Here is a 72,089-nt window from a genome sequence, read left to right as displayed (position 1 = left end):
TCAGCTGATATTGTTTTATGTTCATTATTTCTAGGCTATTGAGTTTTAAAAGAGATACAGGACACAATAAAAAAAAGTAGAATTTGTAATTCAGTCTTCAGAATTTACATAAAAATAAAAGAAATGAGGCAGAGAAATAAATTCTGTAGATGCCAATTCTACTTTTTGTTTTGAAAGGGTAAGGAGTTATTAACAGGTGCCAACTTTTAATTTTCTTCAGAAAATTCCCCAAATCTTAGTGCTAGAAAGTCTCTAACCCTTGAATACATCTTTTGGAGTAGTAAATTAGAAAATGAATAATGCTCTGGGGGATAATATTTGTTTTATTCCTTAGATTGATTAAAGAAGACTTCGTTAGAAATTTATCAGATACAAAATGAATTTAATTTGTGCCTTAAGTTTTGTTAGAGAAGAAAAAAGGGAACCCCCTTTTCTACTTTTTTTTTCTGGGGCAAAATAACAGGCATGATAAGAGTCACCCCCAGAGAACCTATTTTGTTGCTCAAATGTGGCCTCTCTCTCCAGCCAACGTGACAAGCAAACTCACTGCCCTACCCCTGTCTAAATGGGACATGACTCCCAGGGGTGTGGACCTTCCTGGCAACATGGGACAGAAATCCTAGAATGCGCTGGAACTCAGCATCAAGAGATTGAGAAAACCTTCTCGACTGAAAGGGGGAAGAGAGAAATGAGACAAAATAAAGTGTCAATGGCTGAGAGATTCCAAACAGAGTCAAGAGGTTATCCTGGAGGTTATTCTTACACATTAAATAGATATCACTTTGTTAGTCAAGATGTAATGGAGAGCTGGAGGGAACTGCCTGAAAATGTAGAGCTGTGTTCCAGTAGCCATGTTTCTTGAAGATGATTGCATAATGATATAGCTTTTGCAGTGTGATTGTGTGATTGTGAAAACCTTGTGTCTGATACTCCTTTTATTTACCTTATCAACAGATGAGTAAAACATACAGAATAAAAAATAATAGGGGGAACAAATGTTAAAATAAATTAAGTAGATTGAAATGCTAGTGATTAATGAAAGGGAGGGATAAGGGGTATGGTATGAATGAACTTTTTTCTGTTGTCTTTTTATTTCTTTTTATGAATTGATGCAAATGTTCTAAGAGCTGATCATGATGATGAATATGCAACTATGTGATGATATTGTGAATTACTGATTATATATGTAGAACTGAATGATCATATATTAAGAATGTGTTTGCTGTTATATTTTTTTAAAATTTTAAAAATTAATAAAAAAGGGGAAAAAATCAAAGGTGATGGTGGAGTTTACAGAAAAGACAGGATTTAATAAATGAATATGGTTGCTGAATCATTAAACTATCTCTTTTAGTCTCCAGTACCTTAGAGCAGCTAGAAATAAAAGTCTATAATTATGGAATTGTAACCCATGCCAAATTCTGAAATATGTTATACAACTAATTGTGGTGCTGTGCTTTGAAATTTATGGCTTTTTTGTATATATGTTATTTTCCCCAAAAAAGAAAGAAAAAAAGTCACTTGTGATAAAAAATATTTATTCCTTCTAGCCTCCTATATTCTGGAACAGCTAGAAGGAAAAATCTGAGATGATGGTATGATAGCCCATGACAAACTCTGGGATCTGTCCTGTAACTTCTTGTTGAAGAGTGCTTTGAAAACCATTGCCTTCTTATTTCTTTGCTTTGCATTTATGTCATACTATTCAATAAAAAAGTTAAAAAAAAAAATAGCAGGCACGAGACTGGGCTGTGGCCACGCCTGCCTGGGGAATGTAAGCAGGAAAGACTTGGAGCTTTGCCCCTCAGAAACTGGAAATGGAGCTCAAGTGGTCTGATGATGCTGGTGTCAAAGAGATGAAGGCATGGCACAGCCTCCTGAAAACTGTATGAGGAAGGAGAACAGCAGAGAGAAATTAATAAAGATGGGACAAAGTAAGCCTGCAAATATCCGGACAGAACATCTATGAAAGTGTCTCAGGAGCAGCAGCCAAGAGTGAGAGTACAACAGTTAGCCTATGGAGACCCCAGAGCTGGTGATGGATGCTGTGGGTTTAGGGTCCAAAGAAGCAGTAGTCTTGCCCCACAAACTCTGCACACCTGGGCTGACCTGGAAAGGTGGCCAGATGTTCTCTCCTCTCTCTACTGTGTGAAAAGCTCTCATGCCACTCCTTCCTTATCAGAGATCAGCTGACAGTTTTACCAAGTAAAGATGACCAATATCCTGAATAAACCTGTTTAGTCCAACATTCGAAACTGGGTGGTAGTATTAGAGAGAAAATGGACCTTCTCTCACGGGACTTGGCCTTGTTGGATTTCTCATGCTGGGATGGAGGAGTTGTCATTGACTCCGTCAGCTTTGTTGAAATGAATGGGGCCTGAACCTTCCAAAATGCAAAAATAACCATTCATGCAATTTGCCCCTATTACTCAAGTTTTAATGGGATTTCTGGATTCCAGGTTTGCTCATTAATCTAATAAATACATGTTTAATAGTAATGATCCATTAGTGAATTTCCATTTTTATGTAGCTACCTTTAACATTTAACATACATCCTGTTATGAGTTGAATTGTGTTAGAGTATTTTGCACATGAGAAGGATATGAACTGTTGGGAGGCAGAGGGTGGACTGTTTTGAGTTGAATGGTGTCTCCCAGGAAGATATATTGAAGTCGTATCTCAATACCTTAGAAAGTGATCCTGTAGAATCTTTGAAGATGTGGTTAGTTAGATGAGGACCAGGGAGGGTGCTGCGTGGAGCAGGGTGGGGTCGTCACCAGAAAGGGGGATTTTGGACACACGCAGGGGCAGACAAGGCCAAATGAAGAGGGTGAAGGCAGAGACTGGAGAAATGCATCTGCAAGTCAGGGGATGCCATGGGCTGCTGGCCCACACCAGGAGACAGAACAGGCAACGGAGGCACTCACCCTACTGGCCTTGGAGGGAGCAGGGGCTGCTGACGCCTTGTTTTCAGACTTCTAAACTCGGAGACAATACGTTTCTGTTGTTTTAAACCATCCAGTTTATAGTGTTTTGTTATGGCCACTCTACGAAATGAAACAAAATTGAAAGTTAATATCTCTAATTTCTCTTCCTGGCTATTAAAAAGATTTCAGAGTGCTTTAAACTAGTCATATTCCTTCCATCTTACATTTTAATTTTGTCCTGTGTTTTAGCCCTAATGTGGTCTTTTTTGCCTCCGAATTAAATATATAATTAAAAAATATTTTATATAGCTGTCATGTGTATGGATTTATTTACATGTTACCAATGTATTTTTTTCAGAATTCCTTCTTGCAACCCAGTTTCCCTGACGAATAATTGTCCTCAAGTACATCATTTAGAAGTTCCTTCAGTGAGATTCTATTGGTAAACTCTTAGAACTTTATTACTGAAAATGATGTTTTTGTTTTTCTTTTTTAGTGATACAGATTTTTTTACATTTTTGAAATGGTCTTAAATGTATAGAAAAGCTACCCTAGAGGACAAGGGGCTTTTTCCACATCATTAGAGAGAACGTGGAGCACCTGCCCTGCCATTGCCCCAGGTGTGGGTATGCCATTGCCCCAGGCGTGGGTGTGCATCTCCCCAGGCGTGGGTGTGCCATCACCCCAGGCATGGGTGTGCATTGCCCCAGGCGTGGGTATGCCATCGCCCCAGGCGTGGGTATGCCATCGCCCCAGGCGTGGGTGTGCATCTCCCCAAACGTGGGTGTACCATCGCCCCAAGCATGGGTGTGCATCGCCCAAAGGCATGGGTGTGCATCACCCCAGGCATGGGTGTGCCATTGTCCAGGCATGGGTGTGCCATCGCCCCAGGTGTGGGTGTGCAGCTCCCCAAGGACCATCTGGTCAGCGCCCGCAGTGCAGCTGCTGAGCCAGGAGGCACGTGGATGCTGAAGACACTCTCAGTGGTGCTCACGGATCACAGAAACGTTCTTTGTGGCCAAAGCGTCCAGTTCAGAGCATCTCTTGGTCTCCCTCGGTCTGGAGCTTTTCTACAGCTTTTCCTTGACCTTTAGGATGCTAATGATTTGACAATTAAAAGACAGGTCATTTGTAGAAAGTTCTCAACTTGGGTTTGCTGAATATTTCCTTGTAATTGGATTCTTGATATATACCTTTGACAGGTGTGCTCGTTTGAAAGTACTATGTAACCCAGAAAAGCCATGTTGTAATTTAGATCCAATCTTGTGAGAGTAGCTTTTTCTTTTAATCCTAATTCAATTTCTGTTGGAAACATTTGATTAGATTATCTCCATGGAGATGTGGCATGCCCAATTTTGGTAGGACCCTTGATTAGATGGAGTTGTGACTCCACCCAGTTCAGGTGGGTCTTGATTAGTTTACAGGAACCCTTTAAAAGAGGAAACATTTTGGAGAGAGCAGGCACAGAAACTTGGAGAACAGTTGCTTCAGAGAACAGCGACACTGATGTTTGGAGATTCTTAGAGCCCTGTAGACATCACCATGAGATGTTAAGCAGGCCAGAACCTGGAGAGAGCCAAGGGAAGCCAAAAGATGAAAGCCAGTGCCAGAGAAGCAAAGTGCCAGAGAATCCCCACAGGAACAGAGGCTGAAAGCTAACAGAGTCCAGGAGCAAGGGACCAGCAGATGCCAGCCACATGCATTCCCAGCTGGCAGAGGTGTTCCTGACCCATTGACCTTCCTTTCCCTGGATGCCTTACTTTGGACATTTTCATAGGCTTAGCACTGTAAAGCTGTAATTTATTAAATTCCCCTTCTTAAAAGCCATTCCAGTTCTGGTATATTGCATTCCTACAGCTTGCAAATGAACATAGATTTTGGTACCAAAGAAGTAGGGTGCTGCTGTAGTTTGCAAATAACAAGCATTTAAAAAGCCCTCATTTTAAATAAGGGGAAGATTCTGGAAGAATTGTGATAGACTTGCAGAAAAGGCTTAGAATGCTTTGAAGAGACTGTTGGTAGAAATGTGGAAAATGCAGTCTGGTGGCTCCAATGGAGGCTCTGGGTGAACTCTACAGGAGAGGCTCACTGCCTGAAGAAACAGTGAAAGAGTCTCTCTTCTTCCTTAAAAACCTTCAACTGACTGGATTATCTTGTGGGAAGCACACTTTAATTGATTGCATACGTAATGAGCCACAGATGCAATCAACTGACTAATGAATTAATACACCAGACTTCTAGTTTATCAACCAGCCATGAAATACCCTTGCAACAATTGTCAAGCCAGCGCAGCCTGACCAGACAACTGGGCATGGTCGTTTGGCCAGGATGACACCAGAACCAAACCATCACACCAGGAATGGCAGAGAAGTGATGCTGTGTTCTCCTTCCGTTCTATGAGGAGATGCATAATTACGACTTGTTTCATTTTTGATCAGTTCCCTTGGTCATCAAGGTGCCTCCCAGCTTTCATGAAAACTAACTTTATTTTAAAATTTTTTATAATTGATTACTATTTTGTGGGTACATCTCTATGAATTCTTGAAATATCCTATTCATCATCAAGCTTCCAGTATATTCATTTGTTTATATCAATATGGACTGATAGTTCCTACCTTATTTAACAGGTTATCATTCCTTATTATCATTAGCTACTTGGATGTTCCATCTGTCTTATGTTTGCCCAATGAAGCCTCCGGAGCTTCTGTGCCTTTTGACACGCCCCCTTTTTCATTGAGCATGGTCTCAGTTCTGGCCCAGCAAAATGTTCCAGGCTCATTCAGTTCCAGATTGAAATCTGCCATTTCTCCAAGGAGTTCTGGCGCATTTTAGTGGGGAATTTAGAAGTCATGAGTTTGGCAGGGTCAAGGCTAGCAGGGCTTCACTGCTTCCAGACCTGTTGGATAGACAGAGTTAGGGGAAGTATGGTCATGAATTTGATGCTTAAACACGCACACGCATGAACATGCAGACTTACATTTGTGTTTGTTTTCATACCTTTATCTATATTTCTCTATATTGTGATCTATGAATTCATACCAGTAACTCCAATTTCAATCCAGTACCATATTTATTCTAGTTGTCCCCCTTTCCATCTGTGTAACTCTCTTCTCCAATACTGAGAGAACTGACTCAATATATTTACTCATTTGATCAGTTCCTTTGCATGTCGCCAGTCTCCCACCGCTGCCTCTCCCTCTCCTTGCCCACACCCCCAGCCCACCGACCTCTTCCTCACCTGCTTGGGCTTCTGTACTCACCAAGGAGCTTAGGTTTCCAGGTATGTACTAAGAAAATGCCTCACACTGGCTGGCTTCAATGACGGGATGTCTGCTCACTGCCTCGGCAGGCTAAGCATTCACGAAGTCCGCAGCATCCCAGCTGTGCCTCTGTCAATGGCCTCAGCCTCCTTCTATTGCCTCCTCACTCCATCTTCAATGCCCAGATTCCCTCTCTTCATAAAGTCTCCAGTCTTCTCAGTTTAAGGCTAACTCCTTTTCAGTTTGGCTTCATCCCAATAGGATATCTGAAGATCCCATTTACAAATGGGCCTTCACACTCAGGACATATCGGGGGCTCCACCCCCTCCTACCTGGGCACACCCTTCTCCCACCTTGAGTTCCAACATCCCTAACTTGGCTGCTCCTCTATGAAGCTTCCTCATTTCTTTGCTGTGAATTGAGTGTTTTGGTTATATGGTGAGGAGTGGTCCATGAATTAATTCCCTTAGTACAGGGGAGATAAAGCTTCTGGTTGCATTGCACATTCCAGTCAATTTCACTCCCACATAGCAGAAAAAGACATAACTATCCTCAGTAGTCAGGTGATGCATCAAAACTGGGTAGGCCCCTAACATGTTGTAGCTGGTAAGATTTTCATGGAAGGTGTTTTAATTTGTAAGCTGCCAGAATGCAATGTACTAGAAGTGGAACAACCTTTAAAAAGGGAATTTCATAAGTTACAAGTTTACAGCTTTAAGCCTATAAAAATGTCCAAATTAAGGCATCCAGGGAAAGATAACTCAATTCAAGGAAGGCTGATGGGGCTGGAATACTTCTGTCAGCTGGGCAGTCACATGGCTGGCATCTGCTGGTCCCTTGCTCCTGGGGTCCATTGCTTTCAGCCTCTGTTCCTGTGGGGGTCCCTCACTTTGCTTCTCCAGGGCTGACTTTTATCTTTTTACTTCCCCTGGCTCTCTCCAGGTTCTTGCTTGCTTAATATATCATGGGCTGTGCTGGGCTCCAAGCATTTCCAAGCATCTGTGTCTCTGTTCTCCATTTGTCAGCATCTGCTCTGACTCTCTCCAAAATGTTTCTTCTTTTAAAGGAGAAACTAATCCAGACCCACCTGGCATGGGTAGAGTCACATCTCCATCTAATCAAAAGGTCACACCCAGAAATGGGCTTGCCACCTACATGTCTATGGAGATAATTGAATCAGAAGTTTCTGCCCTGCAATATTGGATCAGGGTCAAAACATGGCTTTTCTGGGGTACATACTTTCAAACTAGCACAGAAGGGAAGAATAAGTAACTCAAAACTTTAGAGAATTTCTTCACAAAATAAGTACTCAGTTGCCTCTGTCATAATAAATAAAGACAAGGGAATAAAAAGTAGAGGAAATGTTTACCCTGGCTTCCAAAACTCTTCTGTGGTAAGAAAAAGTGATGAATTAAAATCAAGTCTAAGTTCCTTCAAGTCATTTAGAATGGAACTTAGGTGACTCATCAGCCAGAGGGTACTGACATGAAACCATTCCTCCTGAACAGCTGTGTGTTTTCTCATCTTCTCTTGGCTTTTGGAGCAAATATCCTAAAAGAGTCTATTATAGTTTTGGTAATTGTTGTGTTGGCTATCACTCAGCAGTCATCCCAGCCTCTGTTGGATACATTTCCTGATGTATCTATCAGGGATAAGAAGTAAACAGAACACTTAGCAAAATTATATGTGCCTCAGTGTTCAGATACTTAAAAAGGTAATTTAGTAGTTCACCATCTGAGTGTTCAGATACTTAAAAAGGTAATTTAGTAGTTCACCATCTGAGTGTTTGTAAAAAACTTGTAATCACTCTTCGTTTAGCTAGTCTCATTTCATGCTTGATGAATGTTGCTACAGAAAACATTATTATGTTTACCTTGCAGGGAAGATGCTCTTTAGCTGTTGGTCTTCATGTAAACTTGAGTGAAGAGTAGAAAAGCAAAATATAATTTTGGGGGAGGGCTTAATCTTTACTTCTGGACCTATTGGATGAACAGTCCGTTTTTTACTATTTCAAGACTACGTTGCTGTTATTTGCTAGAGGGCGAAGGAGTTTTGTCTTCTTCACTCTCAACAAATGTTACTTTTTTTCATTGTAACGAGGTCCCAGGTGGTTACATTCTCCTCTGAACTCTTAAAAAAGATATTTGAGTGTAAGTCATTCATTCAACTCATTCTACACACACACACGCACACACACACACACACACATACACACACACACGACTTGAATACATTCTATCTTGTTGAAGTTGACACATTTAAAAATTTTTATTTATATTTTAAAATTTTATTTGCTATAAATATTAAATTGTATTTATACAGAATAGCTACTATTTAGTTATAATAGTCTCTACTATAATATTTTTTTCTGCTTCTCTAATTTCTCTAATATTTCTGTTGTGTGCCCCAATTTGTTTTATTTTTAAGCATCTTTTCATAAAACAACAAAAATCCAAACAAAAACTAATGGCTTAGCACATTAGGTTTAATTTCAACAAGGTAGAATAGCATTTCCTTACATAAAAGATTATATACTTCCACGATTTGGAGATAACCATGTGAATTTCCTGTGCTATGATCAACTCGGCAGCCTACGCGCAGATGACTCAATAAATGGTTTTGATGGCACGGGAGAAATAAAAGAGCTGGAGCACGAGAAGTAGAACACAGAAGGCCCCTGAGTCCGTGCACGAAGCTTCTCTTCCTTGCTCTGTAATTATGACCAAGCGGAGCCGACCGGGGCCTGGTTCAGCTCTCTGTGCCATCCCCACATCTCGAGAGGGAGGTTGTGAGTGCATGCAGAGCACTGGGGAGAGACAAGAATTAACTGTGTGGGAAGAAACAAGGCCTTTCACCATTGCTTCCTGGAGCATGGCTTCTGCTGAAATAATGAACGAATCCGTGCGTGCATTGCAAATAGAGATCAGAACTTAATACAGGTCACCGGTTACTGAAAGCAGTATCTGGCTATCTCAGTATCTCCAATTTCTCTTTAGCCCAGAAGTACAACTGAGCTATTTTATTTTATTTTTGTTCTGTTTTTCATTGAAGGGGCGATTATAGAGAACAGCCCAATGCTAAATATAGAGAAGCCACAAAAAGGCAAGGATGGGACCCCTACCTGTAATCAATTGTGTATTTATTTTTAGAGTATTCATTCTTATTCTACACGTACTGTCCCGGTCTAAGAATAAAAATCTGTGGGAATAGATTTTTAGGAAATGACTTTTCTTTTGGTAGCCACAAAGTAAATCACTTGAAATTTCAACTGCGGCTTATGGTGGTCGTTGAACAAGCCTGTTAGAGAAGACAGCAGACGCACCGCCTCATTTAGCTGTGGAATTTTAAAAATAATTATTTACTAAAGTAAGCCGGTATGATGAAGGTACTATTTGCTAACATTATATATATACACACATACACATGTATATGTGTGCATTTATATATAGAATCCTCTGGATTCAAAGTGGAAATTTGGCGTCTGGGCATCACACTCTAAGTCTGCATTTCTGAGTCCCCACACCTGGCTCTGCTTGGATTAATTGCTATTGTACTGTAGAGTTCATCCAAATAAGGGTTTTATTAAAGTACCCATTAAATGAAATAACCCTTAAAATAAGTGTCTGTTTTAGTTACTAGACACTTAACTGTTAACTAGAGCCCCTGGCTCATGTCTGTTGGTGAAAATACGTGGAGAGATCCTTTCATTTGAGAATTTGTAAGGACAAGAAAATAATTGGGTGAGATTGAGCCATGATCAGGAAGAAAATCTACCTTCCATCATTGTATGCGGTTGTCTTCAGCATATACAAGAGACCATGGATTATACCTGGGAACAAATATAGGCATTGCCAGTCACATCCTCCGAGCAATCACGGAAACCAGCGGCCAGGTGTGTGGTGTCCCCTGGCCTTCCCTGGCCTTAGTTCCCCTCCAGTGACGTTTCAGACCTACTGGCTGGATTCTGTGTGGCCCACCCTCTCCTGCCTTTGCTGGGAACTGCCTACCTATTTGTTAATTGGTCCTTTGTTACTATTTGGAGACATCTTCATCTCTATTGGCCATGCATAAAGCTTCACTTTAAACCCTGAACTTCTTTCATTGGTTTCTGAGATCCCTTCTGTCCTCTGAAGACTTCTCTAAGCCACGCCTCTGAACTGGCTTACCTCTCCTTTCTTAGGCTGGCTCTGTTTTCTATTCCAGCTCTCTCTGTCCTCCAGTTTGAAATGCATTCTTCCACTCATTGGGCACAAATTTTAAAATAGCCAAACTGAAAACATTTCATTATAAAATCCAGGATCTTTCCTATGCAGTGGAGGTTAGTATGATTCTAGCTGCAGCAATTCAAAAGTGACTTCATTATTTTTGACCGCCTTTGATGTCAGTTATATTGATTTGCCAAGAATATCCATTGTATGAAAGGTTGAAGTATATATACATGCATAAAAATCCAAGTTTAAGAGGCAAAGATCAGAGTTTTGCAAATATCCATTTAATTATTATACAGAATACTGGGTTTCCAAATGTACTCAAGAGAATCCTTCCTTCAAGTTCCAGGAATACCTCAGTGGTCATCTGATTAATTTAGGGAAAGGTGAAGTGGGCAGGCTGAAGTTTCACTTCAAACAGAGCTGCTTCTGCATTTGCCTACCTCATATGCTAGAGTTAATCACGGCATTTCATTTGTACACTGGGTTACACTGTTTAAAAAATAGTTTGGATCACTGTACCACATCATTGAATAAGGCAAAGCACATTATTCAAGTAGAAATTCAATTCATTATCAATATAAACTTATCCAGAAGGTAGTTTTCAAACTTCCTGATGTAGCATATTATTCTCATGTAAATCTATTCTACTATAATGGACAAAATGCCTAGAGAAGCAAATTAATTATAATTTACTTAGCTTCTCACCAAGTTATAGAGTAAGGATATTCCTAATATGTGGAAATGAATATATGTATATATGTCTATACATACACACACATATATATGTGTGTCCACTGACTTCAAAAATAATCAAAGGAACCATCAAATGAGAAATAAGAAGGGCATTTGAAGCCATGCAGACCAAGAAAATGATGTTTGCATCTGTGCGTGTGTGTGTGTGTGTGTGTGTGTGTGCATGCTGTGAGTGTGATTTGTGTATGGAGACGGGACATCTGGGTTGAGGCCCTGGCCCCTTCTCCCCAGCCCCTGCATGCTCTGAGCAGGAGAGGTGGCCACTGTTCCCACTGAGAGCCAGCACGCTCCCCCTGCTTGAAGACGATGCAACGGCCTCCCCACGCCATGGCCTGCGTCCCCTCAGCACCTGCCCCACCTCCCCTCCTGGCCCCTAGGTGGACAATTAGCGTTATGTCACCGGATAACCCCACTTGGAATGTGCTGGGCCTGGGAAAGAGGGAGAGGAAGGTGCGGACTCCCCAAGAACACACCCAGACCTTGCCAAAATGTACAATTGTGAGGCAGGTAAGATGAATTTGCAGGGTGTGTGATCAAGGAGGATTGGAAATGTGATGTTGGGGAGTCTTCAGTGATGTGGGAACAATCTTGAGAGACAGAAGGCAACACGCTGGCAAAGGCTCCAGAAGACAGTACAAATGTGCTGCTAGGACAGTTGCAAAGTTCAGAAAAAGCAGTGAACAAAGGATCCCAGAGGAGTCCAAGCAGATCCCCCAGTCCTCTGCCCAGCCGTGCTGGGAACTGCATGAGGGTGGACCCTGAGAGCATGCACACCTCCCAGGGACGAGGGTCTTTGTCATGTCCTCAAGCAAGCTGCTGCGCCCAGCAGAGGGGGCGGCAGAAGGGGAGGTGGTGAGGACTGGAGGCCGGTGGAGGGAGGTGAGGCGTGCCGGCAGGGGCCGAGGGCCGGCGCAGCAGCACAGGCTGTGTGCACTTTGCTCTACTAGTCTCCTCTTCTGAGTCTCCCACGAGAAGAAAGACCCATAGGAATGCTAGAAGAGCTGCCCCTAAGCTCAGGTGAAGCCTTGGATCTCACTAGCACAGGTGGGGAGCTGTGGCAGGCATGCATGTGTCCCACTTGTGCCCCACTTTCAGGGAGGCCGTGCCCATCTGTTAGGGGAGTGCTTTTCCATTAGGGTTTATTTCAGCCCAGGTCCTACCTCAACCAGCAGAAAATCTTCCAAGAGTGCCCTTATCCAGTGACTGACGGCAGGTTAAAGGCTAGACCATTTTGGCCCAACCCAAGACCAAATGGATGGGCCATAGATGCTCGAAAGCCCCTGCTGCCCAAGCGTTTGTTGGCTCCGTCATGCAGTATAGCCTTTCCGAATCCAAATCCTCCCTCTACCCCGCCCTTGGCCCCTCGTGTGCGATGACCTACAGGCCACCTGGGCCTCAGTATCTGCTTCCTGCGAACCTCACCTGCAACAAAACCGACTGGCAGTAGGCAAATGTAAACACTGACTTGGGATGGGGAACTCTGTGGACTCCCCACAAAGCAAGAATGGCCCCCCAAAAAGTGAATGCTTGCACTATACCGAGATATAGGTGAGAAAGGCCAAGGCAAGGAAACAGCCAGGGGAGCTGGAGGCAGAGGGGCCATCTGGAAGACGTCCTAGCAAGCGTCGATTTTAAATGCTTGAAGAGTTCAGGAGGAGCAGCATCCATTAAATTAGCAAGGGGCATGATGAAATAAGAACTAACCAGGCAACAACAACAAAAAGCAAGTGGAAATCCTAGAATACGTGTATGTTTAAATGCAGTGCCCTGCATTCACAGATATAGGTCCTTTTGAGTGTTCTCTGGCATCTTCAGGGAGGAGAAATGACAGCAGAGTAGAGGAGCCCTTCCACCTCGAGCTCTCAGAGCCGCGCCTGGTCCCCCAGTCACCTGTATGCCCTGACACTGACGATGCCACGAGCACTTGTTGGGACTGCAGGTCAGGGGGAAACAACACTGCGCTGCCGCTTACGACTGAAGGTACTTGGGTGTCTTCCTTTGCCAAGGATGCTGTAACAAGCACTGTCCACTGGTTTGGCAGCAGAAACAGGAATTTATTCTCTCAGTTTTGGAGTCTAGAAGTCCCAAAGTAGTGGCAGGTCCAGGCTTTGTCTGGAGTCTCTGGCATCCTGGTGGTGTGACAGTGACCACCGCTCAGCCTCTGCCTCCACCACATGGCCTCCTGTCCTGGTGGTGTGTCCCAGTGGCCCACCGCTCAGCCTCTGCCTCCACCACATGGCCACCTATCCTGGTCGTGTGTCCCAGTGACCCATCGCTCAGCCTCTGCCTCCACCACATGGCCACCTGTCTTGGTGGTGTGACAATGACCCACCACTCAGCCTCTGCCTCCACCACATGGCCACCAGTCTCCTTCTGGCCCTTCTTCTGACCGGGCCTACATTTCCTCTGCTCACAGGGACTCCAGTCGTCCTGGGTTAAGTCCACCCTGAGTCAGGTTGACTTCATCTTGATAGGACCAGTGACATCCTGTTTGCAAGTCAGTTCACATCTGCTGGACTAGTACTAGGACCCGAACAAGGCTCTGTGGTAGACATGACTCAGTGCACTGGGTGTAGCCAAAACAATAAATCTTTCCACGGATAGATTCATCTTTTACTTAAAAAAATTTCCCCCAAATATGGGATAATGAAATAGTCTATAATTGTTATGGTAATAATCTGTAAATAGAACTCTCTTACAAAATAAACTTTAACCATTTGAATTGTACTCTTTAAATATGTGAACTTTATGGTATATAAATTTTATCTCAATAAAACTCTAAAAAGGAGAGTGTCTTCAAAATTTATCTTTTTTCACTACAAAGACAAGGCTGCTGTATACAAGGGAAATTTCTTTGTGGGATCTTGAGAGAATTCCTTATGATTAAATAGAAATGTTAACTTTATTTTTTATATTTCATTTCTTTAGATGTTATGCGTTTATAAAAGCAAGCATGGGGGAACAAGGATAGTTTGATGGTAGAATTCTTGCCTGCCATGCATGGACCCAGATTCAAGTCTCTGTCCATCCACTTTCCAAAAAAACAAACAAACAAGCAAAACAAACAAAAATTCAACAAATGATGCTGCAATAATAGGATACTCACACGGAGAAACGATGAAATGCGACTGTGCCGTACAGCATTCAAAAAATAAAACAAAAAAGTAAGTCTGAAAGTTCAGTGGTAGAGTGCTTGTCTTCCACATGGCAGACCCAGGTTCCATACACCCCCCAAAATAAATAATAAATAAATAAATAAATAAATGCCTGAAAGCAATTCTTTACGTATTTTATTAGATAGTAAGCAAAATTTTCTTATAGCTTTAGGAAAGTTTCTAAACTACTTCACACATTGAATTGCCACTTTATAATGTGCATTTTTTTTTGCAACATACTCCTCATTATCTAATAAAATACTTTCCAAGGGTCTCCTTGACTTTCCTTGTTTTCCAAACTAAGGAGTTTCTCAAATAGACTTATCATTTCTATTCATTTAGCATACTTTCAGCATCTTCCTAAAATCCAAATAAAGCAAAAAAAAAAAAAAAAAAAAAAACCAAAAACACGTATTGTGCTTTACTTGAAACTCCTTTCAGGTGTAATAACTCTACTTGTCTGGTACAAATTTTAAAAATCGTGCCTATCGCCAAAAATTCTGAAATATCTCAAGGTCCCATCAGTGATTTTTTATATTTTTATTTTCTGTCTTTCCTTCTGGTTTCATACATACCCCCAGCCCTTCTCCTCTAGCATGCTCATATTCAGCTTCATTCAGTGTACTTCTATTATCGTGCTCAATAATAGTGCTGTCCATTTCTGAATTTTTATAACCAGTCCCATCTCACAATCTGTATTCCTTCAGCACCAATTGCCCAATCTCTACCCTATTTCTATTCCTGATAAACTGTGTTCTTATCTTCAATTCTCTAAGTTCATTCATTAACATTAGTTCATATTGGTGAGACCATATAGTATTTGTCCTTGTTTCTGGCTACTTTCACTCAGCATAATGTCCTCACTGTTACATGCTTCATACTTTATTCTTTCTTGCAGCAACACAATATTCCATCATATGTTTATACCACAGCTTGTTTAGCCGCTCATCCATTGTTGGAAATTTGGGCTGTTTCCATCTCTTGCCAATCATAAATAATGCTGCTATAAATACTGGTGTGCAAACATCCATTTATGTCCTTCCCTTCACGTCCTTTAACATATATCTAGCAATGGGATTGCTGGATCGCATGACAATTCTATACTTAGTTTCTTGAGGAACCACTGGACTGCCTTCCAGAGCAATTGTACCACTTTACATTCCCACCAATGTGGATAACTGTGCCTCTTTCTTCACAATTTCTCCAGCCGTTGTTGTTTTCTTTTGTGTGTATGTGTGTGTGTGTGTGTGTGTGTGTTTGATAATGGCCATTCTGGTGGGTGTGAGATGATACCTCACTGTGGTTTTGACTTGCATTTCCCTAAAACACGATGAAGTTGAGCATCTTTTCATGTGTCTTTTAGCGATTTGTATTTCCTCTTCTGAGACATGTCTTTTCATGTCTTTTGCCCTTGTTCTAATTGGGCTGTTTGTCTTTTTGTTGTTGAATTATAGAATCTGTTTATACATTCTAGATACTAGACCCTTAACTGATATGTGGTTTCCAAATATTGTCTCCCATTGCATAGATCACCTTTTCACTTTCTTGACAAAGTTTTTTGATGCACCAAGTGTTTAATTTTGAGGAGTTCCCATTTACTTATTTCTTTCTTCAATGCTCCTGCTTTGGGTGTAAGATCTAGGAAAGTGCCTCCTGTTACAAGTTTTGTAAGATATGTCCCTACATTTTCTTCTAAAATTTTTATGGTCTTAGCTCTAATGATTAGGTCTTTGATCCATTTTGAGTTAGTTTTTGTAAAGAGTATGAGTTATGGGTCCTCTTTCTTTCTTTCACATTTGGATATCTATTTCTCCAAGCACCATTTATTGAATAGACTGCTCTGTCCCAGGTAGAATGGCTTGACAGCCTTATCAAAGATCAATTGTAGTAGATGAGAAGTTCCATATCTGAACACTCTATTTGATTCCATTGGTCAGTATATCTATCTTTTTGCCAGTACCATGCTGTTTTGACCACTGTAGCTTTGTTATATGCTTTAAAATCAGGTATTGTGAGAGCTGCCACTTCATTTTTTTTTTCAAGATATTTTTTAGCTATTTTGGGCACATTTCTCTTCCAGATAAATATGGTTATTGTTTTTTCTATTTCTGAAAAGTAAGTTGTTTGGATTTTAATTGGCATTGCTTTGAATCTGTAAAGCAATTTGGGTAGACTTGACATCTTAACCATATTTGTTCTTCCAATCCATGAACACAGTGTGCTCTTTCATTTATTTAGGTCTTCCCTGATTTTGTTTTTAGCAATTTCTTGTAGTTTTCTGTGTATAGGTCTTTTGTATTCTTTTGTTAAATTTGCCTAAATATTTGATTCTTTTGGTTGTTATTTTAAATGGAATTCTTTTCCTGATTTATTCCTCAGATTGCTCATTACTATTGTATAGAAGCATTACTGATTTTTGGGTGTTGATCTTGTACCTTGCCACTTTGCTGTACTCATTTATTAGCTCTAGTAGCTTCACTGTAAATTTTTCAGGATTTTCGACATATAGTATCACATCATCTGCAAACAGTGTGAGTTTTACTTCTTCCTTTTCAGTTTGTATGCCTTTTGTTTCTTTTTCTTGTCTAATTGCTGTAGCTAGAACTTCCAGCACAATACTGAATAACAATGGTGACAGTGGGCATCCTTGTCTTGTTCGTGATCTTAGAGGGGAAGCTTTCAGTCTTTCCCCATTGAAGATGGTGCTACCTGTGAAGTTTTCATATATTCCCTATTATTCTATTAGGGAAATAGAAGTTCCCTCCTATTTCTTTCCTTTGAAGTATTTTCATCAAGAAAGGATGTTGAATTTTGTCAAATGCCTTTTCTGCATCAATTTAGATGATCATGTGGCCTTTCTACTTTGATTTATTGACATGGTGTATTACATTCATTGACTTTTCTTATGTTGAACCATCCTTGCATACCTGGAATAAACCCCACTTGGTTATGGTGTATAATGCTGAAGAGAAACACATTCAGCTCAACAGAATATTTCCATGATGTCCATAGGATGTGTGGGTCTTGGGACACAGTGCCCAGCCAGGCTGGAAAGCCAGTTGGGCAAGTACATACTTTGTTCTAAGGAAATATTTGTGGTTGACTGGTTTTGAAAGGAGCATCCCCTTATCAGACCAGCAGACTCTTGCTTAACTGATAACAAACTCCTCTAGTATATGATCAAGACATCTCTAAAAATAGTATCTTTGAGAATCCTAATAAAAGCTTTGAGGCACTTTGGCTCGGGTTCAGACTTCCACCCCGCATGGTGGCGGCTAGATGCTGTGTTGAGCCCCCGCTTCCCTAAGTCTCTATTAACTTTGTATCTGTGTCTTTCTTTAAACTTTCATTTGCAGCCCATATCAGGACTTTCCTTTCCAGGTTGCCAACAAGTGGCGCAGTGATCAGGGTCCTGATTGGAAGGATCACTGGAGTGGGTTTCGGCTTTGGAATCGTGGAAAACCCTGAGTGATGAGTAATGGACCCCTTTTTAGTTACCCTTCTGGAGAAATGCTCTAGGGAATTTATAAGACCAGGTAACCATGGGGAATACAGACAGTGTGACAGTGTGGTGAAATATCGCCCATACGTATGCCTGCTGAAACAATTGCTTAAGCTGCTGGAGCTCAAGCTAGCAAAGCCCGTCTTTTGAAACTATTATAGGTCATAGAGAAATATTGCTGCTGGTTCCCTACTCTAGGTAGTTTGGAAATACTGACTGGGATTGAGTGGGGAAAGAATTGGAAAAGCTGCATGGACAGGGAGCCCCTTTAGCCGTCACTACTTGGCCTGCATGGACAACAATGAAGTCAGTCTTAGAACCTTCGCAAACTGAGGATGAGGAAGAAATTTCAGGTGGAGAAGAAAAAATAAACATATTTGAGGATGTGCCCTGGAAGGCGCCTCATCCCTCTGCCCCTTTAGTCTTACTAGAGGATGAGTCTTTCTCTCCTCCACCATTTCCTTCTTTGGAAAAGTTAAAAATAGGTCCTAATCAGTCTCCAAGGCACTGAAGCTTTCCCCTTTACAGCAGGGTATTTTGCAAGCTCACAGGGATGGAAATTTGGAAGCTTTACAACTGGCTTTTCCTATTACATGATAAAATAGCTCACTCATGTGGCTGAGAAAAATTTAAGAGATAAACAGACTACTTTTACTGGACTTAACCTTTTTCTCTCAATTGCCGCAGTTCTTATAGTTGCCGTGAGCATGCCAGTAACGAATGCTTTGAATTACACATATTGGACGTACATTCGAATCCACCTTTATTACAGCCTGTGACTTGGGATAATCCTTCCGTACTTGTACATATTAATGACTCTGCTTATCTACCAAGCCCTAGAGATTCTTGCTTGCCCAAATTTTTAGACGAAGAAGGTAAATCTTATAATTTTACTGTTATGCCTTTTCAGGGTTTCCCTTTACGCTTTTCTTTGCAAGTGAATCACTCCCATCCTTGTCTCCAACTACAACATCAGGAATGGCTTTCTTTTGTTCCAAAATGTGGAAGTAGATCTAGGGCACAATTACATCTCCCATCTGGAATGAGCTTTAATTATACTGAAAATTTCCATCAGGGTCCATTCCCTGAACATTTGCCACCTGGTCAGTATTCTAATACCTGGTCCCCTGAAGCAGGACATATTCATGGGACAAAATGTCATACAATGAGAAGTTTAGTGCTAAATAATTGTTCCTACAGAAATGTAATGGACTGGTCCCCTAAGGGGTATGCAGTTCAAAATTGTAGCCAGACTAATCACTGTTGTGATAGAAATGGAAGGTTGAAATGGCACATAAAGACTCATAATTTTACCTCGGTACTCAGCACTAGTGCTACTCGTCCCTTCCTGTGGCATGGAATGGGTATGGCTGCCCCTGCTCCTTTTGTTAATGTGGGACCACGGCAAACTTCTCTATGGAAGCTCACTATGAGTTTAGCCCCAATCTTTACTTGGAATGGAAATTATACCCATGATGTAAATTATTCTCTCAGCTTTTCTTCTAATCAGTCTCTATATATTCAAGCCTGTATCATCAATCCATATGTTATTATGGCTGGAACTATCAATTTTAATTATATCATGCGTGAACTCACGTGTGAGGATCATAAACTATATCCTTGCCTTAACTCCTCTAGAGCAACTAACCAAACTTTTCTTCTAAGAAGATGTCTAAGAATCTGGCTACCAGTAAATCAAATCAGACCTTGGGAGTCATCTCCCAAAAGGCATGCCCTTCCTCATGCCATGTATCATTACTTAAATATACCAAAAGATTTATAGCCACACTTATTATGGTGATTTTAGAAATTATTGCCTTGACTACCACTGCAGCATTAGCAGGGGTAGCATTAACACAGGAAATTCAAACCACTGATTATATACAGAAGTGGCATGAAAATGCAAATAAGGTTTGGGGATGACAGGTAAAAATTGATAAAGAAATTAACACTCTCATAGGTGATTCAGAACAAACTTTAGTACTATTAGGGGATGAAATTCAATCTGTAAAATTACAAGTGCATCTGCTTTGTGAGTGGAATGTTCCCTCTTTCTGTGCCTCCCCTCATCCTTGTAATCTAACTGAAGCAAATCGGGAGGAGGTGAAGCGGCACATCCAAGGGCATGAAGATGATCTAACTTTAGATAGTGATGGATTGGTGCCAAGGTACTCAACATTCAAAAAATTCTTTGCACTTAATGGACGGAACCGAAGTTATGAGTATTACAGCTGATAGTTTAAAACCTCTTAACCCTATTCAATGGATCAAAACTTTAGGCGGCTCTGCTGTTGGATTATGTATACTAATCATGATGTGCATTTTCTGTTTATAAGTAGTCTTCCAATGCAAACAGCAAGTCTTGCAACAAATCCTTCATTGCGAAGTAGCCCAGGCAATGTTTGTTGTTCTGCAAAAGAAGAAAGGGGGAAATGAAAAGAAATCCATTCAGCTCCACAGAATATTTCCGTGATGTCCATAGGATGTGTGGGTCTCAGGATGCCGAGCCCAGCCAGGCCGGAAAGCTGGTCCAGCAAGCACGTCCTTTGTTCTAAGGAAATATTTGTGGTTGACTGCTTGGTTTAGAAAGGAGCATCCCCTTATCAGACCAGCAGACTCTTGTTTAACTGATTAACAAACTCCTCTAGTATATAATTAAGCCATCTCTAAAAATCGTATCCTTGAGAATCGTAATAAAAGCCTTGAGGAATTTTGGCTCTAGGTTCAGACTTCCACCCTGCCTGGTGGTGGCTAGATGTCGTGTCAAGACGATAGTTCCCTAAGTCTCTCTTAACTTTGTGCCTGTGTCTTTCTTTAAACTTCCGTTCATAAGCCATATTAGGACTTTATTTTCCAGGCTGTCTTTTGGCAACATAATGCTTTCAATGTGCTGTTGGATTTGATTTGCAAGTAGTTTGCTGGGGATTTTTGCATCTATATTTATTAGAGAGATTGGACTATAATTTTCTTTTCTTATAGCCTTTTGTCTGACTTCTTAAATAAGTTAGGTAGCTTTCCTTCCTCTTCAATTTTTTTGAAGAGTTTGAGCTGAATTGGTACTAATTCTTTCTTGAATGCTTGGTAGAATTTGCATGTGAAGCCATCTGGTCCTGGACTTTTCTTTTTTGGGGGGCTTCTTGATGACTGGTTCAATCTCTTTACTTGTGATTGGTTTGTTGAGGTCATCTATTTCTTCTCAGCTCAATGTCTTATTGGGTTTCCCTTATATGTGATGGATTGCTTTTCTCTTGCTGCTTTCAAAATTATCCTTTCTCTTTGACATCTGACAATCTGATTAGTGTGCTTTGGAGTATGTTTATTTGGATCTATTCTGTTTTGGGTATCCTGAATTTCTTGGATCTGTAATTTTATGTCTTTCTTAAGAGATGGGAAATTTTTGATGATTATTTCCTCAATTAATCTTTCTCCTCTTTTTTCCTTCTCGTCTCCTTCTGGGACCCAAAACATGCATATTCATGTGCTTCATGTTGATCATTCAATTCCCTGAGACCTGCTCATATTTTTCCATTCCTTTCTGTGTATTTTCTTTTGTGTGTCTGATTTCAGATGTCCAGCCCTCTGGTTCACTAATCATTTCTTCTGTCTCCTCAGGTCTATTGTATCTTTCCATTTTTTTCATCTCTTCTATTATGCCTTTCATTCCAATAAGTTCTGCGATTTGTTTTTTCAAACTGTTGATTTCTTCTTTTTGTTTATCCAGTGTCTTCTTTATATCCTTCCTTAACTTGTTGATTGGATTTTTGTTGAGATTTTCCATGTCTGTTTGAAAATCCTGAATTAGTTGTTTCAACCCTGTATCTCATTTGAAATATTTGTTCCTTTGACTGGACCCTATCTTTGATTTTCCTAGTATGGCTTGTTATTTTTTGCTGGCATCTAGGCACTTGATTTCCTTAATTAGCTTATTCTGGAGGTTGTTTCACTCTTTTACCTAGGATTTTCTTGCTGGATGGCTTTATTCTCTGTGTGTTCTCTGACATTCAGGTCAACTTATTCTAGACCTCTAGTATAGGTTCTGTTTGACTGATCAAAAGTTTTCAGTCCTTGTTTATCTATTTCTTCCCCTGTCTATATGGAGCCTTTTTTTTTTTTGAGGAGGGTCTCCTCAGATATTACAGACCCCAGTCAGATTTTCTGAGACTGCATTGGCCTCCTCTTAGGAGAAAAAAGTTGCCAGCATCAGTTTTCCCTGAGGGTGAGACCCAGCAGGTTGACAGACTTTCTTAAGAAACCTCTAGAGTCTGTGCTTTCTCTAATTGCCTGGTATGTGGTTCTTGTCTGCCTGCAGGTCCCACTAGCATAAAGTGATGTGGTGCCCTTAACTTAGGCAGACTCTGCGGCATGGTGGAGACAGAGGCAAGGTTATAGGCTGGCTTTAATGGTTTCGGTTCTCCTGTCCATGGGGCCTGAATTCCTTGAAGGAGGGTTGCCACTTGGGCTGGGCCCTACCTTTCTCTTGGGCAAGATCCACCTTTTAGGAAATTAACTCTTTTCTCCTGACTAGTTACTTTGTTTCTCAGACAAGCTTATTTCCACCTTTACCTGGGGCAGTGCTGGAGCCTGAGAAGGTTTCCAAGTCTATCTATTGAGTGTCAGGAGCAGGAAAAAGTGAAAAATAAACAAAAGAGCCTTTTCAGAGTGGAATCCCCACTCTGTGGGCTTGTCAATCAAGAGCTTAAGTTGGTATGTGGTTCTATATATCTCCAGGTTCTATGTGCCCCCTTTTCTTGGGGTCCAGTCCTTTTTCAGTATTTTGTGCTATCTGACTCAAAAAGTTTCTGTTTTATTTTTCCATCAGCCCTGGCCCCTCTCTGCAGGGGCAAAAGTTCCTAGTACTTTTAGTGGTTACTCTAGGTTTACCTATGCTGGGGGCCTATTTCAGTAGTAAGAATTTGTTAACTAATTCCGTAATTGAGCTTGGTTGAGTTAAACCCTTGCTGCCAGTAAAGTCTGCTTCTTTCCCCTCAGGGAGTGAGGAAGGGGCACCGGCCTCCACAGCTTGGGGGACGTACAGTCCTTTGCTAGGGCTTAGCTGGTCCACCTGGTCTAGATTGGTGTATGCTGTGTGTCCAGTCACTGATGTCCCCCCAGCAGTTGTTCTGTACTGTTCCTGGCTATTTACTAACTGTTCTGGAGGACAAACTAAATTCCACACCTCACTATGCCACCATCTTGCCCATATGTATATTCTTGATCCATTCATGGTTACATCCAAACCCTTGCCTCATATTGTTCACCATTGAACAATTAATTGTGAAAGTTCTTATAAAGATAATTAAACTAATGTGACCAATTCCATCTTCTTCTAAGTACCATTGGGATATTTTCCAGTGTACTTCTACATTCTTAATGCCAATTTTTTATGAATAAAGGTTATATTATAAGATCATCAATTACATAAATTTCAGTTATTTCATCAAGCTCATAAAATGGTACAGTTCTAAACTATTTTGAAGAGTTGCTTAACGTTGTTTAAAATGTGTTATTTAATTTATTGCATTGATTTCTGAAATTATGAAGATAAGATATCTTATACAATGTGCTAATTGCATCTCATGCCTTGGCAGAGCTTGAGTTCTTTTCCCACGTGGAAAGCAATCATTTAAACTGCTAGGTGTAATTCTAGGTAACTTAAATTTTCAGGTGATCGTAGGTTTGTCTCTCATGCATAAAATATCCTGTGTGCTTATGTGCACTTTCAAATAGTTTCCAGTATCTTTATCCAAACTTCTAAGAAACATAATTCTTTGTAAATGTGAAAATTTCACACATGAACACATTTGGGCAAATATTCCACTGATCTGTATGAACAAGGAAACTGTTGACATTAGTCTGAGTTAAATGGTAGAGTGGTTGCCTAGTGTTTCACAAATCTGTTGGTTTATGACTTTTAGAAGCTAATTTATCATCGGTGGATGGATCAGGGATAAAAACAACCTAAATGCATCACAGTGTACTTTAGTTATATTTTACACAAATTAAACATACTATCTATTAATGCTATTTTATATAATTTTATGTTTCTTTAGGTGGCACGCAACCAAATTTAAATGCATTGGGAAGATTATTCCTCAAACTCAATATTAACAGCAATGACAACAAAACAATAATAAAAAAATACCAAATTGTCCAGTTAGAGAATAATTCTTATCTCCTTTTCCCATTCAGAATAGGTAATTGATGTCATGTTTTTATCACTGTTCATTCTTTTTCAACCTCTTTGGGGAGGATCAGCATACAATCAGAAGCTTGGGAACAGGTCCCAGGTCTTTTGTGTCCCAGCCCTGGGATTTACCTGACATCCCGAAATCCTCAGGGTGCTAGTTTTGCTACTTTTAAAAAATATGAGTAATAAACCTATATCATAGGTTGTTGTAAAGATTAAATGAAAGAAATTATGGGCCTTCTGCTTAAAAACAAGAAAAAGTAGGTTTCTTCCATTCCTTTCCCCTCTCCAGTCCCTCAAGATGCTCATATCTTCAAAAGTAGCATGACTGTTAGTGGAAAAATAGATTTCTCTGGAACCAAGTTTTTCTTTTACTAAAGTGATCCAAATATCTGGTCCATTCACTGATGACTCACCTGAATAGAAGAGCTAATTATAGTTCATTAAGGTGTGACTCCACTTTATACAAATGTAGAGATAATAAAGGGCCACAGTCACTCATTCACAAACACAAGAAAAATATTTAACATTACTCAAGTAGAGAGTTTAGTCAATTTTTGGTGGGGGGGAAGGTTGGAAGGGGAAAAGTACAAAAATTCGGTGATTGATATGGAAAATAGAATGTTTTAATACATTTTATTAGAAACCAAATAAGGAGGGGAGTAGTTTACTTGGTGTGCCAGTTTGAAAAGATGCATTGTACCCTAGAGAAGCCATGTTTTAACCCTAAACCCATTTTGTAAATCCAGCCGTTTCTTCTATTCCCTATGCAATACTGTATGCTTGAAACTTTCATTAGATCATCTCCCTGGAGATGTGACTCAATCAAGAGTGGGTATTAAATTTGATTAGATAGAGATGTGACTCCACCCATTTAGGTGGGTTTTGATTAGCTTACTGGAATCCTATAAAAGAGGAAACATTTGGAAAATATGAGAGATTCAGAGAGAGCAGAGAAGAATGACATAGCTGTGAGAAGCAAAGAGTCCACCAGCCAGCGACCTTTGGCAATCAAGAAGGAAAATGCTTCCTGGGGAGCCTCATGAAACTGGAAGCCAGGGGAGGAAGCTAGCAGATGATGCTGTGTTCACCATGTGCTCTTCCAGCTGCGAGAGGAACCCTGACTGTGTTCGCCATGTGCCTTCTCACTTGAGAGAGACCCTGAACGTCATTGGCCTTCTTGAACCAAGGTATCTTTCCCTGGATGCCTTAGATTGGAGGTTTCTATAGACTTGTTTTAATTGGGACATTTTCTCAGCCTTAGAACTGCAAACTAGCAACTTATTAAACTCCCCCTTTTTAAAAGGCATTGTTTCTGGTATATTTCATTTCAGCATCTAGCAAACTAGAACACTTAGCAAGTGAAGTTTACACTGTAGCAGACAGCTGGCATAGTAGAATGCCAATAATGCTTTTCTGGATCATTGCTAAATGTGTTTGTTGGATGTGGAACAGATCTGTAACTACAGTGAATGTAAAAGTGAAAATTAATGACATCTCTTTCAAACGACATATAAATCAGAAGCAGTTTGCTGAATGTAACCTAAATTGCAGTTTTTCTCAAATAGACCACTGCCTTTGGAAACATCTGATGGGTTTGTTATAACCCCCAAAGACAGATCAGTAATTCTGAATCCAGTGGGGTTGACAGGCTCTGCAGATATTCTTTGTGTCCACATATTCTTTGTGTCCACCAACGTTTGAGGACCATTGCTCATTGCCTCACCAAGTAGACAACCGGCCAGTGGACTCTGCCTCCTAGTCTTACTTCAAGCTCCTTACACGCACCAGCTCAGCTAGGAGCAGGGAGAGCCAGTGTTTGGGATTGAGAGTCTGGTTTGGCCTCCAAATACACTTAATATATACAAACAGGAAGGATAGCCTTGACGGTGAGACCATCTAAAGAACTGTGAAGGAGGCATGCAGAGGAGTCGTCCCTAATAACCTGAGTTAAGGACACTGAGAAGCTGAAGTTTCAAGTGGAAGGTAAAGGAGAACCATTTTCAAATGCCCCTGCCCCTGGGGAGGCCTGACGGATGGGCAGCTATGATCTAAAACTGAAGGTCTGATAGATGTGTTCTATTGGATTTCTGTGTGTGCACTTGATAACCAATGGAAGATGTGTAAAATAATTCTTCCCGTGCTCTATAATGGCACAGACTTGGGGTTGTGTGTGTGTGTGACCATACTGATGCCTATGTCTGTCTATATTCATATTTATACTTACATACAACACCCATATACATGCATAAGTATATATAAGCACATGCATATATATTTTTATAGATTTTTACTTGTATATATATGTATAGATTAGTTACCAACAAATATAATCTAGGGTTAACAAAACAATACTGACTTGAGCAAAATTTATTTACCCATTATTAAAAGTAAGTATATATATCTGTAGAATACTTATGACACACTATGTTGTTATGTTGAAAAAGCAAGTTACAAAGCAATAAGTACAATAAATTATCCAAATTAAACAAAAATAAGTTCATCAGAAAAGGATATTAGGATATACATCAAAGGATTAGCTTTGATGATTTTCGATGGTTAATGGGTTGAGGTGGATTTTCCACTTTGCTTTTTATGCTTTGATTACATTTTCTAAATTTGGAAGATTTAATTTAATTTACAAGTCAATTTTTAAAATATTTTCTTATGGTAATTTTTAGAAGAATAATGGAATATACAAAAGTGGACCAAATCATGAAAGTCCAAACAAACCATATTGAGATGTTTGTATTTTGCCTCCCTGATAACAAAGATATTTTGATGATTCTTGCAGTTTAGAAAAATTACTTGAGTTAGTGTACAGAGTCTTTCAGAATTAAAAGCATGAAAATAAATAAATCAGAGGTCATCCAAGAGTAATAATTGCTGTGCAGTAGCTCACAATAGAAGAGGGGGCTGGGTTAAAATGATAACACTGGGGACGGAGAGAAACTGCTGAATTTCAGAAATAGCAGAGAGAATCTCTAGGCCTCGGCATGAATAGATGTTGGGAGTGGAGGAGAAAGGCTCAAAGTTCCTCCTTTAATATTGCACATCTCTTCTCACTCAGATCCAATAAGCAGGCAGCTCTTCCTCTTCCATTCAAAGTCAGTTGTCTTCTCTCCCTTAGATGGGCATTGAGTCACCACTGGAGTGTCACAGCTGTGGTTGGTTAGTGGGGCAGGTTATGACCAAGGCAAATTTGGGTTTAAAATTGCATCATAATGGATGAGGTTGAGACACACACAGGAGACCAGATCTGTGCTTGTGCACGGAGTTGGCTCCAGCTTTGTCCCTGAACTGTGCTCTGGACTAGGAAGGACAATAGTGGCTCTTCCTGTTTCCACTTCATTTTCTCCCACACTGGCAAGTGTGGCCACCATCATCTGAAGACAACCTTGACAAGAGGTTAGTTTTCTAAGTCTGTTCTCCCCCCACAGAGTCTGTCATAGCTGCTCGGCCTCCTGGTGGATTTGTGTGTAGGTTGCAGATGTTCGTTTTCTTGATATTGTTGGGGCGACTGCTCTGGATTCTTGAGCTTGGCAATCTTAAGGTTTGGTGATGGTAATATTTATATCACAGGTTCTTATTTTCTATTTTAATGGAAAAATGAAGTATACTGGAGTCAGTAGACTTGATGCCAAACCATCTGGTTGCAGGACCTCACCCAGGTGAGGTGAGTTAGGTATGGAAGGGTTCAAGAACTCTACACAGAGAACTGATGCAGCCTGACTTAACAGGCAAAAAAATTCTATACAATTCTAACAACTTCCCCAGGTGTGTTTTGTGATATTAGACTAATGTTGGCAAGGTCCCCTGTGTCTCTCTACAAGCCACCTCAGTTTTGCAATTTTGGCAGATATTGACACACATCTCTTAATCAGCGATCATATTGTCCTACATTTTTTATTCTCTTCACACAGAATCTTAGCTTTCTGATTATTCCCTGCATCTTTATACATTTTATCTACGAAAACAAGTTTAAAATGGATTTACCTGATTCTTGCAGAAGAACAGTTGTACGTATTAATGCTATTTCTTGACACTTTTATAAAAGGTATCCTTTTGAAATGGAGGGAAGCTGAGTTATATGACAATTGGCACTTGTTATGTCAATATAACACTATTGACCAATGTAAATATGTTCTAATCCTCTTCAATTCTCCATTTATATTCCTTTACATAGGAATGAAATTTCAGCTGGTTATTCAGATCATTTCTATTCATGGACTAACTGTACAGGTGACATAATCCTGTATATAGAATAGAAGACATTAGTTTGGCTTATCAACAATATATTTCTGTAATGTAGTCTTCTTCTGGAAAGTTCCCACCTCACCTGTCATTATGGGGTGCCTTTAGATCCACAACAGAATTTTGATCTTAGACCCTTCAGGAGGCTTGAATTTTGACATGCTCGTTCATAGGTTCTTTCACCACATGCAGCCTTATATCGCTGACCAGCTTTTCTTAAAAAGCCCTAGTAACTGCTATGCCATTCTCCTACTGCTATCTTTGTTGTTGTTTTAAATAAAGCTCTGAAATGACCTCTGTCGGTTCCAGGCACATTTTATAATTCCTGTTCAAAGGCACATATGTACAGACGCAGCCTTCCTTCCTGAAATGTGCCTGAGAAGCCAACTGCAAACTTCTCAGTAACCCACCACCACCAGACCCAATAATAGCAAAATTCCCTGCTGCTTAAAATCCATCATTTGAGTGGCATTGTGGGGGCTCTTCGCCTTTCTTACCTTCTTGCTTAAATTAAACAGCAATGTACAATGTCAGCATACCATATGTTCTTTTTTAATTCTGCAGACATTGTCTGCCATTGATTAGTTTACCTATTGGGCTGATTTAGAAAGGATCCCTTGACCATATTTTAATAAATCCTGAAAGCAAAAACTCCATAGATTAGCAAGGCCTGTAGTTTATAAAAATTTTTATTTTTATTTTTATTTTTATTTTTTAAGTGACACTAAAGGCAGGTTAAAAAATACTGCAGACTACTTACCCCATTTTCATTCTAAAATGGAGAATGAATTAGTGACAGTAATGAATTCTCAGTTTATAAATAAAAGGGAAGGAGATTGAGATAAGGTTTGCATCTGCTTTAACAATTGGAGAATGAATTATATTCAAACTGTACAACTATATGGAGAGTTACTTTATGAATCAAAATACTTTTTGCTGCGAATCCAAATACTGCCGATGCAGATGTACAGCCTTATGCATTGCTCAGTTAACTGAACAGCATGTGACAAACTAAATTAATAATGATGAGATAAAAGAAAGGATCATTTTTATTAAAAAACAAATGTAGCAGCAACTGAAAATTCTCTGGCACTTTAAGAAGTCAGTAGCAAAAAAGCTGATTTTATAGAGCACCCTCCTGAAAAACCGTGGGGACCGCGACTCCATGAGGGCAAAATTTTTAAGTTTATTTAGCAGTCAAATTTCTTAGAAAGGTACTTAACAAAAGATTTCAGCAAATTCTAGTAAAGTGGATAAAATATAATTATCAAATATTATGAACCTTTAATAGTTTGGTACATAGCTAGTATGAAGGCTTTATTAAATATATATTTGAAAGTACATAGAATGATGCATCATTTGTGCATAAAAACTGAAGGAAAAATTGCATTTTGCATGAGGGAGCCCAGGTGGTCTGTGGGTGCAACTCAGATGGCATTTTGCTGCTCTCTGCTCTAAGACACTGTGGCTGGATGACCTTCTGGCTGGCGTGAATGAGTCACCACAGCCCCTTCTGATAGGCCCTGACTCATCCACAACTTAATCCGGATTGTTAAACCCAGGAAAGATATTGATTTCATTCCTTCAATCAACAAACATTTCTGACTGTCTTCTGAGTCCTGAGCTCGGTGCTGGCTGCTGGGACGTGGGGGTGAGCCAAGGAGGTGGATGTAACCTGTGATCCTTCCCCGGTAACGTGGTTGAGAAACCTTTGACAATCAATCTGATCAATGCACACCGCCCAACGGTGACATAGGATGAGCTTGCTGTGACATAGGATGAGCATGTCCCTGCTCTATTTCCCAGCCAGGGTCCCCTGCATCACACTCTTTCCTCTCCCCTGAAGAAGGTTGCATCAGAAGAAGGATGCCTATGTTTATCTTATGTTCTCCTAAGAGCCAGTCAAAGATATGAGTATCTAATTACTCTTGATGAACTACTCTAACTCATTTAGGAGGAGAAATGGAATAAATGCAGAACATTATTTGGACTAACCCATGCTGAAAGTACAAAGTTATTCTTTATTTATGATACACTTGGAGCCAAAACATACCTATTATTTAAAGATCAGCATTAATATAACTTGGCTCCTGTTTTCTAAGAAGAAGGGAAAAAACAGATACTAGCAATGTTCTAGAATATGTCCATAAAGAGGCTAATATCTGCTCTGCTTTTTAAATCCAAATTTTGAAGTCTATATAAACACAAATAGAAGCATACAAACATTTTAATACAAGAGTAATTTGATATATTTCCAATGTAGCCCGGTAAATTCCTCCCTTTTGTATGCTGCAAGTTTTATATTGCTTCCCCAAATTATTTACTCATTCAATCATTAACTTAACAAGTATCTATGATGCTCCTATTATTTGCCAGAAACATCCAGTGAATAATTTGTTCATACAATAGCATTTACCCAATTTGTTCAATAAACTATCTGAGTGTTGGCTACATTTCAGTTACTTTACTTAATAATGACAATATGACCCTAAATAAGACTTGGTTCCAGCCATTAAGAAATTGGTCTGTTTGGCGGCTTCCCGGACCGGCTGCGAGTCTCCAGAACAGTGAGTTCCCCAAGCCGCGGTGGGCGGTGGCCGGTGCCCCTCCCCCACAGGCGGCTTCCCGGAGGGAAAGAAAAGAGTCTCCAACAGTAGCAAAGACTGAGTCCAACCAAATACCTATCGTGGCATTAATAAACAAATTCTGACTATTAAAATAGGCCCCCAGCTCAGGCGAAACTGATCAAGGCAGAAGTCGCCTATTGGGCTAACTGAAAAAGAGGAAAGGGGGTGAAACAGAACCTTCTGTGGCTGTTTCTATGGAGGCTTGGTTGCCTCTGGACTCAGCACCAGGATTACACAGGCTGCAACTGCCCCAAACGCAGAAACAGGTTGCTTCCAGGGCTGTCTCCCACCTGAACCTTCCCCACCGGAGGGGTGAGGTGCAGCTCAGGTGAAGTCCCTCTCTCAAGGAATTCAGACCCCAGGGCTTTGCAATTTGAAGCCATTAAAACCAGCCTACAACCTCTCCTCTGTCTCCACCACGCCCCCAGCAGGGAGAGCCTTCCAAAGTTAAAGGAGCCACAACATATTTTGCTGGTGGGACCTGCAGACAGACAAGCACCACTACTGGGCAGGATAAGAAAAACAGAGCCCAGAGACTTCACAGGAAAGTCTTTCAACCTGCTGGGTCTCACACTCAGGGAAAACTGATGCAGGTGATTCCTTTCCCCCGAAAGGAGGCCAGCTTAGTCTGGGAAAACCCGGCTGGAGTCTGTAATACCTATGTAGACCCTCCTAAGGGTGGGGAGGGAAAAGGCACCTTACAAGCAGGACAAGAAACAAGAAAACAAGAACTGAAAATTTACCCACTGTTAAACAAAACTTAAGCTGGAGGCCCAGAAAAAGCTGAACTGAAGGGCAATGAACAGATAGAAAACAAACTCATCTAGCAAGAAAACCCTAGGTAAGATAAGTGAAAGCAATCTCCAGAATAAACTAATTAAGGTAATTAAATGTCCAGATGACAGCAAAAAATAACAAATCACGCCAGGAAAACTGAAGATACGGCCCAGTCAAAGGAACAAACCAATAGTCCAAATGAGATACAGGAGCTGAGACAACTAATTCTGAATATATGAACAGAAATGGAAAATCTCTTCAAAAACCAAATCAATAAATTGAGGGAGGACATGAAGAAGGCATGGGATCAACAAAAAGAAGAAATGGAAAGTCTGAAAAACAAATCACAGAACTTATGGGAATGAAAGATACAGTAGAAGAGATGAAAAAAACAATGGAAACCTACAATGGTAGATTTCAAGAGACAGAGTTTAGAATTAGTGAACTGGAGGATGGAACATCTGAAATCCAAAAAGAAACAGAAACTATAGGAAAAAGAATGGAAAAATTTGAGCAGGGGCTCAGGGAATTGAATGATAATATGAAGCGCACAAATATACGTGTTGTGGGTGTCCCAGAAGGAGAAGAGAAGGGAAAAGGAGGAGAAAAACAATGGAAGAAATTATCACTGAAAATTTCCCAACTATTATGAAAGACCTAAAATTACAGATCCAAGAAGTGCAGCGCACCCCAAAGAGAATAGATCCAAATAGGTGTTCTCCAAGACACTTACTAGTTAGAATGTCAGAGGTCAAAAGAAAGAGAGGCTCTTGAAAGCAGCAAGAGAAAAACAATCCATCACATACAAGGGAAACCCAATAAGACTATGTGTAGAATTCTCAGCAGAAACCATGGAAGCAAGAAGACAGTGGGATGACATATTTAAATTACTAAAAGAGAAAAACTGCTAACCAAGAATTCTATATCCAGCAAAATTGTCCTTCAAAAATGAGGGATAAATTAAAACATTTTCAGACAAAAAGTCAATGAGAGAATTTGTGACCAAGAGACCAGCTCTGCAAGAAATGCTAAAGGGAGCACTAGAGACAGATACGAAAAGACAAAAGAGAGAGGTGTGGAGAAGAGTGCAGAAAGAAGGAAAATTAGATATGATATATAAAATACAAAAGGCAAAATGGTAGAGGAAAGTATTACCCAAACAGTAATAACACTAAATGTTAATGGACTGAATTCCCCAATCAAAAGACATAGACTGCAGAATGGATTAAAAAACAGGACCCTTCTATATGCTGTCTACAGGAAACACATCTTAGACCCAAAGGTAAACATAGGTTGAAAGTGAAAGGTTGGGAAAAGATATTTCAGACAAATAACAACCAGAAAAGAGCAGGAGTAGCTATACTAATATCCAACAAATTAGACTTCAAATATAAAACAGCTAAAAGACACAAAGAAGGATACTATCTACTAACAAAAGGAACAATTAAACAAGAAGACATAACAATCATAAATATTTATGCACCGAACCAGAATGCCCCAAAATACGTGAGGAATACACTGCAAATACTGAAAAGGGAAATAGACACATCTACCATAATAGTTGGAGACTTCAATTCCCCACTCTCATCAATGGACAGAACATCTAGACAGAGGATCAATAAAGAAACAGAGAATTTGAATATTACAATAAATGAGCTAAACTTAACAGACATTTATAGGACATTACACCCCACAACAGCAGGATGCACCTTTTTCTCAAGTGCTCATGGATCATTCTCAAAGACAGACCATATGCTGGGTCACAAAGCAAGTCTCAACAAATTTAAAAAGATAGAAATCATACACAACACTTTCTCAGATCATAATGGAATGAAGTTGGAAATCAATAATAGGCAGAGTGCCAGAAAATTCACAAATACGTGGAGGCTCAACAACACACTCTTAAACAACCAGTGGGTCAAGGAAGAAATTACAAGAGAAATTAGTAAATATCTCGAGGTGAATGAAAATGAAAACACAACATATCAAAACTTATGGGACGCAGCAAAGGCAGTACTAAGAGGGAAATTTATTGCCCTAAATGCCTATATCAAAAAGAAGAAAGGGCAAAAATTCAGGAATTAACTGTCCACTTGGAAGAACTGGAGAAAGAGCAGCAAACTAACCCCAAAGCAAGCAAAAGGAAAGAAATAACAAAGATTAGAGCAGAAATAAATGAAATTGAGAAGATAAAAACAACAGAGAAAATCAATAAGACCAGAAGTTGGTTCTATGAGAAAATCAACAAGATTGATGGGCCCTTAGCAAGATTGACAAAAAGAAGAAGAGAGAGGATGCAAATAAATAAGATCGGAAATAGAAGAAGAGAATAACCACTGACCTCACAGAAATAAAGGAGGTAATATCAGGATACTATGAACAACTTTATGCTAATAAATACAACAATGTAGATGAAATGGACAGGTTCCTAGAAAGGCATGAACAACCAACTTTGACTCAAGAAGAAATAGATGACCTCAACAAACCAATCACAAGTAAAGAAATTGAATCAGTCATTCAAAAGCTTCCCAAAAAGAAAAGTCCAGGACCAGACGGCTTCACATGTGAATTCTATCAAACATTCCAGAAAGAATTAGTACCAACCCTGCTCAAACTCTTCAAAAAAATCGAAGTGGAGGGAAAGCTACCTAATTCATTCTATGAAGCCAACATCACCCTCATACCAAAACCAGGCAAAGATATTACAAAAAAAGAAAACTACAGACCAATCTTCTAATGAATATAGATGCAAAAATCCTCAACAAAATTCTAGCAAATCGAATCCAGCAACGCATTAAAAGAATTATACATCATGACCAAGTAGGATTCATCCCAGGTATGCAAGGATGGTTCAACATAAGAAAATCAATTAATGTAATACACCATATCAACAAATCAAAGCAGAAAAATCACATGATCATCTCAATTGATGAAGAGAAAGCATTTGACAAGATTCAACATCCTTTCCTGTTGAAAACACTTCAAAAGATAGGAATACAAGGAAACTTCCTTAAAATGATAGAGGGAATATATGAAAAACCCACAACTAATATCATCCTCAATGGGGAAAAATTGGAAACTTTCCCCCTAAGATCAGGAACAAGACAAGGATGTCCACTATCACCACTGTTATTCATCATCATGTTGGAAGTTCTAGCCAGAGCAATTAGACAAGAAAAAGAAATACAAGGCATCAAAATTGGAAAGGAAGAAGTAAAACTATCACTGTTTGCAGACGATATGATACTATATGTCGAAAACCCGGAAAAATCCACAACAAAACTACTAGAGCTAATAAACGAGTACAGCAAAGTAGCAGGTTACAAGATCAACATTCAAAAATCTGTAGTGTTTCTATACACTAGCAATGAACAAGCTGAGGGGGAAATCAAGAAACGAATTCCATTTACAATTGCAACTAAAAGAATAAAATACTTCGGAATAAATTTAACTAAAGAGACAAAAGACCTATACAAAGAAAACTACAAAAAACTGTTAAAAGAAATCACAGAAGACCTAAATAGATAGAAGGGCATACCGTGTTCATGGATTGGAAGACTAAATATAGTTAAGATGTCAATTCTACCTAAATTGATTTACAGATTCAACGCAATACCAATCAAAATCCCAACAACTTATTTTTCAGAAATAGAAAAACCAATAAGCAAATTTATCTGGAAGGGCAGGGTGCCCCGAATTGTTAAAAGTATCTTGAGGGAAAAAAACGAAGCTGGAGGTCTCGCGCTGCCTGACTTTAAGGCATATTATGAAGCCACAGTGGTCAAAACAGCATGGTATTGGCATAAAGATAGATATATCGACCAATGGAATCGAATAGAGTGCTCAGATACAGCCCTCTCATCTATGGGCATTTGATCTTTGATAAGGCAATCAAGCCAACTCACCTGGGACAGAACAGTCTTTTCAATAAATGGTGCCTAGAGAACTGGATATCCATTTGCAAAAGAATGAAAGAGGACCCGTATCTCACACCCTATACAAAAGTTAACTCAAAATGGATCAAAGATCTGAACATTAGGTCTAAGACCATAAAACAGTTAGAGGAAAATATAGGGAGATATCTTATGAATCTTATAATTGGAGGCGGTTTTATGGACCTTACACCTAAAGCAAGAGCACTGAAGAAAGAAAGAAAGAAATGGGAGTTCCTCAAAATTAAACACTTTTGTGCATCAAAGAACTTCATCAAGAAAGTAAAAAGACAGCCTACACAATGGGAGACAATATTTGGAAACGACATATCAGATAAAGGTCTAGTATCCAGAATTTATAAAGAGATTGTTCAACTCAACAACAAAAAGACAGCCAATCCAATTACAAAATGGGAAAAAGACTTGAACAGACACTTCTCAGAAGAGGAAATACAAATGGCCATACGGCACATGAAGAGGTGCTCAATGTCCCTGGCCATTAGAGAAATGCAAATCAAAACCACAATGAGATATCATCTCACACCCACCAGAATGGCCATTAGCAACAAAACAGAAAATGACAAGTGCTGGAGAGGATGTGGGAAAGAGGCACACTTATCCACTGTTGGTGGGAATGTCAAATGGTACAACCACTGTGGAAGGCAGTTTGGCGGTTCCTCAAAAAGCTGAATATAGAATTGCCATACGACCCAGCAATACCATTGCTAGGTATCTACTCAAAGGACTCAAGGGCAAAGACACAAACGGACGTTTGCACACCAATGTTTATAGCAGCATTATTTACAATTGCAAGGAGATGGAAACAGCCAAAATGTCCATCAACAGAGGAGTGGCTAAACAAACTGTGGTATATACATATGATGGAATATTATGCAGCTCTAAGACAGAATAAACTTATGAAGTATGTAATAACATTGATGGACCTAGAGAACATTATGCTGAGTGAGACTAGCCAAAAACTAAAGGACAAATACTGTATGGTCTCACTGATATGAACTGACATTAGTGAATAAACTTGGAATATGTCATTGGTAACAGAGACCATCAGGAGATAGAAATAGGGTAAGACAGTGGGTAATTGGAGCTGAAGGGATACGGACTGTGGAACAGGACTGGATACAAAAACTCAGAAATGGACAGCACAATGCTACCTAATTGTAATGTAATTATGTTGAAACATTGAATGAAGCTGCATGTGAGAATGATAGAGGGAGGAGGGCGGGACATAAATGTAATCAGAAAGAAAGATAGATGTTAAAGATCGAGATGGTATAATCTAGGAATGCCTAGAGTGTATAATAATAGTGAAATGTACAATGTACAAATTTTAAAAATATTTTTGCATGAAGAAGAACAAAGGATTGTTATTATTGCAGGGTGCTGAAAATAGATATCTATTACTTTAAAATGTCACATTATGTGTGAGACTAAAGCAAACAATGTTTATTTGTTACAAAATTTAGATTTTGACTAGAGCATTTCCTAATATAACTCATGTAGATAGTTTGATTGAATGTCATAAGTACTTGGAATCTCAGGCAGCATATGAGTTTTTGTTGGTTTGTCCAGAGTGATCCCCAGATGAATCCCAGAATGATTTGATCAGTGATTGGAAAAGTATTTGCAGGCCCCCTTCGGGGAATGGTGAGAGTGGGGAGAAATTCAACCTCCCAAAGTTGAATTCTTGATATTCTCACAAGCAGTGTGGACAACCAAAGCTATAGGCTGAGTCCCCAGTCTTGGGATTTGTTCACATGAAACTTAACCCCACAAAAGATAGGCCAAGTCTACTTAAAATTTAGGCCTAAGAGTCACCCCCAAGAGAGACTCTTGTTGCTCAGATGTGGCCTCTCTCTCCAGCCAATATGATGAGCATTCTCACCACCCTCCTCCTCTCTGTGTGGGACGTGACTCCCAGGGGTGTGGACCTTCCTGGTAACGTGGGACAAAGATCCTGGAATGAGCTGAGACTCAGCATCAAAGGACTGAGAAAAACCCTAGAATGATCTGAGAATTAACATCAAGAGACTGAGAGAACCTTCTCAACCAAAAAGGGGAAGAGTAAAATGAGGCAAAGTGTCAATGGCTGAGAGATTCCAAGCAGAGTCGAGAGGTGATCCTGGAGGTTATTCTTATGCATTAAGTAGATACCACCTTGTTGTTCAAGATGTAGTGGAGAGGCTGGAGGGAATTGCCTGAAAATGTAGTGCTGTGTTCCAGTAGCCATGTTTCCTGATGATGATTGAACAATGCTATAGCTTTCACAATGAGACTCTGTGAATGTGAAAACCTTATGTCTGATGCTCCTTTTAGCTACTATATCAACGGAAGAGTAGAACATATGGAATAAAAATAAATAACAGGGGGACAGATGTTAAAATAAATTCAGTTTGAAATAGTGGTAGGTGAAGGTGAGGGGTAAGGGGTATGGTACGTATAGTTTATTTTTTTCTCTCTCTATTATCATTTTATTTCTTTTTCTGTTGTCTTTTTATTTCTTTTTCTAAATCGATGCAAATGTACTAAGAAATGATGAATATGCAACTATGTGATGATATTAAGAATTACTGATTGTATATGTAGAAAGAAATGATTTCTAAATGTTTTGTCAGTTAATTTTTTTTAATTAATAAAAGAAAAAGAAATTAGTCTGTTAACCAAAATCTTCCTTTATTACTTTATTTGAATATACTTAACAAACTGGAGGTAAATATTTTAAAAATGTGTTCACTTCTCATGCCAATCAGAGCTTCCCAAGAAAACCAATTAAATCTCAGATTTAGATAACAGGTTTGGTAACATCCAAACATCGTTAAAGACTGAAAATCATGAAATTGGATCTTGAAGAAGTATAAAAGAAGGAATGGAAATTTGCATGTGTGCTCACGCAGACCTAGTCCCTTTGACATGTGGCTGCTGTTATAACAACACTTGATTTGTATGGTCTCTACTCTAGTGTTGGCGATAACGTTGGCCCTTACTTTGGAAACTTACTCTAAGAATTTGGGGGAGCAAATTTAGCAAAGTAGAATATAAAATAATAGTCAGATGAAGTGACTTCCTGGAATGGATAAAGCTAAAGAGCCAAGCAAGTGATGCTTTATTTACAAAATTAGTATATTGCAAAGAACTATGCATGTCCACACATACCAGAATTTCCTATATTTTGACATCCCAATTGCTTTACCTGTTTATAGTATGATATGTCAGATTGAATTATTTTAGATGATTGAATTATTTAGACACTCGTAAAGCCTAAATTGAATAAACAGAAAATTGGAACTGAGAACTCACAATATTAGAGAGTGAAATAATGTCTGGAAAGAGGAAGTACAATAAAAACCAACAATCAACTGTGTTGGGATGTTGGGAGAGTTTAATTAAAGAATAATTTTTAAAGAATGATTTTTGATTATAACATTTTCGATTATTTTAGATTTCATATAAAGAAAGTGATCAGTTTAAAAATTAATGGTTTTAAGTATAGTGTGTGTGTAAAGTCTGGATAATATAATGTCTTTTGAAAAAATAGATTCAAGGTATCCTTGCCAACAGTGGGTATGTTAGCCTGAGTTTTGTTTTTTTTTTAACATTTTTTATTGTGAAATATAACATATATACAAATGCAATACATTCCAGAGTACATTATTACAAGTAGTTACAGAACAGACTTCAGAGTTTGGTGTGGGTTACAGTTCCACAATTTTAGGCTTTTCCTTATAGCTGTTCCAAGACTCCGGAGACTAAAAGAAATATCAGTATGATGATCCAGCTGCCATACTCATTTGTTAAATCCTAACTTCTCTGTTATAATTCTTCCTTTTACTTTGATCTTTCTCCCAGTCTCTGCACATTCAACTTTTTAATGTCAGAAAGGGGTATCAACAATTTGGGGAAGGGGCATGGAACTAGGTGATGTTCTGGAGAGGCTGGTCTCTCTGGGTTTCAGAATTTATCTGGTCCAAGGACCCATCTGGAGGTTGTATGTTTCTGGAAAGTAACCTTAGTGTGTGAAACTTCTGTAGAATCTCAGCTAGAGCCCTAGGCGTTCTTCAGCATTAACAGGAATGGTTTTGGTTGAGGTTTGTAAACTGTGGTAATTAACAATATTTAGCTAAAGCTTGCATAAGAGTAGCTTCCGGAATAGCATCTCCACTCTGTTTGAACTTTCTCAGCCACTGATACCTTATTTATTATAGTTCTTTAACCTCTTTTGTTCAGGATAGCATTGCCGATCCTATAGTGACAGGGCCAGTCTCATTCCTGGGAGTCGTGTTCCACGTTGCCAGAGAGACTTTCACCCCCGGATGTCATGACTCACATAGAGGGTAGGGTAAGGATTTTACTTGCAGAGTTGGGCTTAGATAGAAAGAGGTCACGTCTGAGCAACAAAAGAGGTTTTCTGGAAGTAACACTTAGGCACAACTGTAGGTATGCTTAGCTTTTCTACTACAAAAATAAGTGGTATCAGGGGTTTCCATGGTGATAAGGCTTAACAGTTTCATATTTTTTCTCCAGTCTCTCAAGGGACATTGCCAATAATTTTTAATATCTGCCCAACCTCCTCTGGGATGTATCTGTCTATTACATTAAGCTATACAGAATTACAAGCCCTCATTCCCATTCTGGGCTCCAAGCATTTAGGTTGTTTAAATGAGCTGTCCAGGCAGGTTGAGTTAGAGTGTGTGCTAGAGCAAATTAGCTTTTGGATAAAATAAACCTCTCTTCCTTTGGTCTCATACAGTAGGTGAATTCCTAAATTACAATGTCATCATTACCCCTGTATTCTCATTTACCTTAGTCCCGACCCAAGTAGCTTCATTTTTATCTCCAGTTGAAGCCTGGATCTTTTTTGGTTTCTTTAACTGTTATTGTGTGTAGCAATGTTGACTTTCAGAGCTACAGAACTCCAACTCTGAGTCTTAGATGTCACACAGGTAGCCAAAGTTCCTGGAAGATACTAGGTTAAACATATATAGCACAGAATCTCAAAATCTAGAGATAACATTTACAACTCTGGACTAAATGTGATAGCTATCAGAGCTTACAATCTAGGCCCCAATTTTCTTGTATTTTCTAAAAAAGACCATACAATATTTGCTCTTTTGTTTGTGGCTTATTTTGTACCACATAATGTCCCCGAGGTCCATTCACCTCATTGCATGCCTCCCAACATTGTTCCTTTCAGTAGCCACACAGTGTTCCATCATATGCTCACACCGCAGTTCACCATTCTACTTCTTAGCTGGTGTATTCTGCAGCCACCTGCATCCATTGGGCATCGTTAGTAATATCCAAAAGTCAACAATCCATGTCTCACAGTATCCTCACGTAGCTGTGCAATCAACAGTCTCAATTTAGGATAGTTTTCATTCCTCCAAAGAGAAAAATAACTGATAAACACATCCTTACCAAACAGAAAATGCAAATTTCCCCTTAGCTCTTGTCCTTCCCCAGTCCCCCAATTATTTACCCCTGGCATTGCTGTGGTACTGTTGAGGTCTTTCTGTTAAATACAGACCATAGCATGCAGTGGTAGTTTCCCCCCATACGCCTCTATTATTGACTCTTCGTACAAGAGTCATACCTCTGCAGGAGTTCATGTAAGAAGTTATTTTTATTTGTGGTGTTAATCAGTGGGATACCTGGCTCTATACAACCCTGTCAATCTTGTTCACCTTCGATATGGTAATATTACTTATAGACCCACTAGTGAGCTGTTTCCACGTTTATCCATTTCCTTCCATTTATGTTCAATCTTGTTAGCTGACTGTTCACCCACGTCTGGCTTCTGTGTATCTCCAGGTTCCTGTATTCTATAACATAAGCATCTGAGTTTACCTTTACCAAGGTCATAATAGCAAAATCATACAGTATCTGTCCTTTTGTCTCTGCCTTATTTCACTCAGCATTATGTCTTCAGGGTTCATCCATGTTGTTATGTGCTTCAGGATGTCATTTCATCTTACTGCAGCATAATAGTCCAACATATGTATATACCACATTTTATTTATCCATTCTTCTGTTGATGGGCACTTGGATTGTTTCCATTTTTTGGCAATTGTGAATAACGCTGCTATGCATATGGATGTGCAAATGTCTGTTTGTGTCACTGCTTTCAGCTCTCCTGGGTATATACCAAGTAGTGCTATTGCTGGGTCATAGGGCAACTTCGTTTTCTAAGGAACTGCTAAACTGTCTTCAATAGCAATTGTGCCATTAAACATTCCTACCAGCAGGGTATAAGTGTTTTAATTTCTCCACATCCTCTCCAACATTTTTAGTTTCCTGTTTTGTTTAATGATGTTTGTTTAATACCATTCTTATAGATGTGAGGTGATATCTTATGGTAGACTTGATCTGCATTTCCCTTATAGATATTGAAAATGAGTATCTCTTCATGTGCTTTTTTTTGCTATCTGCATTTTCTCTTTGGAAAAGTATCTATTCATATCTTTAGCCCATTTTATAATTGGGTTGTTTGCTCTTTTGTTGTTGAGTTGTTTGATTTCTTTCTGTATACAGGATATCTAACCTTTTTCTGATATGTGATTTCCAAATATTTTCTCTCATTGAGTTGGCCATCTCTTCACCTTTTTGACAAAGTCTCATGAGGCATAGAAGCATTTGATTTTAAGGAGTTCTCATTTATCTATTTTTTCTTTCATTGCTTGTGTTTTGGGTATAAAGTTTAGGAAGCTACCTCCTAATACTAAGTATTAAAGATGTTTCCCCGTATTTTCTTCTAGGAGCTTTATGGCACTGACGTTTATATTCAGGCCTTTGATCCAATTTGAGTCAGTTTTTTATTGGCTGTAAGGTAAAGATCCCCCTTCATTCTTTTGGCTATTGATGTCCACTTCTCCCATGCCCATTTATTGAAAAGACTCTTTTCTCCCAACTCCGTGGATTTGGGAGCCTTGCCAAAGATCAGTTGGCCATAGATTTCGTGGTCTATTTCCCAACTCTCGATTTAATTATTTTGGTTAATCCTTCTATACTTGTGCCAGTACCATAATGTTTTAACCAGTGTGATTTGTAATAGGTTTGAAAATCAGGAAATGTCATTACTCCCACTTTGTTCTTTGTTTTAAGGATATTTTTAGCTATTCAAGAGCTCTTTCCCTTCCAAATGAGTTTGAGACCTAGCTTTTCCGAGTCTTCAGAGTAGGTTGTTGGAATTTAGAGTGGTGTTGTGTGAATCTGTAGGTCAATTTGGGTAGAATTGACATCATAACCACATTTAACCTTCCTATCCATGAGCAGGGAATGTCCTTCTACCTATTTAGGTCTTTTTTGATTTCTTTCACCTGAGTTTCTTGTCCATACATGTGTTCTCATATTAATGTCAAGCTGGAAATCACTGATGTGCCTGTCATACAGTTTCCTCTCTAGCCTTGTAATTCCAAAGAGCCGACCCCCTCTCCATCTGACAATTAGTTCTAAATAGAAGCTTATGTTTTGTTGTAAATGTGTTTCAGCAACTTTAAAAGTACTTATAAATTTACAACCGGTAATTTCATTTGTAGAAATTTATTCTAAGAAAATGAAACAAAATCCAATTGCAGAAAAAAAAAAGGTTTCATATTTACAGCAGTATTACCTATTACAGGAAACAGGAAAAATAAGTAGAAATAAAACAAAATGTTAACATATGAGCATTATGAATAATTCACATTGCTACCTTTGTAGCATCATCTTTATTTTGCCTGTCTTCATTTTTTAACTAGGATAACATAGCGTAAAGAGGTGGCAGCAAAGAAGAGAGGTGGAACCAAATCTTTCTAATGGGTAAAAAAGTTCAGTATGGTAATGATGCTCATTTTTGACAAGTAATCTTTAAGTTTAATGGGTTTTCAAGCAAAAAAAAAAAGATATTGAAACCTGACTTAAGGGTAATATGGAAAATTAAATATGAGTAGAGTTAAAAAAAACCCCAGACAAAGGAATCTATGGTATAGACTACAGTGCCATAGCCTAGGGCTGTGGTGAGAGCAGGGTGGAACAACTGCATTTGAATCTCAGTCTGTCACTTTCCAACCACGCGACTCCCCAGAAGTTACTCAAGGTCCTTGTGCCTCAGTTCCTTTACCTGGAAAATGAGGCAAACAATACCTCAGGCTTCTTTTAAGGATTAAATGAATTCTTTGAAAAGCACTTAGAATAGTGTCTGGCATATAATAACATATATTTAGGTATTTTAAATTTTGATTTAAAGGAAAATAAATACAGACATTGAACAAAAATATAACACTGGTAGTAGAGGATTGAATCTATCAATGGAAAAGAATAACAAACCAAATATGATGAGATTGACGTTTCAATTCAATCAGCATTTAGAAAAGGTGCTGTAGGAAAAACTGGATATCCATTAAAAAATATCTTAGCTTATTACTTAAGTAAAAAGTAACTAAGGATTGATCAAAAAGTAAATATGGAAATGAAAACACAGTCATCCTTGAAGGGAGCATACTTGAATACTCTTACAATTTTGTAGTAAGGAAAGCCTTAAAAGCATGATATTACTCTGAGAGGCTATTTAGAAAAGCAGCTATTGTTTGACTGTGTTTATGAACTTAAACACAAACACCCAACAACATATCTTAAATATCATACTTGTAAAATTATTTATATGCCATGGGAGAAAAGCATTTCAACCTTAATCACATATGTTTAATTTACAGCAGAAATGTGACTATTCTAACAGAGCTTCAAAAGCTTCAGTCTCTCAGAGAATTATTAAAGAGGGAAACAATTAAATTAAAGAGAAGGGAAACAAACTTTCTTGACTGTGAAGCTGCATTTTAGTATTAGCAGAGAATAGAAATCCCATGGAAAAAGATGTTTGCAATCACTCTATATGTTTCTTTGCCCTCCATGAATTGCCAAACCACATTGTAGCATTACATGAATTCAATTCTGTGGAATTCTTTACTAAGAATACATTGCCTCTGACATCGTTTTGCATCCTACTGAAATTCCAGCTATAACAGGGGTTCCACTGAGGCTCTTATAAAAGGATAGAAAGTGAAGGTTGCAAAGGTAATATTTTCAATGGAGCCTGGTAATGAACCCACAGACCTGCTTACTGCCACAACTTACTCTGTGCATAAAATGTAAGGTAACAGTTGGTTCATTAAATTTAACCATGTGATACCCACAAGTTTCATTTCCACTACACAATAAAAAAGTACTCATTTTGTTCTTATCTTCCCAATTTATATTTATTCCCCTGCAGAATACACTTGAATCCTGCATCTTCCTTCTGCCCCTTCCTCTCCTTTGTGAAACCCTCTTTCATTTATTCATCTTATGGTATACGTAAGTTCTCTATTTTCTTCCATGTTACACTGTTAATTTATGGAGTGAATCAACTGGACTTTATTGATGTTTTTGTTCAATAGTATGCACTGTGACGTGCGCTGCATGGAATAGAAAGTAGAAGGAGGCCTGTGAACGAATGTGCCTGCAAGTAAGTGCATGAGGAGACACCAAACCGTCAGCTGGTGGGCAGCAGGACTGGGGGCTGAGTGCCCTGGCCTCCAGCTTCGTCTCAGGTGGAGCCACCAGCAGCTCCTGTCCACAGGCATCATGTGCTCAGCTTTTGTGTGTAGCTGATTAAATGTCCCTTCCTGCACACTCCTCACTCTGTGCTCCAGGGACTTGGGCAGAACTTTGTTGTAGCCATTCGGCGGATTTCACTGAAACAGAATTTCAGTTTCCATGACAGTAAAGTCCCTTATTTTGTCCTGAATTTCTACATAACCACTGTTCTCTATCTCCCTGGGTTTCCTTCTTGCTCACTGACTGTAGTTAGTAGACTATCCATCTCTCACACATATAAGATGTTGCCACAATTATCACCTTGCGAACAGGATATTTATAAAATGCTATTATATTAACAAATGTTACTGAAATTTCAAGTTCAGTGTGTTGATTGATGAAAGAGTAAAGGATTTGACGGGAAAATCAGTCATCTAACTCCAGACTGTCCAGACTAGTATCTCATAAAAAACCGGATAATATATCCCAAGGAGACTGGAGGTCGTAAGGCATGGGTGGTTGGCAGTTTTCTCTTGGCAGGTTCCCTGTCCTCGCTGAGCAAACAGAAGGTCTACCACATGTCTACTGGGAGGGCTTCCAGTGCACCCATGACTTTGGCTCTCTTTTCGTCCTCTTGAAGACCCTATGACAGAAAATCCAGGCCCACCCAAACCATCCAGACTCACCCAGAAACAGTCTGTTACTGACTTATCTGAGGTCCTAGGTGGGGCAGAATCTGAGGGCCTGGGATCCAAGGACAATGCTGAACACCGCCACTGGGTAAGAGAAGGCAAAGTGCCATCCTCAGGACATTTAAAAATGACCTCTGATCTTCTGGCCTGTACCACTCCTTTATTATGGCTTTTATTAATTGGAATAAATTATGATGAGTAATACCAGACATATTTGAGCCATGAGGATCAAATTCTAATCTCTCCCAATGAGGTTCAAACCATGTCAGAATTTCCAAAGCACTGGATGATCCCACTCCTATGTGCGACTTCTCTTTGCTACAACTGACTGAGGGATGAGGATGTGATTAGCGATTCAAAGCAGAAGGATTTCGGAGTAGATTCATTCTGAATTGCAAAAGCTGAGTGTCATTCTAAAGGGAATGACCAGAATTTCATTTGTAACTAGCAGACTTGCATTTAAAAATTTATTTGTGCTTCAATGTATCAAATAAAAAAACAAAATCTTATTTAAAAAGCAAAGTTCCTGTCAATTTAGAATATTAAAAATTTCATTAATGCAAGATTCCTTTTTGTTTGTTTGTTTCTTGCATGGGCAGGCACAGAGAATTGAACCCAGGTCTCCGGCATGGCAGGCAAGAACTCTGCCTGCTGAGTCACTGTGCACCACCACCCCCATTAATGCAACATTTTGAATAATGGAATCCTTGCATACAATGTTTCATTCTAGGTAATTGATTGAGGAAGTAGTAAGAAGAATAGAGGTAAAGGGAAACATTCTTTCTGATTCAAACAGTGGGTTTAGATTCCAAGGAAGTAATAGAATATAACAATCCCCAGGAACTACCCTAACAAATGAAACCCTCTAAACACTCGCTTACTCAAATGAGTTATCATGGGATAATAGAGGTTAATATTTTCTTTTGGATAACTATATGTGTAAGGATAATTTTAAGAATAAAATGTATCCTCTCTTGAGTTCAATTGTATATTGATGATTGCTTGTTTTCTTGAGTTCTTCATAAAGATTTCCTATTTTAATTTTGAAACTAGGGCATGATGAAATTAAATGCCTAGTTTGAATTTAATGAGATATTTCCTTTTAATTCCCCTTCTGACAGATTATTATTCAACATTTAGAAATGAAGAGAGTGTGGGAAGATAGCACAGGAAGAAATCAATCCCTCTGCCAAAACAACCACTGCCCTGGCAGGAGCCTTCGGCTCAGTCAGGTTGAAACTCTGGTGCCTGGTGGGACACTGAACAGCTCCTGGGGATTGCTGCAGGGGGAGGCAGGTAAATTGTAGTGCATATGGTGAATTGTGCCTTCCCTACAGTGACTATCATTCCCCGGATCCCATCTGGTGTGAGGGTGGTCTGTAAGGACCTAGTTCTCCAAGTTCCAGGGCTGTGGTCCGATCGCCTCCACTGCTCTTGATCAGCTACTTCAGATGGCCAGGGGCTGCTCTGAAGGTGGCCATTGGTCCAACTCGTCTTGGACAGCAGCGGCAGAAGAGTCAGGAAGGACAGTGTTTTTTTCCTCTCTTATCTTTCACTTCTCCATTTGGGAGGAAAAACTAGTTTGTAAATGACGGAAATTGATGGTTCCATCCCTAAGCAATAAAAACAGGCAAAACAAACACACAAAAAATCCCTAGCAATCGCAGAGGAGTAGGTGAACTAGAAGGAAGAGTTATAACAACATAATATTCGGAATGTCAAATATTCAACAAAAAAACGAAAAATACATGCAAAAAGAAAGAGAAACGGGAAAGTTTGGCCCATTGACAAGAATAAAACAATTTGCCAAAAACCATCCCTAAGGAAGCTCATACATTAGTAAAATTTGCCAAAGACCTTAAATTAACTGTTTTAAAAATGTTCATTGAGCTAAAGGAATCCATATACAAAGAACTAAAGAAAATTAGAAAATGTTGTCTGAACAAAGGAGGATGTTATAAAAAGAAACCAAACTGAAAGTCTGCAGATGCAAAGTACAGTAATTGGAATGAAAAATCAGCTGGTGCTTCCAACCCAGCAGATTTTGACAGGCATAAGAAGGAATCAGCAAACTGGATGAGAAATCAAGACACTGGAAAGAAAAAGGGATCCATGTTTCTTTCTTTGTTTTTTTGAGATATTAGACTAATCAAATATTTTATTCAATTGGTTTTTGTGTCTACTTTTAAAATCCTACTATACTTGCCTCTCTTTTTCTTTTCTGAAGCCTTTCCATAGCCTTTTGCCATGTCCCTCTTTTTTTTTTTTTGCAACTGAATGGTATACTTTATTTTCAGCATTTTAAGTAAAACAAAATCATTGTAAAGCCTTTATTTATACAGTATGTATCATAAACCAATTTAAAATTAAGGCAAACCAAGAAAAATTCTAGAGATACAGATATCAGAGTTCCTGGAATTTTAATCTTAACCCCTAACTTAATTACTATTTGATTAGCTATCAAAACTGTGTACATTCCCGAAATATCAAGCAGAAAGTTAATAGAAACTCATCTTTGCTATAGAAATGACATATGTTACTGAACATTTTCAAGGTTTTTATTTCAGAAAAATATAAAGATACAAATCTTTTTACAATTAATGTATGAAAAACTTATCTCATAATATCATAACGTTTAAAATACATTTTATCTGAGATTGCTATAGCTACTTGTGCCTTTTTTTGGTGACAGCTTGCTTAAAACATCCATTTCCATCTTATATTTTCGATCTATTTGTATCCTTGGGTCTAAGATAAGTCTTTTATGAGCAGCATATAGAGAGATCATATTATTTAATCCAGTCTGTCAATCTCTGACTTTTAGTTAGTTTAGTCCATTAACATTTAAATTTACTACTGTAAAAGTAGTTCTTGGGTCTAGTGCCTTATCCTAAAGTTTTATGAGATCTGTATGTTCTTTTTCCTCTCTTACTTTTTATCCTTTAAGTTACCCTTGCTAATAGTCTTCAATTTTGTGCCCTCCTCCAGGCCTCCCTCTCTAGTCTTTCTTCACTCAACAGAGTTCCCTTTAATATTTCCTGTAAGGTAGCTCTCTTGGTGGCAAATTCTTGCAGTCATTGTTTATCTGTGCAGATATTAAACTCTCCCTCAATTTTGCAGGACAATTTGGCAAGATAAAGAATTCTTGGTTCAAAGTCTTTCTCACTCAGAATCTTAAATGTATCATACCACTGCCTTCTCACCTCCATATACTTGATGAATAGTCGAGAACAGTCTAAGATAATTTCCCTTGTATATAATACATTTCACCTCTCTTGCTGTTTTCATGACTTTTTGTTTCTCTTCAAGATTTGATGTTCTGATAAGTGTATGTCTTGGAGTAAGCCTATTTGGATTTACTCTATTTGGGATTCTTTGTTTGATCATTTATATCCTTATAAGGGTTGGGAAGTTTCCCCCCATTCTATCTTCAACTTCCCTTCCTATCTCTTTATTCTTCTCTTCTCCCTCTGGGACACCAATAATTCTTATATTTCTACAATTCACGTTGTCTATCATTTCCCTGAAGTCGAGTTTCTTTTTTTTTCATCTTTTTTACCATTTATTCTTTTGAGCATTCAAGTTCATTTGTCTCGTCTTCTAATTTGCTTATTCTTTCTTCTGTCTCTTGAAATCTATTGTTCTGAATCTCTAACATGTTTTTAATTTGGTCTACCATATCTTTTATCTGATATTTTTCTATTTATTCTTTCAAATTCTTCATTATGCTCCTCTAGTAACTTCTTGATATCTTTCATATCACTATGAAAAACCTAAATTAGTTGCTCTGAATTCTGAGTCCCCTTGGATAATTTATCTTGGGCATTTGGCTGAGCCATGTCTGCCCCTTCTTTGTGCACTCCCAGCAGTTGCAGAGTGTCCTCTGCTTCTTTCAGAACAGTATGAAGCAGCTGTTCCAAGTTCTGTGTCCCCGCAGGTGACTGAATTTGGTCATCTGGCTGAGCCATGTCTCCTGGACCTTCATGTGCTTTGTAACCCCTCGTGGAGACACTTTAACGTCTTTATAAGGTTGTTTTGCAGATCTATTTCCTTCCCACATCTGAGATGTGCAATGGGGATTCCACCGTGCACCCAAATCCGCCAACTCTGGGCTTGGGGAATGGCGACCTGTGCCCCATTGGGGACCCTCCCGAGTGACCGATGGACCTGGTGGCCACAGCCTCCCCGGGGACATGGCCAGACCACAGGATGGGTGTTTCGGGGTCACCCACCTGCGGCCCTCAGGCCTGCGTGGGGGGGGCGGCTCTGGGCCCCTGACAGTCTCCCTCGCTGGTAGGAGGTTAGACCTGAGCCCCGCGTCCCCCTTGTCCCGGGGGAAGGGCCCCCGACCCCGTCCTCGCCAAAGCCCCGGCGCCCCCTGCAGCAGAGAGCAGCCCTGGGCCCTGAGCGAGGGCGTCCTTGCGAAGGGTGGGGCTCGTCTTCCACGATGGCCGGGGACCCCTAGCCAAAGAACCGAGCGACGCCCTCCGCACCCCAACTGCGGGGCAGGCGGAGCCGCGGGGCCGGGCCACCCGCTCCTCTCCGACCCGTTCCTCCGGCTCTGCGCGGGGCCTCCCAGGGCAGGGCAGGGTCGCCCTGAGCGCTGCCCCCACCCCGCCCTTCCCCCCCACGCATCCCTGGTCGCGGCAGCAGGGGGTCCAGCCGCCTGTCCGCCCAGTCTTAACGGCAGTCTGGAATCTGCCTTTCTAGCCAGTTCTCGGGTGCTGCTGCGCGCACTGCGGGTCCCGGGGCACACCTGGAAAACGGCTGCCCTTCGGGTGGCGGCTCAGGCTCCCCAGCCCCTCAGGAAGCCGGGTGCTCCTGGGGCACGCGCCCCTCTCCCACCTCACCCCCCCCCCACCCCGTCCGCAGTTTTCCAGAACCCGCTGGGGGAAGCGCCCGGCGCTGCTCTGTTTCTTTTGGCTCACAGCTGCATCCCAACCTCTAATATACAGACACAGAGAAACTGTACATTTCATTTTTGTCAAATGTCCTTTCCATTCCGTTTTTCTAATAAATAAGACTGCAATAAACAAAACTTTCTTTTGTATTTTGGTTTTGATTCATTGTACAGAATAGATTTCTGAAAATGAAATGCGGTTCTGCCAATGTCAGTCCAGAAGACTGGTCACAATTTGATGTATTTCACTTAGAGTCCCCGTGCAGAGTTTCAAAAATATTTTGAAATATTAGATCAAAATTTTAAAACTGTTTTCTAATTTGTCTCTTTCAATTAACCAAGTGTCTTGCCTACTGTGTTACTTCCTAGGACTTCCATGGCAAATGACCACAAACTGGGACGCTTAAAGCAACAGAACTGTCTTGTGTGGGGTCTGGGGGCAGAAAGGCTGAGGGCAGGGGCTGGCCTGTGGGCTGCTCAGGCTCTGGACCAGCCCAGCCCAAGCCACTCTCCCAGGGTCTGGGGGCATCCAGCCATCCTCAGCACTCCCCTCCAATTTCCGCCTCCATCTGCAGAATGCTGCCCTCTCTCTATGTCTGCGTGTCTGTGTCCAAATTCCCTTTCTGATACTGTAGTAGTCCCCCTCTCACCCATCACAGCCTTATTGTAACTAATAAAGACCCATCTTCCAAATAAGTCACATTCAAGATTTTGGGGTGTGAATAGTGGGGACACTATACAAAGATGGCATCACGAAAGGGAGGTTCCCCACTTCTACAACTTAGGCAAGATTGGAACACCTAAATATTCAGATAATGTCCTCTTTTCTCCTTTCATGCTTTGTCTAAGAGAAGACATAATTTTTCTGTAGTAATACAGGACTGCCTTCGTGACTCGTTTTTAACCATTAGATGTCTGGCTACAGAATTGGCATAATGGACCAGAGAACTTAATGTCATGGACAGCCAGCAGCCAGTTCATTATGTGACAACATGCCCAGCAGCCTAATAGCAAAAAAAGTGAGGCTTCAGCTCATAATTGGTGAAAAAGGAGTCTAATTAAAACCCAATTATAGCTAGATCAATGGCACCACTATCAGAGAAGAAGTCTTTCAATGTGGGCACCGTGCCTAGAAGGGGCCCTGTAGCTGGTATAACTATGGCTTATGCACTCACTAGAGCACCTGTATACTCAAGGAAGGGCGAACTGGGATGGTAAAATGACAGTTTTTGGTAATGGACGGCAATGATGGTGGCACAACATTGTGAATGTAACAAACAGCACTGGATTATATATTTGGATGTGGATGAAAGAGAAATTTTCGACACATATATGTTACTAGAATAAAGTCTAAAAACAGTACTATACAATGCAAACAGTGAATGCTATTGTAAAGGATAGGTTATAATTAATAGTACGATTATAAAAATGTTCTTTCAATAACTGTAACAACTGAACCACACTGATTCAAAGTGTTAATGATAGAGTGGTAGGCGGAAGCTCTGTATTTTATGCACCATTTTCCTGTAAACCTACAACTTCTGTAAAAAAAAAAAAGATGTAGGGAGAAAAAAATGCCTGTTTCCAACTTATTTCTTTTCATGAGGCCCATTTCTTTATTAGAAATAAATAAATGAGCTAGACACAGAGGTAGAGACCCTTCTTCCCTATCGACGACCAGGGAATAGAAAGAAAAAGGCAGGACTCCAGACAGTGAACAGGGTCAAACAGTTCTGGAACCAGAGACAAGGAATTGGCAAGTGCCCTTGTGCCCCCGACCCACCTCTGATTGCAGCAGCGACGGGAATGTCCTGCAAGCCTGGGCTGAGGGTGGCCCCCTGCTGCCCCAACCTCCCTGGTCTTTCCAGCCTCTTCCCATAGGTGGCCTCTGAAGCTGTAGGAGACAGCTGGCCTACGTGACCTGGAAAGGCAGGTGATGGAAGACTGTCTTAGTTTTCACTGCTGTTAGGGGAGGTACCACAGACTCAGCACCTTTACATCACCCAGTTGTTATCTCAAGGGGATCAGAACACGTGGGCTCGCTGACGCCCTGCTTAGGACCTCCCATGGCCAAAAGAACAGTGATGGCTGGTGCTGAGATTGAATCATGCCCCCCATAAAAGACACGTTCAGGTCCCAGCCCCCGGTCCTGTGGGTGAACTCGTTTGTAAATAGGACCTTAGAAGATGTTCATAACTAAGGTGAGTGAGGGTTGGCCTTCACCCAATATGACCGAAGTCCTTGCAAGCAAAGGAAATTGGACACTGAGGGAGAACGGGGAAGTGGAAGTTAAGGGAACCCAGAAGAGAAGATGCACCATGTTCACTGCCATGTGACAGAAAAGCCAAGGACTCCCAAAGACTGCCGACACGCCAGAAGGTGCCAGCCCCAGGAGGAAGCCAGCCTTTAGTTCCCGCGGTCGTAGGACTAAGATTTGTTTCTTTGCTGGCTGTCAGCTGGAGCCCTTTCTCAGCTCCTAAGGCTGCTCACAGCCCTTCTCTGGTGGGCAGCGATGGTGCCGCAAATCCCTCTACTTTGGATCTCTCTTGGTTGTGGAAACCTCTGCTTTTAATGGCCTGTATGATTCGACCAGGAGCAATGAAATAGTCTTTGTACATAATGTCAGCCATGCCATGTATCATGACATAACCACAGGAGTTTTATCTCATCACTTTGCATACTCCTGGAACCTTAGTGGGCTGAGGAAATCATATTTAGAATTCTGCCTACTGCAACCTCCATTAAACCACTGGTCTGTGGGTGCAGCCTCCCATCTCCACAAGGGTGGTTTTGATGGACAACCCACATGCTTCTCAGAGATCCCAGTGGAACCAGGTCTGATTCATTATGTTAGCAACTTCAATAAGGTAATCTCAAGTTGACTTTTCCTCCTTTCTTAGTTACTCCCTCTACTTCCTCATGTCTGCTTTCCAAACTCAGCTTCCAAATAAACTATTTTGACCCAAGAGCTCTTCCTACTCTGTCATTTAGGGGAACCTGAAAAAAATACAGGCGAATGTCTTTGGGGACATGTCCAAGCTACTGAATGGATTTCCAATGGCCATGTCATTAAAGCAGCTGGTATCTGCTTCAGAAGATGAGTGTTTATGATGGAGCTATGCACAGGGGTTCCTTGTAAAATCAGAGAGATAAAATTGTTTTGTAACACAATGTGTCTTTAAAAAGATTAGCCCAGGGCTTCTATGCTAATTGATTTCTTCCATCAAGCTTTTATTGAATAAAAGAACCCAGAGTTACCCTGCCATGCCTATATGATTTAATTCATATAAATAACTGCCAACTTCTTGGTATTGCTGTTTGAATCTCTTTCCTTTAAAGTCTCCAGTCAACCTTAGAATTTTGTCATTTTGAAGATTTTCTTGTCAACAGTTAAAATTGTAATTCCATGTAAGAAAAGACAACCATTTCTTACAGTCTTATCATTATCAGCCCCTCATCTAGATCGTTTGCATGTAGCGAGTGAACGATAATTGTGGGAATGAAGAAGATACAGAAAGGAAATTGCCATGATGAGAATGCCTAAAGGAAGCCCAGGTCCGCTCCTCCAGTGATGGATGACGTCATCGGAAGCAGTGATGACGGTTCTCATCAGAGAAGGCGGTTCAACTGACAACAAGCACAGGCTGGCTGGAGGTTTCTCTTGCTTTTACACCTGCAGCAATTTTATCTTTTCTTGGAAGCTCTTCCTTCATTGGAATCTAGACTGCTGGAGGCCTCAGCAGACTCTGGAGAAGAAAACATGATGAAATAATTCTTTGCCATTCTGGTGTTGTGCAAGTCATTCTGAGCTGCTTAGAGTTGACCGTTTCAGAAGCACCACCGCACCAGGGTTGCGCTGTAGTGGCTTTCCCTATTTGCCTTTTACTGCCTCCGTGCTTCATGCCAGTGCACTTTTTCTAGTCATGTTCTTTGCTCTGTAACAACCATATGCTAAAGAGAATATTGATTATTGACCCCAGTCTATAACTAGGATGAGAAGAAAGTTCACAGCTTTGGGTCAACTTCTGTTTTAGGAAAAGCTGCTTAGAAAAGCTGTGAGGTGGTCAGGTTCTGGCCAAGATGCAATGTCCAGTGAAAGCAGGCATTAGACTGGGAAGGAGCATGTGCTGGTTTGAAAGGAAGTATGCCCTCTAAGAAAAGCCATGTTTTAATATAAATCCCATTTCATAAAGGTAGAATAATCCCTATTCAATACTGTATGTTTGAAACTGTAATGAGATCATCTTCCTGGAGATGTGATTTAGTCAAGAATGGTTGTTAAACTGGATTAGGGGACGACATGTCTCCACCCATTTGGGTGGGTCTTGATTGGTTTATTGGAGTCTTATAAAAGAGGAAATATTTTGGAGGATGAGATATTCAGAGAGAGCTACACTACCAAGCAGAGAGTCCACCAGCCAGCAACCTTTGGAGATGAAGAAGGAAAACGCCTCCCAGGGAGCTTCATGAAACCGGAATCCAGGAGAAGAAGCTATCAGATGATGTCATGTTCGCCATGTGCCCTTCCAGATGAGAGACAGAAGCCCTGACTATGCTTACCATGTGTCATTCCACTTGAGAGAGAAACCCTGAACTTCATTGGCCTTCCTGAACCAAGGTTTCTTTCCCTGGATGCCTTAGATTGGACATTTCTATAAACTTGTTTTGATTGGGACATTTTCTCGGCCTTAGAACTGTAAACCAGCAACTCATTAAATTCCCCTTGTTAAAAGTCGTTCCATTTCTGTTATATTGCATTCCAGCAACTAGCAAACCAGAACAGAGCGGCACAGAGACCCCACTTTTTAACCCTGAGAAACAGTGTCCCATTTGATTTTGAATGTAGGCAGAGTTAGGTGGAAAAAGCAGAGAATTGTTATACTGGAGCCTTGAGCTCTTTCCTTGGCTCTGCTGTGGATGACCTTAAAGGATGTGAATCATCTAAAGGCCATGAATCTGTTCCTTGCGAAGAATCATTTTTGCCTTCCTAATTTGCAAGGCTTTTATAAATATTAAGTAAAAAGAGGTGTGAGAGAATACAAAGAAGATGAAAGATCATATGTGCGTTCAATGTGAATGAGCTAAACCCATGGTTCTTGGAATCAAACCTGAAAGAGCTGCCAGCCATTTAGCTAAGGTTTTATTTATTTATTCAAATATCTTAGCACAACTGACAGTAGGAAAGGGATATTTTCCAAGAAGATATTGACTCCTCTCTGACAATCACCTTTGTGCTGGCCCATCTTTCAGAAACTTAAATTTTGGTGGAGAATCTGGTTACCTTTTTGTAAGCTTTCCACAAGTGTAGAATTGAATCTGTTTTGAGTTTGAAGTGGCTGACAGTTCTGCTTATTTCATTCTCAATGTAATGCTTGAAGAGCATAGCTTCTTTATTTCCAATTGTAAGATGTGAAAATTTTTATAAACAGGCTCACATGTACAAGTCATAGTTTTAGTATTTGGGAAAAATATTTCACGTAGTAAAAAATATAATGTGATTTTATTTTACTGTCATTTTAAATGCTTTGCTTATTTTTACTTGTGGTAAATTATGCATAATATAAAACTCATTCTGACCATTTTACTGGACAATTCTTTGACATTCAGTATGCTGATAATACCTACAACTTTAGGTAGTTTCCAGACTATTTTCATCATCCCAAATCAAAACTCATAATCATTTAGCATTAAGTCCCCATTATCTACCCCCACATCAAAAGTGTGTAAACTGATTTCTGTCTCTGTGAATTTGATAGGTATTAGAGAAATCATACAATATCTGTCCTTTGCTGTATGGCAGGGACACATTTCGTTATTTTTCCATGTGAGTGTCCTGTTATTGCAGCACCATTCATTGAATTGTATATTTGCTTTGCTTGTTTGGTTTTTTGGGGGTCATTGCATGGACCGGGAATCGAACCCAGGTCTCCCGCATGGCAGGTGCGAATTCTACCACTGAATTACCCTCTCATTGCCCATGTGATCACATCTTTATGCAGTGAATGCCTGTTAACATAGACTTACAATATCCTTTCACCCAGTTGCCTGCTAAGTCATAGGGGGAGAAAACGCAGGTACAGACTGAAAGTACGCTGAGAGGAGTCTCTATTACCCTTATAGTAAGCTTTGCCAGTGTTTTGTCTGAGGGCCTCATGTCCCTCTTTAGGGCCCTTTTATTTCAGCCTGAAGAACTTCCTTTACGTTTCTTACAGGGCAGGTCGAGAATGAACTCGGTCAGCTTCTGGTTATCTCTAAATGTCTTAAATTCTCTTTCATTTTTGATGGATATAGAACTCTCATTGGAGAGTTATTTTCCAGGCCCTTAAACATGCCACCCCACTGTCTTCTGGACTGAATTTTGTTTTGTTTTGTTTTGCTGTGAGTAACCTGTTGTTAATCTTATTGGGGACCCCTTGCATGTGACAAGTCGCTTCTCTCGTGCTGCTTTCAAACTCCTCCCTTTGGCTTTGGGTTTTGACAGCTGTGCTTTATTTGTCTTAGTTTAGATCTGTCAGCGTCTATCGTGCTTGGAGTTTGTTGAGATTCCTGGATATGTATATTGACGTCTTTTTATTTGATTCGGAAGTTTTCAATCATGATTTCTTCAAGTACTTTTTCTGCCCCTTTCTTTCTCTTTTGTCCTTAGTAACTATAAAGATAAAATGCCCTTGCAAACGATAGAATATAAGCTCAACAAATAACAATTTGAGATTTGTTCACATTCTTGTCTTTACTTATTTGAAGTGTCTCTCCTCTTGACCCTTTTGTTTCCTTCTCTGCCTTGAAGGTCTGCTGTGATAACCCTGAGCCAGCCCACCTGGGTAATCCAGGGTCATCTCTTCACTCAGGAGCACCTGATTAGTAGCCTTATTTGCATCTTCAAGTCTCATCATGGCAGTGTTCACATCAGCATGTGATTGAACAGCCAAGACACAAGAATCTGGCAGGGACAGTTTTAGAATTCTACCTTCTGAATTTGAAGACAGAGTCCTGAGACATTCTCCCATCTGAGTTATGGTCAGAGAATCAAGCTAAATGACTAAGAATGGGCAGTAGTGAGGGAGGATGAAACGGAGTAACTGTTGTGCCATGGAAACCTACAGAACACAGTATTTCTAGAGAGAAAAGGGATTAATTCTGCCCAAATCTGTGGCAGGTTGTGCTAACTAAGGATAAAAAAAATTGACTACTAACTTCAGTCATATAAAATCCCAATTGATGTACATGGCATTGATGTTTATTTGTGTGCTAATGGGAATGATCCAGTACAAGAAAAGAAATTGGTGATATGACAAAGATAAGAGATGATTGCAGATAAAAATATTTTACAGTGGAGGGAAAAGTTGCATCTGGAGAGGAGTTGGCTTTAAATAGAAGCAAGGAACATGACTTTTATGAAAATAGGAGGAAAGCCAGAGTATATGGGTATCTATGTGGATATACACATAAATAGAGTGGTAAATTTGATGGTGGTAAGAAAACTGATATTTTCTTGTTGCAAAATTTCTTCATGAAGTGCACAATAAATTAAAGAGAGGCAGGGGTTGGAGATTTGAAGAGAGAGAAGACAGTATAAAATATGTATCTTGAAACATAGGACAAAAATACCCTGAAAAGTCACGGTAGAGCTATTAATATGGTATCCCTATGGTATTTGTGGTCCTAAATTTAAGTATGATTTTATTTCTCCAACAGACTTCAGAGTTCAAGTTCTGGCACAGAGTAGGTTGAGGTTTTTATTTAAGTGGAGTCGAGGTTCTGACACAGAGAGAGATGCATGAGGAAGTTTAAATGTTTGTGAATCTATACCGTGCTGGAATCTGGAATCTAGGTTGAGTAATGTAGGAAGTTAAGCTACAAGAGTTACAATGGCTAAAGGTGGGAGATAGGAGGGGTGAATAGATCAGAGACTGAATGAGGTCAGAAGGCCATTGAGATTTAGAATAAATTATCAGGGCATTAGAAATTGATCTTGGAGAGTGAATTACTTGGAGTTGGTACAGTTATTTTATATGACAAAGTGGGTAGCTGAATAAGGTAGAGGAAGAGATACTGGGAGCTAAGTCCACGTAAGAGTTCAGAAGCCATGGTGTTAGATGACTCATTCATTTGAATGGTGTTAGATGACTCATTCATGTGAATGTTCAGATCACTGAATTTTAAAGCAGAAATAATGTTGAAGAGTGTAACAGTTAGTCAGCTATTGGAATCATTATTGACTAAGAAAGCATGACCACAAAATGGGTATATAACAGTGATGAGAGGTGCTGCAGTACCTTCAGGGAAGGAAGAGGACAGCCGTCTTGGAAGTGAGAACACATAGTGAGGGTACTTGCTCCAATAGCTGAGCTTTTTAGAACATGGAATGGGAGTGGAGGCAGCCGCCCTTAAGAGGTCCCACAATGCTACAGTGCTGGCATAAGGTAGATGCAGAGACTGATGGAGCAGTACTGAATATTCACAAATAGACCCACATATATATGGTGAATTTGTGACACAGGTGCCAAGGGTGTGCAATGGGGAAAGATTAGTCTCTTCAGTAAATATATAAATGGAAAAGAATAAAGTTGGACACCCTACCTCATACTGTAGACACAACTTAGTTAAAATGGGCCAAGTACTTAAATATAAAAGATAAGACCATAACACCTTTTGCCGATAATATAGGAGCAGATCTCCATGATTCTGGATTTGGCAGTGGATTCTTTGATATGACATCAAAAGCATGAACAACAAAATAAACAATAGATATATTTGACTTTGTCGAACTTACAACTCCTGCATATCAAAGGACATTATCAAGAAAGTGCAAAGACAACCAATAGAAGGGGAGAAAATAGTTGCAAATCACATGTTTGATAAGGGCTAACGTGCAGAATATCTATGCAACACTTACAACCAAACAACAAAAAAATCCAACTTTGAGAATGGTCAAAGGGCTTGAACAATTTTCCACAGAGGTTATACAAATGTCCAATAAGCACGATCAAGGATGCTCAATATTCATTAGCCATTAGGGAAGCGTAAATCAAATCTACAATGAGACACCACTTCATACCAAGAAGGATGGGTACTATTTAAAAAAAGAAAGAAAATAACAAGTGTTGAAGAGGCTATGGATAAATAAGAAACTTCATGTATTGTTAGTGGAAATGTAAAATGGTGCAGCCACTGTGGAAAGCAGCATGATGGTTTCTCAAAAGTTAAATATAGAATTGTCATATGGCCCAGCATTATATGCTTAGGTATATACCCAAAGAAAACAAAAACATGGGCTCAAGCAGATACTTCTATATCAATATTCATAAGAATATTATTCATAATACCCAAAAGGTGGAAATAATCCATATATCTATCCACAAGTGATTGAACAAATAAAATGTGGTCACTCATACAGTGGAATATTATTTGGCCCTTAAAAGGAATGAAGTTCTGATACATGCAACAACATGGTTGAGCCTTGACAAAATTATACTGAGTGAAATAAGTAAGGAACAGTCAGACAAATAGTGTGTAATTTTGAAAGGGGGGTTTAGGAGTTGTTGTTTAGTGGGAATAAGAAAAAATTTTAAATTTCAGAAATATTTGAAATAATAGGAAACAAAGCAGGCTGCCAGGAAATCCACATCCCCAGGTAACAGCTGAGCTTCTGCTGGAATGCAGACTCACCTGAGTGTGTTTAAATATGAATGCCAGTGCCCAGTTCCACCTCAGAGACTCTGATGTAAGCAGTCTGAGTGCTCCAGACATAAGCATCATTTAAAAGCTCCTCAGTCAGTCTCCATAGGTAGTCCATGAAAAGAACAGTGGGCTCTGAAAAGCAAGTGAAGTGGCTGAAGATAAAGAAGACTTCCCCTGTGTTGGGCCACGAGCTTCAAGGAACCCAGAGGAAGCATCCAGGAGGGTGGAAGAGGTAAGAGGTGGAGTCCCCCATGGAGCACCCAGCCCACAGTGGGATAAGTATTGTGGTGACAGCCACAGGAGAAGGTTAGATGCTGATAGAAGACAAAAGGTGGTGGATGGGTCCTTGAAGTCACATCGCCACCCCAGAAGGTCCCAGACAGGTTGGTCACAGTCCTCAGAGAGATGACCTCACGAACTGTGAAAATCTATCACTCTCTGGTTTCATCTGACGCTGAGGCAATAGACAGTGCCACCAGATAAAAGCAGTGAATTCTTTTGCCCAATGCGTTCAATTGACCAATTCCTGAGACACCAGGGTTTCAAAGACAGGAATAGTCTATTAGCAGGTGTGTAGCAGGAGAGCAGATGGCCTATTGGCCCAAAATCTGTCTCTCCAAACTGCAATAATTCTGATAGTTTTATTAGGGGAGAAGATGGACAGAGTTGAGGATAATAAGAGCAGTGCCCCCAGATGATGTGATTAGAGCTGATCTAATTATTGAGCATGCACAGATTGATTACATGCTTAGTTAGAGAACTTATGTAAGAAAATGGTGGAATGAGGGCTAGGTGACTTGTAGATTAAAGTCTGAGCTATTGTGCATGCCAGGTGGGCACACTTTAGTTAGATACAGTCTCAATCATCAAGATAACTTTGGACTTGGGGTGGGCTAGCTCTGGGCTGACCCAAGACCCTTTATTAATAAACATAAGGGGCTGCTTTAGTCATTACAAGACTCTAAGGTTGAAAAACTGGATAACTGGGTACAAATAAAGATTAGTCAGAGGTTTTACAATGACAAAGGCAGTAGTTAAAAGTTATACAATCATTATCAGAGATCAAGGCAGCTGGATTACAATATAGAGATTTCAGGTGTTTCCCTTTGTCTACTCCAATGTACCAGAAAGCAAAACAGAATGTCGATGTAATGATTCAGTCATCAAAATCATCCCTTAAATCCTAATTTCTCAGTTAAACAGAACATGAAAAAAAAAAACTGCAAGAAGCGTAAAGAAAAATAAATTAAGAATATATGGATGGTAAGATAGTCATGCTTCACTGCAGAAAAATTCACCATAGATTATGAAAAGTATATTCAGTTGCTGTGTGTGCAAGTTAATCTTTGAATCCACTAGGCTGTTACATCAAACGTTAGCAGAGAGACTGGCAGAAAGCCATTTGTTTCAGGGCATCTCCACATATTAAGTAAATTCTCACATAACAAGTAAATAGTGCACCATTTTCACCTGACCATATCCTCTTGTTGGGAAGCTTGATTAATAATTCTTTCATTCAAAGAATTTTCCCTGAGTGTTTACAGCATGTTTACACAGAGGGGAAAGCAAGGCAGATCTGTGACCCCAGGCATCATATATTCTAATGAGAGAAACAGAAAATCAGCCAATAAGCAGCCATTGAATCAGCAAACTTACTTCTAAGCACTTATGAGTGAGAGTTAACTCCAATAAGTCCCCTTTCTCAACACTTTCATGATTCACTCTGTCTATTGTTAAAGTTTCTATAGCACTTTGCAAGTGTGCTTTTACACACACTTAATGCAAATTGCTAGGAAAATTTCAGCAGCTAGATTTGATTTAAGTCCTTCCATGTGCAAAAAAAACCCTGATTGTATGATTATAACCTTCTTGTATCTTTTCTACCACTTCCCCAAAGCACTTAATCTCTTATCACTATTCTGGACAGATGCTGAAGCCCATTTGGTCTCTTGCCATCAACGTGCTGGTGTTATGATGCTGAGCACCTCTCAGACAAAGCAGGGAAAAATGTACAAGTGCAACCTCTCTTGACTCCAGTTGTCATACAGTACACTTGCTTTTGCTGCCTACTTCTTCTACCAAGATCTTTTCAGCTTGAAGTGGCTTTCATAAATGCCAAGAGAGGAAGAAAAAAGCAAAATAAATAAATGGCACTATTGACAGAATCGAGCTGTTCACTCTTTGTTTAGCTGAGAAATCATTTTTCTTAGCAAAAACGTCCTTAAGAAAAAAGATATTGAATGCCTTGAATTAGGAGAAAAACTGAGCAAGAAGAAATTAAAAAAAAAACTTTCAGACTCTTCATAATAACCAGTGCAATTGGAAAAAAGAGTAATTGTTTTTTTATACATTTTTTTCCTTAGGAATTTTTCCTGTTAAAAAAACCCATTTGGTTTAGTGTTTCTCAAACTTCCTGAGATAGCAATCACCTGGAGTAGCAATAAAAGAATAAAAACTTTCAACTCCACACTCTAGTGATTCTAATTCAGTACATTCTCTGGACACCCATAGCATTTTCTTTGTTACCTCTTTTTGGATCTTTATATTTCTTCATATTCTTTATTATGTGTCTATGAAATGATTTTTAAACTTTTCTTAAGAAAAATGTACCATGAGTTTCATCAATTGATGACTACTGAATAAAAAAGTCATAAATCCTGGACTGATTCAGGATGACAGACTGGATCCAGCCCCGTTTCCCTTTCCCAGCAGGGGTGTGAAGAAGGTGGTGAAGAGGCAAAGCAAGCAGTAGTGGGGAGGGAGTCTGACCAGTAGGACACACATTTGCAAGCTGATTTCAACAATTTCAGTCCTGTGTTCTGGAACTAAAACTGCAGAGCAAAGAGTAAGAGAGAGAACAATCCACTAGGCATTTCCAATGTGAATAAAGAAGTTTATGGGACACAAACTAGTTCTGCAATGAACTTGAATATCGTAATTTTGGAGACCATGATGATTACTGCTGTATTACGCCTAGGAACAGGTTTTCCAGTTTCTTGGATGAAAATTTGGGTTTCGAAATATATATCTATGTGTTCCCCCAAAAGAATTCCATCAATGAAATTAAACTACAAGATCTATGTGAAGAAATCTATAAAATTATGATGAAATACATCGAAGAAGATCTAAATAAATGGAGAGATATTCCATGCTTGTGAATAAGAAGACAGTACTACTAAGATGTTTTACAAATTTGATCTACAGACTCAATGCATTCCCAATCTAAATTCCATCAAGTTATTTTGTGGATAGTGACAAACTCATTCCAAAGTTTGGATGAAAAGGCAAGAGACCCAGAATAATCAACACAATATTGAAGAACAAAGTTGGATGACTGCCACTGCACAACTTCAAGACTTGCTACAAAGTTATAGCCATCAAGATAGTGAAGCATTGTCCAAAGAATAAAGAAATAGATCAATGGAAAAGAATAGACTGCTTAGAAATGGACTCAAGAAAATGTAATCAACAGACCTTTGACAAAGGAGAAGAGGATACTCAGTGGAGAATTGATAGTCTTCTCAACAAATGGAGTTGGGACAGCTGGATGCCCGCATGTTACCAAAAGAGAATCTCAGCATAGCCTTACACCTTTCACAAAAGTCGGCTCAAAATGAGTCATAAACCTAAATGTGAAGTATAGAATGATAAAGTTTCTAGAAGATAACACAGGAGAATATCTAGGTGACCTTGGGTTTGTTGATGACTTCTTGGATACACAGCAGACTCCACAAAGAAAAAATGATGACTTGGACTTCATTAAAATTAAAAATTCTGCTCTGCCAAGGTTAGTGTTAAGAGAATTAAAAAAAAAAAAAAAGCCACAGACTGGGAGAAAATATTTGTAAAACACATATCTGATAAAGAACTTGGATCCAAAATATAAAAAGAACTGTTAAATCTTGACATTAAGAAAACAAAGAATTCAACTTGAAAATGGGCAAAAACAAATCTGAATAGATGCCTCACCAAAAAAGATTTACAAATGGCAAAAAAAGCACATTAAAATGTTGCTTAGAATCATATGTCATCAGGGAAATGCAAATTAAAACAACCAGAAACCACTCCACACCTGTGGGAATGGTTGCAGTCCCAAACACTCACCAAACAAAATGCTGATGGGTGGGGAGCAGTGGGGACTGTCATCCATGGCTGACAGGAATGCAAAATGGTACAACCACCTGGAAGGCAGTTTGGCAGTTCCTTCCAAAGCTGAACATAGGCTTACTGTAAAATCCAGCAATCTCATGCCTATGTTTTTACTCAAAAGATTTGGCAGCCTCAGTCCACATAAAAACCTGCATATTATTGTTTATAGCTTTATTCAAAATTGACAAAACTTGGAAGCAACCAAGATTAGATTAGTCCAGTAGTTAAGAGTTATTAATATTTGTTGATATTAGCAGTTGTTGTTGTTGAGCTTAAACGCTTTCTTTACTACCTTTCCTAGGTGAATGGACAAACAGACTGTGGCATATCCACACCAGGGAGCATCATTCCTTGATAAAAGGGAATGAGGGATGCATGGGTGGCTCAGTGGGAGAATACTCTCCTGCCAAGTGGCAGACAGGGTCCAAGTCCCTGCCCAAGCATTCCACAACAAAAGAAAAAAAAAACATTCAAGAGATGGTGCTGCGAGAATAGGATATTCACATGGAAAATGTATGAAATGTGACTCCCAGCACACAGCACAGAAAAAACAGACAGAAAAACAGGAAAGAGCCATAAAGCCACAAAAGACATGGACAAACTGTAAATGCATATTGCCAAGTTGAAAGGGGTCAGTCTGGAAAGGCTGAGTAGTGCCCGATTCAAAATATATGACATTCTGGAAAAGGCAAAACTATAGCCATATTAAAAAGTTAAGAGGGGGCGGGCCGCGGTGGCTCAGCGGGCAAAGTGCTTGCCTGCTATGCCGGAGGACCTCGGTTCGATTCCCGGCCCCAGCCCATGTAACAAAAAACGGAAAAACAAAATACAATAAAACAGGAGAATGTTTGAAAATGTTTCCCTTTCTTCCTTCCTTCCTTCCTTCTATCCTTCCTTCCTTCTCTCTGTCTTTCCTTTAAAAAAAAAAAAAAAAAAAAAAAAAAAAAAAAAAAAGTTAAGAGGTTTCCAAGGGCTCAGAGGGAAGAGTGGAAGGATGAACTGCTGGGCCACAGGACTTTTTAGGGTGGTGAAGCTATTCTGTGTGATACTATTATGGTGGAACATGAAATTAGGCATTTGTCAAAGCCCATGAACCTGTACCAATAAAGAAGAAACTGTAATGTAAACTATAGACTTTAGTTACAGTCTATCAGTATAGGCTCATCAACTGTAACAAATATCACTCAGTAATCCAAGAGATTAATAATAAGGGAAACCATGCATGTGGGGAGTGGGGTGGGATAACGGAACTGTCTGTACTTTCTGCGTAACATTTTTGCAAACTTAAATCTCCCCTAAAAGTAAAATGCATTAAAAATTAAATTCACCAAATATTGAGGACCTCTTATATATGAAGCAGCATTTTAGGGTTATACAAGTGAGAAAAAATACAGTTCTATTTTGGAAGAATACACAATTTAACTTGGAAGATAGACTTAAGAATATATATTCCAATAAAAATACATTGGTTTTCATGAATTTTAAATTATGCAATTATTTGTGGGGTAAAAAAAAAAACTTGACATAGTTATTTGCAGTTTCCCTGCTGCCCTCTGACCTAGCTTACCTAGCGGTGCCTGGCTGAGTGAAGCAGTGAGCAGGACTGCACTGGCTGAAGCAGAGCCATATTCCTGCAGTGAGCTGGAGGGAGGAGGGGGCAGGGCCAGGAGGAGAGGCCACCCAGAAGGGAGGGGTGGAAAGAGAGACTTCTAATTGGGAATCGGAGATGCTGTGTATGCTGCCCCCCACCCTTGTCCTCCTCTCTAGGACCACCAGTAATAGACTCATTGCTCAGCCATCGCTTGCAGAGGAACCTTCTTTTTTTTGAGAAGGAAGAGAATATTGCGCCCTGGTACAAAGCAAGTGCAGGTGGAAAACGCACACTCATGCTGAGATGTGTTTTCTCTCCATAGTGAAGTCAGCGTCTTTTCCATTACAGCTACAGATACATAAAGACAGATGCTGTGTGATAAGTGCCATGAATCATGAAGTATAAAGTGCAACATTTCCAACCTTGGAGTTTTTATACAAACTCTGACCTTATGACCGAATGTAACAGAATGAAAATCTACCCCCCATGAAACACCAAATTCATTCTATTCGAGAAAGCAGCCCTAGGGCATTTTGTCCTGCCTGAGAAGTTTAGTTTTCAGATTGACAGCAGCAGTGGGTTCCTCCTGATGGCTTGTTTGAGGGGTTTCTGAGCTGAGACACATCCCCCAGTCCAGTCCTGGAAATAGCCGTGACTGTGTTTCCTCAGAGGCTGAGAGCCAGAGCTCTTTGTAAGTTAATTTAGAATACTTCCTGTTTCTGTTTTGCAAATCACCATGGCTAAATAAGAATTAAGTTTAGATCCTTGAGCATTTAACCTTTGCTTGAACTGAGGGGACACTAACTCCTTCTCACATGACCTCTGACACAATTTTAAAAATTGGTGGAATGATTTATTTCACAAATAAACAATATAGAGAGAATGGCAGTTGAAAATGGCTGGCTTCGATGTTTGGGTAGATTTCTGACTCTGCATTGAGTAATGTCCTGTGGTTTTGCACAGGTAGTATTATTTCAGTCAGAGGTTATCAATTAAGAGCGGCAGGAGGGCTCTCCAGCTTCTCAGAAGATTTTAATGTTCTCCTCAGGAGGTTTTCCACTGTCCCACGGCCGAGGTAGATTGGATGATATCCCTTCCAAATGAAAATGCATGCTCTCAATCTTAGCCTGTGTGCCTGCGAATGTGATGTATATCGGGCCTTTCAAATATACTATTTTTAGTTAAGGTGTAGCCCAATTGAATAAAGGTGAACCCGAAAACATTCAGGTCCGTTGGTGAGAGAAGGCCACCCAGGAAGGAGCCAGCAGTCAACGGAGCCTGGAAGCGCAGACTCCAGGAGAGAGAGAGGGAGAGAGGCACCGCCGGGACCCCAGGAGAGAAGGGGAGAGAGAGGCACCGCGGGGCTCCAGGGGAGAGGGGGAGAGAGGGAGAGAGGCACCGCGGGACCCCAGGAGAGAAGGGGAGAGAGAGGCACCGCGGGGCTCCAGGGGAGAGGGGGAGAGAGGGAGAGAGGCACCGCGGGACCCCAGGAGAGAAGGGGAGAGAGGCACCGCGGGGCTCCAGGGGAGAGGGAGAGAGGCACCGCGGGGCTCCAGGGGAGAGGGGAGAGAGGGAGAGAGGCACCACGGGACCCCAGGAGAGAAGGGGAGAGGGGGAGAGAGGCACCACGGGGCTCCAGGGGAGGGAGAGAAGGAGAGAGGCACCGCGACTCGGGCAGCAATGCGGCCCAGCAACCCCCGCAGTGGGGAAAACCAGCACCAGAACAGGACCCACTGTGGGGAGAAAGCACGGCCTTGCTGACATCTCAGTTTTGGACTTCGAGCCTCTGAAACTGCAAGATGATAAGTGCCCGCTGTGTGAGTGTGAAACAACCCACTGTGTAGTATTTGTCACAGCAGCCTCCCATGCTGAGACACACCACTGCCCCGGACACATAGACTCCTTCCCTACCCTCGAGGACTTCTGTGAGAAAAAGGCAAACTTGCTGGTGGAAGGAGGGTTCCTTGAGCTTTTACGGGAAGAAAATGGTTGAAGATAATTTGTTCAGCAGACCTTAACTGGCCTAATGTTCTTTCTGTAAACTCCCTTAATTGGTGGAAATAAATGTACATTTTCTTACAGAGTCTTCGACTCTAATATTTTGCAATCTGAAATGAGCTCGAGGGAGAAACTTCTCATAGGTAATGGCATGCATTTTTCTTCCTTAAAAAAAATCCTGTTGGAAGAGTTGCATCTTTTAACATTTGCTCTTTAAATGTTTTATTTAAGGAAATAAAATTAGAGCTTAGATGTTAACCTAGTCAGTGAGGCAAGTTCCCTGATGTTAACCTAGTCAGTGAGGCAAGTTCCCTAGGAGGTAGAAGGCTGATGCTACCTGCAGCCCCTGGGCCAGTGTTGGCCCAATTGGATGCCATAAACTTCATCATCACAGAGGCCAAGGGAAGCCTCTGAAACTGCTTCCACTCTGGTCCACAGAGCAAATCTAAACAATGGTATTACTAAACATTTTCAGATTTTTTATTTCAGGAATTTATTGTATCTAACATTACTATAGCTGTCTACAGCTGACTTTAGTTTTCTTTTTTACTGTTTTTTTTTGTTGTTGTTAAAAAATCTATCTATCTATCTATCTGTCTATCTATCTATCTATCTATCTATCTATCTATCTAATCTATCCATACAAAGCAAAGAAAGAAAACAGCAACAATTTTAAAGCTCACTTCAACAACCAGCCACAGAACAGGTTGCAGAGTGTGTCGTGGGCTATCATTCCCTCATCTCAGATATTTCCTTCCAGCTGATCAAACGGCATTTAAGCTCGTGTTTAATATTTAGAATTCAAGAGACTCTGCCATCTGAATTTGCAGATTTTACTTCTTGCTGCCTTCACTTTAAATTGGTTTATGAAACATACTTGCAAACAGGTTTTACAATGACTATTTGGATACTTTATTTAAATATGTCTATGGTTAAGCTAACTAAGATATCTAATTTGGTGGTTCTAAGTGTATTGCTTGCTTTCTTAAATAAAAATATGTTTTTTTAAAATTTTAAAAAACAACAAAAAAGCGATATTGTACTCTGGGACAGGGACAAACAGAGATAAGTGCCGCCCCCAAAACTGAAAGGGTGAAGGATGGGGGCCCCATGCCTAACATTGGATGCACTGGGCAGAGAGTGCTGGAGGGTGGCAGTGTGGCCACCAGCTCCCTGGCGCTGAGGGCAGGCTGTGGCCAGCTGGGCTGTACCCCAGAAGAGATTCTTACGGCCCCATGCTGAGGGCATCGTGTGGTGCCTGAGTCCACATACCCCTATTCAGAAGGAAGTGGCCATGCAAAGAGAATGGCCTCTCTCCTGTCCTAATACAGCCCACATAGACCAGGTCCATCGGACATCACTGGCCCTGCCGTGCTGACCACGGCATGACTGTGCACGAGGTGAACAGAAGCGAGTGGCTACTGTAAGCCTCTGTAAGCTGCGTGTGCTTCAGCGAGTGTGAGGGGAGCCCCTCAGGGGCTCTGGGCCCACCACAGCAGCAAAACGATCTGGCACTCAGAGGTCAGGGCATGCTCGGACACGTCCTCCACTGGAAAGATCAGTCATAACATCCCCAGCTCCCAGCTCCCATTGAGCACCTGGTTCTGTTCAGGTTTGGGGGGCAGAGTGTGCACCCTGGGAATAGTGCTATGTTACACCCCACGGCATGGGGGGCATCCAGCTGGAGCAGGGGACACTAAGGTGCTAGCCTTTCACTGGTGTGAGAAGGTGTGCATGGAGTTTACAGACAATCACCCTTCCAGGAGGCCTGTGCCATCCACACTGGAGAATTGCACGTGGCTCCTGGCTGCTGCCCGGCTGCTGGGGATGGCACCTTCAGCTATGGTCCGGCGGCTGCTGGGGATGGCACCCTCAGCTGTGGTCCAGCGCCCTCAGCCGTGGTCCAGCACCTTCAGCCATGGTCCAGCGCCCTTGGCTGTGGTCTGGCACCCTCAGCCATGGTCCGGCGACCTCAACCATGGTCTGGCACCCTGTGACTGAGCTGAGCATCTTGTAGGATATCCTAAGCCAGAGGGCCAAAAAGTGTCCCTGAATCCCTGCACCTTCCCAAAGAATAAGATGCACCTGTGCTCACTGTTTTGTGTTTGCTACGTTTATACTGAAATTTGGCTAAGGCCATTTTTCAAATGAAATGTACCCAAATTTCTGCTTTCTTATAATTCCTCTCCCTACAGCTCACTCTTTAGATCCTTTCTCCACCTCCTTAGAGGGGAATAGAATGTGACTTGAGAAATGCTTCCCTAATGCACACAGAGAAGCGAGAACAGTTATCTTATCATCACACACAAATCAGATAATTCTAAAAGGTCTCACATTAATTTATTAGATACTAATCATCAGTTCTGGCTTCCTGGTTTTCACAAAATTTTATGAACAAAGAAGATGTAGACTTTGAATGTCTTTGAGTTATGCAGAGAATGATGTTGAATAAATTTAAGTAATTAAAAAAATTTAAATCCTTAGGCTCATGTACCTAAACAGCTTTATACTAAGCTAAATAAACTGCATGCTGCAATGTATAATGATCAGATTGACCATATAAAAGCAAATCTTCAATTCTGTAATGTATAATATCTATACACATCTATGCATTATATTAAAATGAAAACATTATATAAATACAGCAGTAAAATATATATGCAGTCCCTTGGGGGAATGGCGAGAAAGGGGGAAAATTCAACTTCCCCATATGGAGAATTTCTGATATTCTCACAAGCAGTGGGGACAACCAAAGCAATAGGCTGAGCCCTCAGTCTTGGGGTTTGTTCATTTGAAACTAATCCCCCCAAAGGATAGGCTAAGCTTACTTAAAATTTAAGCCTAAGAGTTACCCCCAGAGAACCTCTTTTGTTGCTCAGATGGGGCCTCTCTCAGCCAACGCAACAAACAAACTCACCACCCTCCCCCTGTCTACGTGGGACATAACTCCCAGGGGTGTGGACCTTCCTGGCAATGTGGGACAGAAATTGTAGAATGAACTGGGACTCAGCATCAAGGGATTTAGAAAACTTTCTTGACCAAAAGGGGGAAGAGTGAAATGAGACGAAATAAAGTGTCAGTGGCTGAGAGATTTCAAACAGACTTGAGAGGTTATCCTGGAGGTTATTCTTATGCATTATATAGATATCCCCTTTTAGTTAAGGTATATTGGAGAGGCTCAAGGGAAGTGCCAGAAATTGTAGAGCTGTGTTCCAGTAGCCATGTTTCTTAAAAATGATTGTATAATGATATAGCTTTCACAACGTGACTGCATGATGGTGAAAACCTTCTGTCTGATGCTTCTTTTATCTACCTTATGGACAGATGAGTAAAACATATGGATTAAAAATAAGTAAATAATAGGGGGAATAAATGTTAAAATAAATTTAGTAGATTGAAATGCTAGTGATCAATGAAAGGGAATGGTTAGGGGTATAGAAAAAATAGGGGAAGCAAAGGCTAAAATATATTGGGTAGATGGAAATGCTAGCAGTCAATGAGAAGGCAGGGTAAGAGCTACGGTATGTATGAGGTTTTTTTTTTTTATTTCTTTTTCTGAACTGATGCAAATGTTTTAAGAAATGATCATGGTGATGAATATGGAACTATGTGATGATATTGTGAGTTATCGATTATATTCCAGGAATGGAATGGTCATATGGTAAGAATGTTTGTGTTTGTAGGTTGTTATGTTTAGAAAAATGAAAACATTAAAAAATATGTATATGCCTTTATCCGTTTGTGTATATAAGTATGTGTATACTCCTAACATTCTTGGTATTTGATAAATATCCCATTTCCTGACACAATTGTGTTATCTTCCTAATGGTCTATTGGAATTCAGGTTTTTAAAATTTATTTCTCTAAAAGGTCGTAAATAGGCAATCATCTCAGAATAAGTATTTATTTTCAAAAGTCCCATTTCTTTC

General features: G+C 40.1%; 1 long non-coding RNA gene across 1 annotated transcript; it reads left to right on the top strand.

Moving 5' to 3' along the window:
- Positions 1-27,235: 27,235 nt before the first annotated feature.
- Positions 27,236-62,577, top strand: LOC143662493 (uncharacterized). The gene is made up of 3 exons (XR_013165348.1): positions 27,236-27,403; positions 46,963-47,137; positions 62,350-62,577. It is a non-coding gene; the product is annotated as an uncharacterized LOC143662493 (long non-coding RNA).
- Positions 62,578-72,089: the final 9,512 nt, after the last annotated feature.

Source organism: Tamandua tetradactyla, chromosome 18 (assembly GCF_023851605.1).
Source record: "Tamandua tetradactyla isolate mTamTet1 chromosome 18, mTamTet1.pri, whole genome shotgun sequence".
Lineage (NCBI taxonomy): Eukaryota > Metazoa > Chordata > Mammalia > Pilosa > Myrmecophagidae > Tamandua > Tamandua tetradactyla.
This window is presented reverse-complemented; position numbering and strand designations above follow the sequence as displayed.